General features: G+C 35.2%; 1 protein-coding gene across 1 annotated transcript; it reads right to left on the reverse strand.

The window, feature by feature from the left end:
- Window positions 1-4,821: 4,821 nt before the first annotated feature.
- Window positions 4,822-56,782, reverse strand: LOC145671727 (uncharacterized). The gene is made up of 5 exons (XM_081740931.1): window positions 56,749-56,782; window positions 47,050-47,818; window positions 42,126-42,181; window positions 5,934-6,682; window positions 4,822-4,956 (listed from the first exon to the last, which is right to left on the reverse strand). Exons 1-4 carry the CDS (start codon window positions 56,758-56,760, stop codon window positions 5,942-5,944), a joined length of 1,578 nt encoding a protein of 525 aa, XP_081597057.1. The 5' UTR covers window positions 56,761-56,782; the 3' UTR covers window positions 4,822-4,956; window positions 5,934-5,941.
- Between the last annotated feature and the right edge of the window lie 15,307 nt (window positions 56,783-72,089).

Genomic DNA, 72,089 nt, shown 5'->3' on the forward strand with positions numbered 1-72,089 from the left:
TTATTTCAAGGTAATTGCAGTTACACTTCAAAGTAAGAGACAATGGTAAGAGGTGTCCGCGAATGAGAGAGGTGCCTGTTATGGAGAGGTTCCACAAATTTAGGGTATTTAAAACTCATACGGTAACTATGAAATTTACGGAAAATACAGGGTGGCGTACGAAAATGTAAAAAATGAAATGAAATGAAATCTTTGAGTTTTACGTCCCACGGTTAGGCTAAAGGAGACGGTGATGATGAGAGATGAGTGAAATGGTGGAATGAAGAAAGTGGGAGGAAACGGGAGAGCCCCGAGAAAACCCACGAGCACGGTGTTTGTCCACCACAAAGTTCACTTGGCGGGGGCTGGGATCGAACCCGGGACCCCAAGCACCAGAGGTGAACGCTCTACCACTGAGCCACCGCGCCCCCTACAAAAATGTAGGTCGTGTATATCAAATCTTAGGAGCTTCAATGGCCAAAATAGATATACAGAAATACTTTGCATAACGTAGTTAATTGGTTCTGTGATATTCAAAATGCTCATTGTTAAGGTCTATTTAGGATTGTTTTTAATTGAATTTCCTCATTACAGAAATGTAGGCTAATAAACAATAATAAAGTTTTTAATTTTTTTTTAGTTTAACGTCCCACATTATACTCCATGACAGAGAGACGGTGATGATGAGATTGATGATAATAGTGGAATGACGAAAGTGGGAGGAAACTGGAGAACTCTGAGAAAACCCACACATACGGTGTTTGTCCACTTGGCGGAAGCTGGGATCGAACCAGAGACTCCACGTGTCAAAGTTGAGCGTTTCAGTACTGAGTCATCGTGGTCCCGGTATTTTTTCTTTATAATGAACTGCTAAATCTATCGTGAATTCGTAAATACCTGCAATTCTCCAACTTTATTAATGGGGAGCACGGGGTTCAGTGGTAAGGTGCTTACTCTGGTGCGTGGGGTCCCTTGTTCTACCCCTGGCTAATTAAATTTGTGGTGGACAACATCGTGCTCTTGGTATTTCTCGGGGTACTCCCGTTTCCTCCTAATCCTCATTCCACTAATTTTTCCATAATCGCTTACTTGCCTTAATCAACCGTCTCCCTTAGCCTAAAGGGCATATTGTGGGACGTTAAACTGAGAAACTTAATCCTCTTTTAATTGCATTTCCGTCCATTGGTTAGTTCGACCGTTCGTCCCGATGTATATACATACCATACCGTCTAACAGACCATAGTGTCCAATGTTTCCGAACGAAATTTTAAACTTAAGGTTTTCACAGTGGCGGATTTAGGCATTCTGCAGCCCTAAACAGTATGACCTTCACCTGCCATTACTCCTACCCTGTGGTAAGTGTTTACTAATGAAATCCTCCCAGCATATGTTTTGACAGTTCTGTTTTATCCACAGTGGTGAACCGTTTTAGTAGATGAGGACACGTAACACTTTCTGACCGGTGTTATGTATGAACTATGTTGTCGTATTGATTCAAAATTTAGGTTTGTTCGAGTAATAATGAAATATACAGTCAATGACAAAAGTTCTTACCATTTGGTGAAATTTATTTTCGGAAGAACGGTGGTATGGCTATAACGTACAGATAATTACATTTTTTTTTTTTTAATTTACTGAAAACCGTACTCAAATTGTCCTTCCTTTCTGAAGTTACTTACGAAACAAAATTCATCAAAAGGAAAGAACTTTTGTCGTTGACTGTGGAAACAAAACATAAAACGCTACAAAAATAATAATTTAGAAAACAGAATTGTTCCAAATGTTTTCTTTTTTCTAGCTTGCCTTGCTCGGAGTCGGATACCAGACAAGGGCGCCGATTTCTCTGTAAATTTATGGGGGTGGGCAATCAGATGCAGAAGGAATATATGAGGATTTTAAGACAAATTATGCATTCTAATTATTTCAAATTTTGTATATTCATAAATATAATGTTGGGGCCCACATGAGCTTTGGGAAGCCCAGGTCTCCCGGCCCCCCTGGAATCGGCCCCTTGATACCAGACGCTGGGTTTTTAGAACATTCTTCTCAGAGGACAGGGTCAAAGTTTCTTACTATACTGTCAAACTAATTGTTATGATTTGAAGATGAAAATAACACTGAAATTTTATAGAAAATAGTTACCCTAAAACAGGCACATAGCCAGAATTTTGTAATAGGGGGTGTCCGTGACAAATACTGTGGCTATCACACAAGGGGCTCGATCATTCTAAATTATTTTACTGGCAACATATATTGGGGGTGGGGGCGTGACACGATATACTGTAGTTACACACTAGGGGCTCGATCAATCTGAACTATTTTACTGGCAATCTGAACTATTTTACCCATGTTGGTTTGTTAGGACAATAAAATGAGAATATATTAGTAAGTATTTTAATAACAAACTATGGAGAAATCTTGAGTAAAAGAATATTAAAAAATATTGAAAAAGATAGTCTTTTGAGGTCAGTCGAACTCGATTCTTCTTGTCTTCTTTCTTCTTTTTTTTATCTTCGTTTAACAACGTCAAGGATAGCAACGAGATCTCTTTCTGCAGTAAAGACATTCTATAAAATGGATTCAATTGCCGGGAAACTGAAAATTTCTTTAATAAGTGTAACTGGAATCTATGTTGCTAGACTCATGTTATTGATGATTGTGGGCATTTCTTAAGTTCTATCTGAGAGTCTATCTGATCGAACCGGCTTATCGATCGTGGTTTGTAGTCCATAGGATTAACATGGAGCTAGATGGAATTTTGAATGCTCCGTTACAACAATATCCATTTTAAACTTGAGCCCCCGTTTGCTGCACACAAAGCTACTCAGAAGAAAGAGTAACCAAACTCTTGCTGTAGTTTTATATTTTTAACGCTGATTCTTCTTTTCCCCGTTTGTTTTTTGGATCCTTCCTTAATTTTTTTTTTCATTTCTGGTCTCGAAGGGGGGGGGGGTACGGACCCCCCGGACCCACCCCTTGGCTACGTGCCTGCCTAAAAGTTACAACTATTACCATTGATCGAGTTTCAAATATTCTTTAACGTTTAAAATACCTTTTTCTGTATGATAATTAACTTAGCAGCCATCTGGATGCTTTAGTATTTGTTTGGTTTGGAGTTTATCGCCCCGTTTAGCACCGAGGCTATACGAAATGTGAACTTACAACTTAAATGTGGGATCCGAACTACATGAACTCCAACTGGAAATCAAACCTGGGTCTCCGGCATCGAAAGTAAGTGCTCTAACCATGGAAGCACTAGGAAGCTCTGTTTTAGGGCCTAATGTTTGATTTCATGTTAAATTATTTTATATTCAATGTTAAACGACTTAACTATGTACAACAATACTCTCATACAAATTTGATTAGATTTAACTTATCCTGTTTTCTTGAAAAACATTAAATCACGTAAAAACAGTATACCCTATTTCTGCCAAGACTGCCATATGTCTGATGTCACTTTGTAAACAAATGGAAATTCGTTCCCAATGTTGCCGTTTGCACAATACTGTAATTGCCTCATATTAAAGTGCACTATGGTATGTAAATTATTAGTTAATAAATAGTGGAACCTTAATTCATTTTAGAAATAAACGTACAAGATTACATACACTTTAATTGACCTACCATAGTTGAGTTGAGTTGATTTTGAGTTTAGCGTCCCTTTCAGCAGCGAGGCTATATGAGACGGGACCTACTGATGAACGTGGAAGACGAACTACATGAGCTCCGGCCAGGAATCGAACCAATCTCCCACACCAAAGGCCCGTAAGCTAACCGTTTATCCACGAAGAAGCTCATTGACGTAAGAATTTCACTAATAAGCTATATAAAAAGATTGTTATAAAAAACGTCAACCATACTCAGGGCCGACACTAGGCAATTTGTTGCCTCGAGCAATGACATCATTAACCGCCACCGTTTCTACAGAAAGAACAAATCTTAAAAGCCCGATTTTAGGTATGCTACCTTCATCATGAACAACAAAAAGGCTCGAAAGAGCACTACCACTCAGAAAGGCCTAAACACTACAAATACAATCTCCTGTCTATTTTGTTCTTTAAATAATGAACTATTCTGTTAGTGAAAGATAAAGGAAACACACCTGCATAGGAAAGATGTAGTCATTTTTATAGAATTCAATATCGAGCTAAAATCTCAATGTTGCAATTCTAGTTCAACGAATCTTTATTTCTTGATTTTCCTTCTGCATCTGTTAAATCAAAAAGAAAAAAAAACAAAGAAGTTTCCACGTTCAGTGATAAGTAATTCTTTGTGAAAAAGACAAGAGTAGTATTCATATAAAAACTGTGATAACAAAGTAAATGGAACAGGTGTTCGCTGCTGTTCGAGAATTGAGATATTGTATTTGGCAACAATCAAGCAATTTATGTTGGGATTTGTTGGGTCATTTGCTCTAGTACTGTCTATGTGACCTTAAACTAATTCGACCTAAACATGATTTATGAATGCAGCATTCAAATAGGAGATCAGCTTAGTAAATTGAACTACCATCATCATAAAGTTTGATTGCAAACAAGAAATATTTATTTGTAATAATATAGTTATGACAGAATTTTTCGCCCCTCTAAACTTGTCGCCCCATGTAAACATGGTGCAGCAAATATGGTAGAGCCACCCCTGATTTTCTATAAGTTGTCTACCTGTATAAGTTGGCCAGATTACTGTGTAACCATCATTGACCAATATAAACATGTTTTGTTGTATCTACCCAGAGAGATAAGGGATGTTTAAACTTGAAGGCAGTAAAGAAAACTACAGAAAGTGATAATTTCCCTTACTTCCTACAAATTTATCGTTGGACAAAGCTAAATGAAAGAAATGTTTCTAACTTTTGACATAACTTTATTTTACATTTACAGTTCAACACATGTGAAACAAACAAACAAATACAGTTTATGGTGCTTGAAATATTCTGTAATCACAATATTGTGGTGGCGTTTCAATCTTCTGATCAAACTGAAAAGAAGAGAGCAACAAATCTTTTAGAGAAGAAAAAAAAATTATGTAAAATTAACTTTCTGGTATTGTATTTGTTCAGTATAAAGTTAGAGGAGAACCAATTCACACACACTACGCCTGTATTATATAACGATAACATTCATAAATATGTATATGTTGATATGGACAACAGTCTGTAACGTATGATAATATTTTCTTCTATGGTCAGACCTGAACATTTAACTTGTTAAGTTTTGTGGCCAGACTTGTACAAACATGCTTTTCTAGGTAGTTCTGATATAATATGTAAAGAAGCCATTAACGGTGGATGTATTCTCAATTATAAAGAAGGAATTTGGTTAAAAATAGAAAGATAAATGCAAAAAATCTTTCGAAAATACATCAGTTTAGATACTGTATATTGTATCTTGAGTGTTAATATTGAATATTTATTGAGTAAACTACGTTTTATTATAATTAATTACAGAAATTATAATATAACGAACTTAGGGCTAATATATAGAATCTTGAAGGATTCATTAAAATAAATAATATACTAAAATAGTTTATGTTTGTGGTTGATTTTTTTTCATTTCTTTAGCGTACCTATATGAAACGTAAAACTACAGTTTTAAGTAGAATTCGAACGAACGTAATGAATTCAATGCTTTCCCACTGGGAATCGAAGTCCGGAATCCCGTGTGGTCGAAAACCTCGATAAAAAAAAAAAACTAATTTTGTCATATGCCGATAATAATTGGTAATTTTGTCGAAACAGGTTGATTATAATGTAATATGCTGTTAATTATCAGATAGTATCCTAACAGTGACACACACACTCGTACCAATGAAATACACATTTCTAAAAATTAAGAGTCTGTTCCGATAAATTCTGTTAAATAGGAGAATAGAAAGCACATACTGCAAGTATATTTTCTCTTTCGGAAAATATTTAAAACAGGAAATAAGGATAATTTCAGACAATTATTACTTACTTGTATCATCAGTGCTTGTATCCACCGCCATATCCTCCTCCATTATCATGACCACCTCCGAATCCTCCCCCAAGACCTCCATGCCTACCTCCTAAATCTCCTCCACCAAATCCTCCGCCAGAACCACCCCCATGGCCACCAGGGATGTACACAGGCTGGCTAATATACACAGGCTGAGCTACTGGAATAGGAACTGGTACATTCTTAGTCACTTGAACTGGATATGGTTTTGGAATTTGGACAGTGACCTTCTTCGTGACGGGGACAGCGACAGTTTTGTAAACTGGGTAAGGAACTGGTTTATCTACTGGGATGGCAACGGTTTTCTCTACAGGAACTGGGTATGGTTTTGGAATGTGTACGGGTCTCTTGACTTCAACAGGAACTGGATAAGGTTGTGGAACTGGATAAGGAACCTTCTTCTCTACTGCGTAGGGCACAGGTTGAGAAACTGGATAAGGAACGTTTTTGGTGATAGTGATGACTCCATTACCACCACCTCCGCCTCCTCCTCCTCCAAGAGAACCTCCTCCGAAACCACCTCCAAATCCTCCTCCATGGCCACCTCCAAATCCACCTCCTAGTCCTCCGTCATGACCACCTCCGAATCCTCCATGACCTCCTCCGAACCCTCCTCCGCCAATTCCTAGTCCAGAGACTCCTCTCTTTTCATGTTGTTTGTCTTCATTTTTTGGTTCTTCCTCTTTGGCGCTGGTGGTGGCTACCAAAGCCACAAGAGCTAAGAACTTCTGCAAATAGAAAGAAAATACGATTTGGCCTTATATCTATAGAACTATGCAGATCTGCACATTATTTATTTATTTCTTTAAATTGTATATTCTTTGAGAACTCAATTGTAGTAATCTTAGACTACATTTAATCAATTTAATTATTAATAATTGTGTTTTAGTTATGCTGAATGTATGTACACTCATGTCCAAAATCATTGTCGCATGCCTACAAATATGTTGATGTAGGAATATAGTTTGATAACGTATTCGCTCGGCATTTCTTATAATGTTAGTATGTGTATAATCGGGAAATACATGTATGTGACAAATTTCATGTCAAAAGAACAGTAAATAAGAACAATAAAACGAAAATAAATCTTTCTTGTCCATTTAACAACAATTTTGTTTTACTCATTCTAATTTTCGTATTTATAATTCTTTTCCTATGAAATTTACCACAAATATACATTTTCCGATTATACACATAGTATCAGTATTAAAAGTATCCTGTAAAATCATTATCAAATTTATTCTTACAAGAAGACAGTTAGAGCTATGCGACAATCATTTTGGACATGAGTGTACATGCTGTAAATATGTATGAGAGTTAGACGGAGTGAATGCTTAAGTTTTTACCGCAAAATAGAGCAATCCTGAATTCTAAATCCATGTCTCAGTTTTTATTTTTCACTTTCCTTCCCTTTCCTTTTCTTTTGTTTCATTTCTTTCCCTTTCCATTTCTTTTTCCTTTCTTTTCCTTTCCTCTCCTCTCCTATCATTTCATTTTTCCTTTCCTTTTTTTAACGTCTTACCAGACAAATACAGGAACTAGTAGCTTCGAAAATGGGCCTTGAACAACTAACTTTCAAAATTGTTCTCAGTATAAAATAAACCTACACTGCAAGTGGAAGAATTTCTGTATACATGTCATAAAACTATAAAGTTTCCTTTGGCATATAGCTTTCTTCCTACTAACATTTCTTTCTTTCTTGTTTCAAAATATTAACATTTTGCAAAACTCAGTATTTTCAGAATTCAAAATAATTCTCTTTGAGAAGTTCATTACTGTCTACAAATAAGAAATAATTGTGTTTAGCTTATGATTAGTTAAGTAGATCGTTAAGTTTTATAAATCGAAAAGATAAGTTATTTGTTAAGTTGTAGTGGGTACGGTGGCTTGGTGGTGGAGTCTTGTGCATGGTATTTTTGTTTCAATCCCCGGTCAAGTAAGTTTGTGGTGGACAACATTGTGTCTTTGAGTCTTCTCTGGGTATTCTCATTCCACAATATATTCTTCCATCATCATTTACTTGCGTTAATCATGCGTTAGACGTTAAACTGAAATATTTTGCTAAGTTGTTTTCCAGGCGTTTCTGTTAACGATTATCTCCCCTTAAAATTACATTATTGGAGTTTGAGTTTCTGGGTTTTTCATATTTATGCAATCCTGGCGGAGATATAGCATCGATGCTGACGTTCCCATTAACTCTCAATCAATGAATCAATTCATCCTTATGCGATACCGAGGTTATGGAGATATGAGCCCACTATGAAAGTTGGCTTCGATCTACGACCGAAGTGTTTCAGTCTGGTGTAGTTATGGAGTTCACATATAATCATACATGGTCAACCTTCACAGTATAGAAAGTTCACTACCATGAGGTCCCGCGTAGTGAGTGTAGTCGCTAATTCTTTCGTCTTTAATGCGAGCGGTCCCACATTCAATTCCCGGTGGTGACACTCGGTCGAAAAAGTGTAAAACCTTTCTCAGGCCAGCCATCTTGAGAGAGATTTTCTGAGTTTTCCTCATTTCAACCAGGCAAATACCGAAATGTTACCTAACATATAGGCTTCAGGCTACTTCTTGCCTTCCCTTTCCTCGGATAGTCTGATCGCCGAAAGACGTAATCTCTCATACGTAACGAGTTAACATGGCTATAGGTGCCGAAAGCCCAGAAATCTAATTCCTAATACTGATCCTTATCCTAATTCTAGTTCCCCACCACATTACCTCCCCTCCAAGATGGTTGGGTTACAAAACTATGTCATCTGTCAGGTCAAAAGGAGGGGGATCAGGTAATGCAGAAAATAGCATAACAGGCAAAATTAGTTACTTAAACTTATTCGGTAAATTAGGTAACTAAGGAAACGTGGTACAGCACTCACCTCTGGTACTAAAATCTCTTTTTTCAATCCCAGCCCGTGTGATCGAACTCAAACCTTTGGTACTACAACCCCTTGGTTCGATCCCAGTCCAGAGCTTGTGCTGGTCAACACCGTATTCAAAGAGTTCTATCGTAGTTCTTCTGTTTCTCCTCTACATTTCTATTTTTTCATAATCATGTAGTTTCGTTAATCATGTCTCTACTAGGGTACGTAAAATTAAAATATGTTATTCACGATTCCTGTCCGAGCTCCCTCGTGGCTAGGTGAATAGTGCACGCACTTTTGGTGTGGGGGAACCCGGTTCAATTTTAGGTACGACCTCATACGGTTTCGATCCGATGTTAAGCTGTAGGTTCATATTTCACATAGCATCACTGCTCAACTGAAAGTTAAACTCAAACCAAACCAGCTCCTCTTTTGAACAAAATAACTTTCATCTTGGAAAGTTGCTGATAATCAATGCTAAAGGTACCACGCAAGTATACAGAGCATATAATTTTAGCTGCAAGCAGTGGCGGCGATTGAACGTTAATAGTGGGGAGACAATACATGATCTGAATATTTGTATATCAATATAAGTTTTCCTGGTTGTCTCTAACTCTTTGTTTGACGAAAGGTTGTATAAGTAATAGCATACTATCTTTTTCAGTTAAAATAGCGTATATCATATTTCATATTTTATTACGTAATTGACAAGAGCAACGCAAGTAGGACCAGCCCTTTGTACTCTTAAACAACGAAAGTGTAAGAAGGGATTCCTTGGTCATGAAGATCTTAAAATTCTGTCTGGAAAATTGTGTGACCAGATTATTTAATGATAAATTTACAAAACAAATCAATAGAAAGGATAACATTAATCATAGTAATGAATAAGGAGGCTTGTTTTGTAGAAGTTATATTGAAACTGGGGATTAATGAATTATTTATATTTTTAAATCCACACATGCTATTAAATATATGTTATTACTCTTAGAAAATCAAAGACAGTAAATACTACAAGCATATGCTACGACGTTTAAAGAAATAAGCAGTAATATTAATTGCTTTGAACTGCAATTAAAACAATGCTTTCTTAACTCGATGGGAAAACAAATAACCAATACGTACTCACGCAACGGCAAATATTATATGGCACGTTTTTTTCCTCTATGAATCAGTAATACATACAAAAACTTTACATTTCCAAACGAAACTGAATCACTTCAGAATACTGAGGCGACAACTGCCTCCTCTTGCCCGCTAATCGCCGCCTCTGGCTGTAAGAATGAACCCCCACATATGCATACTTCACTGAGTCAACCCTCGCACATCATATTGAAGAAGCAAAATCACCATAACATAATACTTACAAACGCGTTCATCGCCTGTGTAATGCTGGTCGGAAGATTGGAAGAGGAATTGTGATGCTTTCAGTGAAGCTTCAGTCACCTTTTATACAATTCCAGTCGCTTTCCCTTCTTCATAAATATTGTTTTCCATTTCATAACGTATTTGTACAACTTTTGTCAGTTTTAAAGATGATTCATTTTTAAATTCTAATTCTACAGAAAAAAATAGGTTAATAAAATATCCGGTATAATTTATTGATATATATACGTATATTTGCAACCAACTAAGTAGTTTAGTTTTCCTCGTTTGTATAAGAATCCTTTTTAAGAGCTGAGTATTATTTGTCAAACAGATTTCTCTTTTACTGAAGATACATCTAATATTATCTATAGAAAGAAAAATAATTAATTAAATTAAGTATCAAATTAACAATATTATTAGATTTAATAAAGAAATATCCAAAGATGAGACATTCAAATCGATAGAACTCGTTTAAGTGGACAAACTGAATATTAATTGAGTATTAATCTTTATGCGTAATTTTTGAGAAAACTAAGGATAAATAAGACATTTTTTTTGTAAGTCTAGAAATTGATACTGTATCTTAAACTTGCCGTCTACGAAGTGTGATCAAAAAGTATAGTGAATCATTTTCTTAGAAACAAAGTAATAAATTTACATGGAATTTGATTTAATCTCGTTCAAACTACTGTCCTTGGCTAGCAATGCACTTATCCTAACGTTAAATCCATGGCTGGAAACATTTCTGGAAGGCTTCTTTTGGAAGGGTGTTCAGCTGCTCTGTCATGGCTCTCTCAATGTCATGAATGATGTCAAAACATTTTCGTTTAAGCACGGTTTTAATTTTTGGGAAACGCCAGAAGTCGTATGGTACTAAATCTGGTGAGTAAGGCGGATGTGGACAGACAAAAACACTTTTACGACCAAAATCTCGCGGATCAAATGCAAGGTGTGGCACGGCGAGTTTTTGTGGTGAAGAAGGAAGTCATTTGCCCGTTTCATCGGCGGTTAAAATGCTTTTCACGGACCTATACGAGTTGTATAGTTCTTTGGAAAGCTCTCGAATAGTCATTCGCATGTTTGAATAAATCATTTGTGCCACTTTTTGCACGTTTTCATCTGTTTTTGATGTCGAAGGACGTCTCGATCGTTGCTCGTTTTCAACCGACTCCTTGCTGCCTTTAAATCACTTATATCATTTGTAAACAGTCTTCAATGCCAAGCCTTCATTGCTATACACTGATTTTGACATTTCGTGAGCTTTTTGGCACTTGTTGCAGCTTAGAAGAAAACTTAATGTTGGCGAGCGACAGACACTCTTAACACGTCTTTTGCTTCTGGAAGCCAACTATCATGTTACAACACGTAAAAACTCGACTTTGATTGTACCAAAGGTTTAGACTACCGGGCTTACTAGCTGAAATGGACACAATAATAAATGGCACTGTGCAACTACATTCATCGCACTTTTTGATCTCACCTTGTATTAAGATGAACCTTCTATTGAGGTACGTCCTTGTCAAGCCCTTCATAATACCACTAGCAAGACAACAGAACTTCATATGATTAATGAAATATAACCCAAAATTATGATTAATTAATATGTTTAATGAAATATTGCCCAAAATTATGATGAACTAACATCAGTAATGAAATATAGACCAAATTTATGATTAACTAATATGATAAATGAAATATTGCCCAAAATTATGATGGACTAATATGATTAATGAACTATACCCCAAATTTATGATTAACTAATATGATTAATAAAACAGCCCAAATTTATGATTAACTAATATGATTAATGAAATATAACCTAAAATTATGATGAACTAATATGATTAATGAAATATAACCCAAAATTATGATGAACTAATATGATTAATTAACTACAGCCCAAAATTATGATGAACTAATATGATTAATGAACTATAGCCCAAAATTATGATTAACTAATATGATTAATGGAGTATAGCCCAAATTTATGACGAACTAATATGATAAATGAAATATAGTCCAAAATTATGATGAACTAATATGATTAATGAAGTATAGCCGAAAATTATCATGAACTAATACGATTAATGAAGTATGACCCAAAATTATGATGAACTAATATGATTAATGAAATATAGCCCAAAATTATGATGAACTAATATGGTTAATGAAGTATAGTCCAAATTTATGATGAACTAATATGATTAATGAAATATAGCCCAAAATTATGATGAACTAATATGATTAGTGAAGTATAGTCCAAATTTATGATTAACTAATAAGATTAATGAAACAGCCCAAATTTATGATTAACTAATGTGATTAATGGAATATAGCCCAAAATTATGATGAACTAATATGATTAATGAACTATACTCCAAAATTATGACTACCACAGAACAAGTAAAACAAAGGCTGATATAAATTGTGTGTATTTCACATTTGTTTATTTCATATCACTGGAACGAAATTAATTTTTTGTTAAATTTAAATGTCATTGGTATGCTGTATAGGCTAAAAGAAACAAATAACAAATGAAAAGTGAATTATCATCAAAGATTTTATGAAGTAAGAATGTGGAATGAAACGGGAAAACTCCAAGAAAATTCAAGGGTACTATGTTGTTCCCCACAAACGTACTTAGGTTGGGATCGAACTACGGATTGCAGAACTGAACGTTGTATCAGTATGAGATGTCATGCCATGTATTTCATATCAAAGTAAGGTCCTTGTCAAATATATGTAGTAGTAACAAAATATATAGAAATGCTTCCTCTATATATTATCCCTAATTGTAAATTCCGCTTTATGAATGTTGTCATTGCTATATAATTTGATAGTAAAATTTCCTGATTTTGCTATGTGAGGTGTTTCGCATACATTTTAATACGTGTTAAGGTCCGTAAAACGTTAGGAGCTACGAAGAAACATATGAAGCTTTTTCGAGATGCTCCGTGTGTTGAATATACTGAAAGTGTACAAGAACCGTCCAGTTTTGCGCTATACGAAATCTTTCCTACCTGCTGAGAAGCTTGTGAAACATTCACTAAGACGTAAGTAGTGTTATAAACAGCCACAAGAACCAGGGACTTTAAATGACTTTTGTGTTGGAGAATAGTACAGAACAACTGGAACATCTAAAGAGAAGTTATTGCTAATTTATGATAATAAGACTAGAAGTGAGAATAACATTATCATATTTGCACAACAAGATCTAGCTAGAATTGAGTGGGTGCAGTGGTTAGTATACTGGCGGGAATTTCCAAGTTGCCCCAAAAGGCTTCCGGCAACTATATATTACTCATGTTAAACTCAGTGAAAGATCTGCTACTATTTTGTATGCTCCTCTGCAGTAGAAAACAAGAGAATTACAGTCATAATTGTAATGCACTTTGAAGTTGTTGCAAAGAACAGCGCAACTTAGTATGTTGTGTGGAACATTATTGTAAAGTACAAGGTCTGGCTAAAATAATAATAATAATAATAATAATAATAATAATAATAATAATAATAATAATAATAATAATAATAATGGAACTGGTTCCAAAAGTACGGTTAATTGTTACAAACTTACAAATTAAAGGTGATCCCCTTCAACACACTCAACTCCCCTTTGCATATGAAGTTTCCATTGTTGGGAACAGTTTCGGAAATCTTCAGATATCACCGATTTAAGTACTGCTGCCGTTTTCTGCTACACCTCTTCCACAGTTTAGAGGTTGGATTTCACTTTCGGAAAAAGAAAACAATTGCATGATGCCAAGTACGGCGAATAAGGTGAGTTTTCAATACTGGAGTGTTCTTAGTTGTCAGAAACTGCTTAACAGAGAAGGGAGTATGCGAAGGAGCATTGTCGTGATGCACAATCTATTCCTTGTTTTTTTTTTTTTTTTTTTTTTTTTACAAATGGGATTTTTTTTCTTACAAGTTCTTGCAATTTCACAAAAATCTGCTCTTAATACTGCTTGTTCACTGTCTGACCTAATGGTACTTATTCAACCAGGCGCAGTCCATTGTTATGAAAGAACACAATGAGCATAACCTTCACTTTCGATTTCCTCTTGCGTGCCTTTTTTCATTTGCGGAGTTTTGCAATGCATGGATTACCTTTTCGTTTCAGGATTATATTGAAAAGTCCACGTCTGGACACCAGTGACGATTTTCCTTAACAAATCCGGCTCTGCTAATAGGCGTTCCATTGTGTCACTGCATATGTGCTTCCAGAAATCCTTCTGTTGTTACATGAAGTCTTTTGGTGTTATTTTAGCGCAAACTTTGCGCATGTTCAAATGATAGTGCACAATTGCTCGGACAGACTCTTCATCGATGCTCATCACATCTGCTATCATTCGAGTGCTGAAGCCTGCGATCTTTTTGGACAATGTCATTCATTTTTCCATAGTTTCCTCTCTTGTTGCTGTGACAGGATGACCTGGTCTTTCTTCATCATCAATGTTTTCACGTGCCTCGCTGAAGCGTTGATGTCACTCAAATGTATGTTCACTATCATGTATGTATTTTTGCGTGGCACATTGGATATCAGGTTATACGATTAATCATACAGTTCTACAGAGAAGGTATCAATAGTTCTAACAGCAAATTAACAATCTCAATCAATTTAGTTAATGATTGTTATGTGTTCCAAGATTCGTTGTTGTGATACATCGATAGACATAGTGTAATATTCCAGGGGAAACACACTAAATTGCATATTTATGTATCAAACACATTTATGAAAATCAAAGTAAATGTGTTATACTTAATAAACTACACAAATGTTAATTGTGAAGTACCGTATAAGAGAAATACACTTTTGTATTTTCCTAAATATTTTAGAAACCAATTCCCACAAATGTATTTATTTATTGAACTTATTTGTAAGGATAGAAAGATATACATCTTATATTTGTATTTAAAGATATATAAATGATAAATGTAGAAATAAGCCTATCTAACGATACAAATGAAAGTTGCATAAAATTTGGTTGTACTTATTATAAAGATTTGAAATCTGATAACTTTGCAACAGAGAAATTTCTCACATATTTATGGACTGGAAAAAGTTGTAAGAAGTCAAGAATATATCTTAACGTTTATATTTAGTAAAGGATACAAATAATTCTCCTTATTAATTAATAAATAATCATTTTTATTGAATAATAAGGTTATAAAAACATGAAATACGTGTTATTGCTTTGGTGATTTCTTAAATCATGTAAAGTAAGTTTTTCAAGCATGTGAGAAGTTGATCTTTAGACAAAGATCAATACACTCTAGATCAGTGGTACTCAACCTAATTCCTAACATGACCACCATTTTATCACGTCTTCTTGCCAGCGACCCCGTTATAATTTCTGGTGTAATAAGCTTGTGTGAGATTTTTAATATACCTATTGCGGAGATTCACGATATCTATCTATATCTATTATAAAAGAATCCATTTTTTGTGTATATTGGATACAGTAACTTCCTCAAAAGCGAATGGATTAAAATAAAATTTGGTCAGTAAATTTATATTACAAATATCGAATCCAATCCGTCATAGTATTTCAAAATGGAGGCATTTGGAAATTTTAAACCTTCATAACTCCTTTAATTTCGCCTCATATCATAAAAAAATAAAATGATTTCTAATTTTGGTTTAAAAAACTTGGACAGTTGTTAAAAAAAATATTGAGTAGTTTGAATGACTTGATAATGTGCGTCACGAAGACTGAACTGCACATTGCTTCACTAGTGAAATCACACCATGCTCAGGTACCGTATCTCATTAGCTTTCAATTTTAATTGTATTTCAACATGCAGATTTTGTTGCATTTGTATTTTTCTGGTATTTCAATATGCAGTTCTCATTAGTTTCGTATTGTATCTCTTTCATTTAAGTTGATTTTTAATCAACTCTGCACCTGTTGAAAATTTTTATTAGATCTATTTTTTGTTGTTCTTAACAGTATGTATAAAAATAAAAGTATGCATAGCAGAAAAAATCAAAATAATATTTAAAATATTTTTTGGTATTAGGTTTTAACTACATTTATCTCTTCCGCTTATCTTTGAGACCCCATGAAACCCTCACGCGACCCCCTAGGGGTAGCGAACACCAGGTTGAGAGACCCTGCTCTAGCCTAAGTTGCCAGAGTAACAGATAGATAATATGTATATTGTTGTTTTTCTCCTAGATGAATGCATATTCTTAAAGTGACCACAGCACTTATTCAAAGGTACACCTAGCAAAAAGATGCACGACTTTCAGTTAGACATGGAAGTACATCCCGGATATGTATCTTAGTAGGAAAATATTTCAGTACATGTGAAGCAATATTTAAAAAAAAAAAAAAAAAAACAACATATTTGTGGAAACAATTTTAAGTTAAAGTTACGGGCCACCACACAACATTCTTTCTTCACTTCCTGAACTAAATAATTTTGTGCTGCAGTTATTAGCAGTGGTGCAAATCTGTCTTCAACATTCGAAGGGGGGGGGGGGAGTTAAGACCGTTCCCATAATCTTTTTTTCTTTTTTTAAGCGATCTTCAAAATATTTATGAAGTTAAAAAACAATGCTGTGGAGTATCAGGGGAGCAAAGTTGTCTTCAAAATTAGAAGGCGAGCAGATTTGAGGCTTACTCTGGGGGACATTAATTTCATCTCACTTTCCTTTGTGCCAATCGGACACAAATCATCACATTCATTCCCAAAAAACACATTTCAAAACGGATTATTGGGGGGACAGTCCCACCAGTTCCAAGATTGGAAAGGACACTTCGATTTTAACCAGGGCAGGCGTGCTGAAGCATTATTTATGAAATAGAAGAAGATAATGTAAGTAATACTTATAGATTGATCAGGATAATTTTATTTGTGCATTGCTATAATGATGTTAGCCGTTATTTGTGAGTGTAGCCATACTTGTTACATGAACAATTTTGGATAGAACGTTAAGATAAGTTATTATCGTAAAATATAAAGTTTTGTGAATTCTAAACTGGTGTATAATTATTGACGTTATCGCTAATATGCGTAATAACTAATATACATAATACATCCATCCATCCATCCATCCATCCATATATATATACGAACTGTGGACAGTGTATACACGATATTTTAAAACAACATCCACAACGTCCAGGAGGTGATTCCTGGCACCAAGATAAGACAAAAAGTGTAGACCAACCTGGGTGTGCAAATGGTTCCTTTCGGAGTTATAGGCTGCTGAAAACATGAAAAAGTGAACTTTACAGGTCCATAGCTGGGTCAATCTAGCCAAGTGATCGGGAAAAAAGAAAAATTGCCGCTCGATCTTTCCAAAAAATATAATTTTTTCATGAATGTTTATACTATATCAGAGTACTTCAAAACCACAATTAAGTATTTTTTAAAACATCTCGTTTCAACGCAGCTTCTGCCGTCATTTTGAGTTTTCTCGATTTCCGGCACCGAAGCACATGCCCCCCCCCTTCACTCTAAATATACACCAGAGCACATGCACCCCCCTTCACTGTATATATACACTATCTAATATGAGAACCTAGCATTGAAAAAGCAACATTTTCCGAAACTTTCTGCTTCATATATCCGTTTGAGGCTTAAAAGAAAGCTGTTTTGCAAAAGCAAAAGATCTGGGAGATAACAGATATGGTAGCATAGGATCACTAAATATTTGCCAGATAGATTTGAAGGAAATAGAAATGGCTATTAAGAATCTTAAGTCCAAAACGGCAGTTGGTTCTGACGGAATTCCCTCCTACATTGTGAAGGGTTGCGCTGATATATTTAAATATCCCCTATTAATTGCATTCAATTTATTACTAAGAACAAGCACTTTCCCAGACAAATGGAAAACAGCTTTATTTTGTCCATTCCGAAATCCAACTATAGTCAAGATATTACCAACTTTCGACCCATAGCAATATTACCTGCTTTTGCCAAAGTATTTGAGCATATCTTGTATCGACGAATCCTTAATCATGTCAAACCGGTTATCTCAATTAAACAACATGGCTTTATTTCAGAAAGATCCACAATAACGAATCTTGCAATTATTACAGTTTTTATAGCGAATTCATTAGATGTAGGCAGCCAAGTAGATGTGATTTATATTGAATTTGAAAAAGCTTTTGATAAAGTTAATCGTAACATATTACTAGAAAAATTAAAGCTTTTCCACTTTTCTCCGTTCCTGATCAAATTCTTCTCATCATACCTATATAATCGTAAACAATCCGTTCTTTTTAATGCATACACATCTAAAGAATATATTGCATCATCAGGAGTCCCTCAAGGTTCAAATTTAGGACCATTGTTATTTATCTTGTTTATTAATGACTTAGCTGACTGTATTCCTGACCACGAAAAATTCCTACATGCCGATGATCTAAAAAATATATGCTCTGCGATTCAGTGGATGACAACATAAAACTGCAGCAAGGTCTAGGTTATATTGGTAACTGGTGCACTTCCAATCAACTTGGGGTCAATGCAAACAAGCGCAAAGTGTTATCATTCACTAGGAGCAAATCACCTCGTCACTTTGATTATGAAATTAATAAATATATAGTAAATAGACATGATTCAGTTAAAGATCTTGGTGTTACGTTTGATGCAAAGTTAACGTTTGACAGTCACATTCTAAATATAACAAGTGAAGCATTCAAGCTATTAGGATTCATAATTAGAACAGGAAAAGAATTTAAGAACTGTTCGTCATTATAGAAGTTGTACAATGCATATGTTCGCTCAAAGTTAGAGCATGCTTCTACTAATGTGAATCTGACTCACAGAAAACATCGTAAGCAATTAGAAAGTATAAGGCATTTTTTTAAAAATTTCTAATATATAAAGAAACTCACATTTATCCTACTTATGACAGCTGTAAAAACATACTTGCTAACTTTCATCTTCCAACACTAGAACAAAGACGACATTATGATTGATTTATTATTCATTCAAAAAGTAACGCAAAATATTTTGGATTGTCCTGATTTCGTTTCTTTATTGAATTTTGATGTCCCCACATTAAAAGTACGTAGAAACACTGGTCTTTATTAGTGCAAAAAATCAAGAACTAACATAATGATGAAATCACCAATCTGAAGGACAACAGCTTTGTATAATAGAATGTGTAAAAATAACAATGAATTTGATATATGTGATATGTCGCCTAAGACATTTCCGAATGCCATTATCATGAGTTATCAAAAGTTATGAACTCAAGTTATGTTATCAAGAGTTATGAACATGTAATTGCGTAATTTACAACTCTGTAATTGGGCTACGGCCTTTTGTGTTGACAATAATTAATAAATAAATAAATAAAAATAAAAACTGTCTATAGATACGAACGTCTGTAGGTATAATGTGTTCCCCTATATCAATTAAGTCAGTTTCTCAAGTATTTGTGTATTTAAGAAAGATCCTAAATCTACATTTCTTATAATGAATCACTTTTCTCTTTAAGATGAGTGCGATAAGATTTAATTGAATTATGTATAATTTTGCCATACTATCAATTTTCATTATTTTTCTGTAAGAATATTGTTTTCTATTGTAAGTGTAATATTTTGGTAGGATTTTGATTCAGATTCGTAGCTAAATATGTTATGAATGACATGAATATGTTATGAATATGTTATGGGTAACATATATACCCGTATGGTATATATACTGGAGATACCAGAACGTTTGTGTCATACACTCAGAGTGCGAATTACCGGGGGGGATGAGGGGGATTTTCCCCCTCAATCACATTTTGTTCCCCCCCAAAGAAGTCAGCTGAAGTATCCCCACCGGGGATGCTCGCTTTCCCCCTCAAACTATGCTTAGTATAACTCCAAATTTCACTGATTTTTGTTATTTCTTGTAAATTTAATCTTCTAGCTGTATTTGAAATGATCGATGTAAACTGTTCAGTTTTGGTCATTTCTACTTACCACCTAAGTACCCACTATTTTCAACGTTGTTTAGTAGAACTATATTATTATGACTACGGTTGTTTCTTGCAACTGTACCTTCGTACCCTTCAGTTCGTCATCGTTTGTGAATTTGATTGTTCTAATTGCGTATAACAAAGCCACATATAGATTTATAAATGTTCTTAGCGGTTGGCCAAGAAGAAGTAAACAAATAGCTTCTTCTACCATACTTGGCGATGTTCGGATATGTCATATTCATCCTCTATATTTGTATCGATTATCATCTTATTTTAATTTTTGTTATAACATGTTATTTCATTTTCCAGTGTACTCTTTGTTAGCACATGGTCTTCATTCCCTAGTAGGTTGTGTGTATGAAACTCAAAAGTTGCATTTAATTTGTGATAATTAGCATAGTAATCACTGCTTTTACAGTTTACGGAAATGAACTTTTGAAACTGTACTCAAAATTTGAGACATAGGTATTCTCTCGTAAGTATATGCTAACGTACACGCTGGGGGATACGCTCCTAGTGAGCAGACATGTTAATGAAGGTGATTTTTAGGTGAATAAGTGAATAATTCAAGATTTGTTTCAGCATTTGTTAATACGACTGGTTCTCCGTGTCATTGTCCGTGTCTGTATAAGCATTTCAACTGGAGCGTTTTTTTTTTTAAAAAAAAAAAACTTAACCCTCCATTTTTCCATCTTTTCGCTGTACAGTTTGCTGTCCACGCAATTAATGTTGTCTGAAAAACTTCAGTGTAATGTTTTATTTTATTTGAATAACGTAGCCCATAGTGAATCAACTCATCTTCAACCTAACAGTAATTTTTAAGTGTTGACTCCGTGCCCATCACGGAATCGATATGTGGAGAAAAAAAGTCGTGATGAGCACAGCTTTAGCGGGAAGTAGAAGCACTAGCTCGAAATTTGAATTGAGATATTTTAAATATTTGGTCTTAGATTTGACCTTGATGTGAGAAATCGGGACCAGCAACAATCCATTTCTTATTTGATAGGCTAATATCTAGATTTTCTTAAAAAAAAAAAATGTCCGGTTTAACTGATAATTTTAGCGGTTTTCACAAGACTGAAGTAGGTTTCTTTTCGCAACCTGTATGTATTAATGCAAAGTGGAAGCTTTCAATATGAGTGGAAAAATTATCATATGCTTGTGATCATGGCTATCGCTCGAGCCAAATTATTAACTAAATAAACCTTAGAGAGCTACGGGGACAAGAGTGAGTACAACATTAAAACACGTTCAGAAAGGTTTAGTGGGGTGTGTGAATGTCAGACAATATATATGTGCATAGTTATTGTCGGTAGATTTATTAAATTAATAAATCTCTTATTTATTACAGATGTCACACACACACACACACACACACACACACACACACACACACACACACACACACATACATACATATATATATAAATGGGGGGTAAGGCATTTATTGTCTCATTTTGAAATTTGAACCTTCAGATTATGTCCTTTGGCCTAATTTTATCCCCCCCAATATAGATTATCTAATTCGCACACTGCATACACTAGTGGAGGGGACATAATCTTTATTAATGCTCATATTTTGCAATGAATACTAAATGTATTTATGGTCTAAGATGAGTAATACATGCAGATTAAGATTATGGGGCTACTGGATAAAATATTTTTTAAAAGTATCTTGATGAATTGCTGACTTTTAGTTTCTTTGCCTGCCCATCAATAGTGTACAGATTTGCAATATGAATGCTGTTATGCTACGAAATGGGTTATTCAGTGTTTGTTTTTAATTTTTACTAGTAGGTACTCTTCCAAAGCAGATATTTTTCATGATTCAACAGAGAGTGCGAGGCAAGTGAATTGCCATTAAGTTAGGGTGTCTAAGCGTAGCGACAGATGGTGTTGGCTTTCATTTATGGGTAAATGTCTACATATTGCATATACAGGCCTAATATTCTCTGTGTGTTGTTTCTCAGCATACCATAGCATCGTAATGAAGCACACTTGTTAATACTGTTTATCTGCTCATACCTAACTAAGTCACAGGATAAGCGAATATGTAAATAGTATATGTTAATAAAGTACAATATGCGCCAAAATATACGGTACTGAAATGAAAAGATGAACAAAATTACATTATTATCATCTGTGAGTTTATTTATCCTCAAAAGAAATTAACATACATACATACACACACTATTAGCGTATTAATTTACCACGGTATGCGTAATGTAAGTGTTCAAAATGTGCACTGCCTCGCTGTAGACAGTGTTAATATCGTTCACGTAGATTCTCAAAGATATTCTGAAACAAAGGTTGCTGCTGATTCCTGCAACCAGACTTCCCCTTCCGTTGACACACTACACTGCCAGAACGGCGAAATTTCGTAACAATAGACAGCATAACTGTGTTATTTGGTACTGTCTTATTAAATTCCTCTCGAAATTGTTCTACCACCTTTTTGAAACTCAGTCCACCTTCACAATCGTTTCGGTATGAACGGAAATATGCTCAACTATGAATACTTTTTCCACCGTCAAGAGACCCATACCCAACAAGAACTGCACAACATAACTTCCTTTTCACTATTGTGAACACATGCAGCTGGAGCTATGCCCTATCGACAAACGGAACCACGTGTTCGAGATGCGCGAGTTTCAGTACTGTATATTTTGGAGCATACCGTATTACTGTTCATTTGAGAATTAACAAATATTGCCTGTAAATTTTCCAGAGAGTGACTTCCATATTCTTTACATTCACTGAGCAATACCTTTGAATAGGCGAAAATTTTGAGTATATGTATATATGTGTACAAAGCAGAGGCGTACCGACGAAGGGTCCACTGGGTCGGGAACTCCCAAAAACTTCCCAACTCAATATGTATTTGTCCCCTTTCTCAATAAAACTATATTTGCTTAACAGAGAAATGTTTGATGTAGCACGAAAATTTGATCTTACACTTTATCTGTATTCTTGCTCTTATAAAAAAACAATCTATATTTTCTATAGATTATTCAAATATTTTTTTCTGCAAATATAGGTGGAAGTATTTTAGAATTACTTATCGTTTTTTGGGGTGCAGAATAATACTCGTTTAATACTACATAGACGTAGTGGGTTGTAGTATTGGACCTCCCCTTTCCCTCAAAGCTTGGGTACCTTCCATAAAAATTTCAGGATACCCGCCTGGTACAAGATACAATTCTGAGAAAAAATACACATAATTTGGTTGTGCAATGCATTAAGTGAAATAAAATGTAAGTTCAGTTTGTATAATATATTAAATGTTCAACAATTTGTATGAAAACAACAACAACAACAATAATAATAATAATAATAATAATAATAATAATAATAATAATAATAATAATAATAATAATAATAATAATTTTATAGTTATAACTAGAAAACAGAAGAGAGCAAAGCAGTGGAATTTAAGGTGAATTTGAACAGTTTTATATGTATAAATAGAGTTAATGTAGAAAGTAATTTACCAAATTGGAAAAAATTACTAAATGACTTTAATGAAGAAATAATCGTTCTTAAGTATGCTTAACGCTTTCAACTTTTGTATTGCTTTGTTCTGGAAAATGGTTTCTGTTCGTTAAAATATTTCCCAAAAACCTATTCTCCTGTGTGAAGAATGGGCTTTTGAGCTAGTATAGAGTAGTAAGTACTCGATGAACGTTCATTGGGTACAGCATTTTAATCTAATTTAACTTAATTCTAACTTCATTCTACAACGTATGCTATTCTAATGATTTTATACTGAATACTTACCTTCCTGTAAAATGCTTAGGTGACGAATGGGCTTCTGTAAAAACTTGAAGTTTAGATGATTACTCCAGGAACCAAGGAACAGCTACACTTGAAAAACAAATGAAAATTAAAAAAGATCGGTAAAATTGATAAATTGATAAAATGGCAGCCGTGTAATCAATTTTGAGTTTACCTGAATAACGTAAGTGTTGAGGCAATAGAACAATGTGTTTTCGATTTTTTTTTCAACGTAGACTAGTACTTGACTCTACAGTTATTTTATATCACTTCACTTAATTTATTTTAACCTGCTGCGACCAACTTCATCTACAGTACGTTTTCTGCTTGTGCTAATATTTCTGTAGCTTTCGTCCAGATAACAACCTATAATTATATAGTATCGTCAGATTCGGAATCTCATATCGCGTTTAAGTGGACTTACGACGCTATCACATTTACAACATAAATATTTAACATCTGTTGCCAAGAACGCGCGTCCTTCTACGCAGAGAGAGAGAGAGAGAGAGAGAGAGAGAGAGAGAGAAGGAGTTATGTCATTAGGATTCTTAATAGTAGGACTCCTCTATTTTGTACTTCATTAGTATAAATACTTGTGAGTAGCGATGTTTTCCTAAATAATAATAATAATAATAATAATAATAATAATAATAATAATAATAATAATAATAATAATAATAATAATTTAATTTTGCTACCAAAAATGCTATGGAAATTGAAATTTGTATAGTAGTTTGTTACACAAAAAAGTGAAATGTAGAGAACTGTGTTGATAGAGTATACAGATTTAGCATAAATGGTTCACACAGTTACAAAACACTCTATAACATTATGCATTTAGAAGTGTAAGGATAAGTGATACATGCTTTTTTTTCTTTTCTGTAAGGGTATGCGGAAAACAGTTTATCTATCACTACTGCTACCGTAATAACAGTGCAAGAACTCAAGGAACGTATCATAAAGGTTGTGACGAACATTGACGGTAAGATGCTATTAAACATATGTAAGGTATTAGATTAATTTTTGTACCAAGAGCACACTTAATGCAGATCTGAAGTATGTGTATTTGAAGCTTGGTGATTACATCTTTTGATGCATCACCTATTTTTGTAGGTCTTATACTTCTCGATATACAGGGGTAGCACTGGTTGAGCGCTTATCTTTTTATGTGGAGAGTTCGATCCTCGGCTAAGTAAGTTTGTGATGCACAACATCGTGTCCGCGGGTTTTCTCGAGTACTCCTGTGTCCTCCCACATTTCCATTCCACCAATTCTTTCGTCATCATTCGTTTGTCCCAGTCATCCATCTCCGTTAGTCTCATGAACATAATCGTGAGACGTTAAACTGAAATATTTCATTCAATTTTTCTTCATATACAGAGTCTTGTAACCCAATGAATTATATATGCTAAATCTCCATATCATTTTGTTTTAAAATCTACATTTTGATGTATGCGTAGCGAATTACTAAACGAAAAATGAAATGAAATCTTTGAGTTTTACGTCCCACGCTTATGCCGATTAGGCTAAAGGAGACGGTGATGATGAGAAATGATAGAAATGGTGGAATGAAGAAAGTGGGAGGAAACGGAAGAACCCCGAGAAAACCCACGAGCACGGTGTTTGTCCACCACAAAGTTCACACGGCGCGAGCTGGGATCGAACCAGGGACCCCAAGTAACGGAGGTGAACGCTCTACCACTGAACCACCGCGCCCCCGAATTACTAAACGAGTTTACATTTGTGTAACAATATATAAATGTTATCGATCATTTTAAGCAGCGAAGGAAAATTATTTGTTACTATTACGTATTGCCCTGTATTTCACTCATTTAAGTAAACTCATATATACATATGGAGCGACGTAAGTGCAATTTCATGAATGGGGATTCAAACACAATCTCACACCCTTTCACAACAAGTGTGCTTTATTAATGTATGTACACTCATGTCCAAAATGATTGCCGCATATCTATAACTGTCTTCTTGTACGAATATAATTTGGTAATGATTTTGCAGGGTACTTTTAATACCGATACTATGTGTATAATTGGGAAATGTATATTTGTGGTAAATTTCGTAGGAAAAGAATTATAAATACGAAAATTAGAATGAGTAAAACAAAATGTTGCTAAATGGACAAGAAAGTTTTATTTTCGTTTTATTGTTCTTATTTACTGCTCTTTTGACATGAAATTTTCCACATACATGTCTTTGCAAATTATACACATACTAACATTATAATATTGTTAGCCTGGTCTACTCTTGTACGAAAGGAATGTGGGGATAGTAGCAAGAATGAGAAGACCAAACTAAACTAAGAGAAATATCTGGAATTTCTCTCTCAACATGCCCCTAAAAGTTAGGCAAGTGTGTAACATGAGATTTAAGACTAATTTAGTTGTGAACAATAGAAGTGTTATTTAACTCAGAGAAAGACATATTGTTCGATTTGTAACAGTTTATTAGTCAATGAATTTAGTGTTCTGAGATTGACTTGATTAAATATCTGAAAGGTCATGAGGAAAGAAATTAGGGAAATCTGGCCTTAAGAATATCATACCTGGATGACTACTGGTCCTATGTTGTCAGGTAATCCCATCGGCGGTTCAGCTCCAAACTTTATAAATCGTCCATGGAAAATGAGCTTATCACTCGATAGTGAACGCGAATAAAATTTATAAACAATCTTTCCGAAACTTAGATTAAAGTAACTATCTCGGCTTGTCGCGAATAGATCGTTTAATAACTTCTCATTATCTGAGGTCTTATTAACTCGATTCTTGTTAACTGATTCTTATTCACTGCTTCTTATTAAACTCCTTCCTTTTCAACTCAATTCTTTTTCCAAGGAAACGGTTTTATATAATTAAGAAATGAGGTTGCAGACATTGAAGATATTCATGACAACAACAGGCTCCAGATAGCACGTGGAATTCTTGAGAAACTCAATTGGGACAGGACATTCTGCTGACCAGAAATCTCTAGAATCTCCAGACACAATCTCTCGGATGATTTAAATTTTGTCAATCCAAGAATTTTTAAAAACAAAAAGATACATAATTCTTACAATAACATAGACATTCTGTTCTCAATTTTGAAAATGAAAACGCTGATCCAATTGTAATTGTCTGACAAACGTAATAACTACATTGTATAAATTTCCTCGTTAACATAATGTAACTAGGTTGCTTTATTTGCTTTTTAGTAATGAAATAATAAAGCGTCAGCGAACTAAATGATTTTCATGACATAATGTTATTCCTAATATTTGTGTGACATGATTTAATGAGTAAAATGATTATGTGAATAAACTTAAATCTAAATGACATAAAATATTGTAACTTTACTAAAATTGAAATCTAAAACCATAATATCTGATAATATTCCATAAATATCCTAAAGTATAATATGACATCTCCTTGTATCCTATAACAATATATACCTGTCGGAATCGTTATCAAATTATATTCCTACATCAACATATTTATAGACATGGGACAATAATTTTGGACATGAGTGTACACATTAACGGTTTATTTTTTCCATATCTATCTCAAGGATGGGAGCAGAACCCTCCTCCTCCGCTTTGTGTACGCCACTGTACGTATTACTGGCTTCACCTGGTTTGGGCATATTAGCAATATTTGCCTACGATCTTCTAGACGTCCTAAAAGGTCGTGAAATATTATTGTGCAAGTAAACAGTTGGAAACTAAAATGCAAATGATCATTTGGAAACATTGTTTATTAAAGGGGAAAGTTGTAGGATATAAAAGGTGATTAAAGCATCACTGAAAGCATCACAAATCATCCTCCAGTCTTCCGACTATTATTACACAGGCCATGAACGTGTTTGTAAGTATCATTCTATTGTTCCGTGTTAATTCTGGTAAGATGTAATAGACTGAACTAATTAACATTAGATTATTATAATATTAAATCACAATTTATTCTTTTTTTCTTTCTTTTGTTAGTTCCCTTCAGTGATGGTCTTTTCAATAAATACTTACCCAATACTCTTTGATTTTTCCCACTAGAAAACTTTCTACCAATATTTATTAGGAAATGAAAATAGTGTTTTTGTTCAAGAAATTAAAACTACAGTTGTTGATATTTAAAGTTGACTATTAAAAAGGATAGTTTCAAATATCTAGGATCAATATTAACAGAGGAAAATCATATTCACGGAGAAATTAAATGTCGACTAAAAGCAGGGAATTCGTGTTACTATTCGGTTCAATATCTCTTGTCGTTACAAATTCTGTCGAGGAATTTCAAGCTTAAAATATACAAAACAATAATCATGCCTGTTGTTTTGTATGGCTGCGAAACATGGTCACTTACTCTGAGGGAAGAACATAGACTGAAAGCATTTGAGAACAGGATCCTGAGACGAATATTCTGACCCAAGAGGAACGGGAATGCGGAATGGCGGAAGTTTCATAACGAGGAGCTGCATAATTTATATGGTTTGCCCAACATTGTTAGGGTCGTCAAGTCTAGAAGGCTTAGGTGGGTGGGTCATGTAGCTAGAATGGAAGAAAGTAGAAACGCTTTCAAAGTCTTGTCTGGAAGACCAATCCGAAAACAACCATTAGGAAGACCTAGGCGCAGATGGGAGGACAATATTAAGATGGAGCTCGCAGAGATTGGAAGACAAAGTAGAAACTGGATGCAGTTAGCTAAGGATAGAAGTCAGTGGAGAGCTTTTGTGAACGCGGCATTGAACCTCCGGGTTTCATGGACCATAGAGTTAGTTAGTTAGTTATTAAAAAGGACAGAAAAATGGCTGTATTAATTAATAGGGCTTATTATTATTAATAAATTCCAAACTATGCTATACAAAAGAGAAGTTTTATTGCACGGCAATGTCTTCTGTTCGTCTGTTGGCAGTATGAGAACGAAAACAGTCATACATAACGAGAAGCAGTTCATTGGAATCGGTTTAGCGTCCCAAGAACAGTTTCTACATCTTCAGTTCATCCTCTCTTGAATTTCAAAGTGACAGACATATACCATTCCTAGTTTAACATTGATAATCATATAGAAAGACATGTTAATTTATAGGGAGAAGCGTTTTTTTTTTTTTTTTTTTTTTTTTGGAAACGATTCATTGTTCCAATATTAATTTCTATATAATCATAGTTTTGAAAATAGCAAGAGACTGTTTTTGGTGTGAATTCAGCGTCCGAAGAACAAGTTCCGTCTTCGATCATATTCCTCTATTGCAAACGAAAATTATAGATTTATTTCTTCCGATTTTTCAGCACTGAACTCGCGTAGTTTTGACGTTTACCATAGTTTCATAGTATGAAAAGACTCTTACATTTATTATTATTATTATTATTATTATTATTATTATTATTATTATTATTATTATTATTATTATTATTATTATTATTATTATTATAAAATCTTTGTTCCTCTATATCTCTCGCAAACAAGAAAAGTATGAAAACCAAAAAGTGGTTCAAAAGATTCAGGTCTTGGCCAATAATTACTTTTTGGATCCGGGGCCACAAAATTTTTTGAACGACTCCTAAATCGAGTTTTCGTATTTTCTACAGAATAAGGACATCATATTGAGTTAACTGGTAGTTTGGGTTTGGCTACATTATAGTTCTCCAGATATAAAGCCTACAAGATTTTTTTTGTTGAAATATATTGGATCTTTTGGGCCAATTGGATCAGGGACCACAAAATTTTTGAACAGCCCCTAAATCAAGTTTTCGTATCTTTTACGGAATAAGGATATCATAGTGAGTTAAGTGATAGTTTGGGTTTGGCTACATTATATGTAGTTCTCAGATATAAGGCCTACAAGAAAAAAATGATTGAAATATATTGGATCCAAAAATATCAAATTTCAGTGAATCTTGGTAGATATTTCTTTAAGGCTTAGCAAACACCTTTACTACTGAAAGTTTAAATAGTACCAATAATGAGGAGAAAAAATTCAGCTTCAACTATTATATTTATCCCTCTTATATAAAATGAGAACAAATCAATTTCCCGTGATAACTATCATCAAATTGTTAACTATAGTAAAATAGGACATAGATTTTATTCATGGTTATAAAATGATAAAATGGTTGGAATTGAAATTGGTTAAAAATAAGTGTCCAAATCGCCTCATCTTAAATATGCTCTCAATGTTAAAAAAGAAAATCTTTAAAGGGAAGAAAATAACATCTTAGTGATTCTTCTTCCTGGTTCACTGATTGGCACCTATGCCTAAGGTGTTGGAGTCCTTGAGTTCGAGTTCTGGTGGGAGATTATTGAACGAACTGAAATAATTTACATCCTATACTCTAAACCGTACTCCTCGTCCTAAACAGCCTCGCTGCTGACAAAGAGACGTAATTATAAATGAATGAAACAGCCAATTTTGCATCAAAATATTCTCATCTAGCGGCTAACGAACATGCCTTTCACGCATGAGATTCGGAGTTCTATCCTCGGTGGGAGAATACGAATGTCCTACAATGGTTTCGAGTTCACACATGAAACTGTAGGCGCTTCCCTGCGTGATAATAACATAAATATGAATCAATGAAAGCATCTGAACTCACTTTCATCTGTGTCCAACAGAATTTAGGATTTAGATTTCTGGGCTTGAGGCATCTATGGTCATCTAGACCATTACATATGAAGGATCACGTCCCTCGGCGAGCACACTATCAGAGGAAAGGGAAGGAAGAAAGGATAGGGGAAGGAAGGAAGCGTCCTGGGACCTAAAAGTGAGGTACCACCCCGGCATTTGCCTGGTGTGAATGAGAAAAACCCAGGAAAACCTCATTCAGAATGGCTGGCCTGAAAAAGCTTTTTACAGTTCCTCGACCGAGTGCTTCCACCGGGAACCGAACCCGGGACATATATGTCTAACAGTATTTCTTTTAATGCAATCATAATTGTGGTAAACTTTGGCGGACAAGTTAAGAAACGATCAACGTTTTCGATTATTTATAAAACGTAGCGAAATATTTAATTAATTAAAAGTTACTAATCATACATTACATCTAATTTGGCGACACTTCTCAACGACAATTATTTCAGGTTCTGAAACTTTTAAACCTTACAAACATTTTATAGGGGATTAGGATATTAGTAATTAGTAGAAGAAAACAAAATACCTGACAAAACTACAGATATTTATCCTTATATTTGCTGAGCATTCTTCGAGTTACAATAGTTCATTTTATACTGAAAACAGTAACAAAGGTAACAGAAAAACCATTCTGAAAGTTGTTTGCTCAAGGTTTACATATCCGTACCTGCTACAAGGTACGTATTTTTCTGGTAAGACTAAAGGAAAATGAAATAATATTGAGGTGAACAAACTTAGAGAATTGGAGCACAAAACAATCTTACTTTTAAGCCTAAATTTCACCATTGACCTTAAAAAGGAACAAATATTTCCCTAACTTTATAATTACATGTCTCTAATATATACATTGACGAACTGCTGTAAAATATTTACAAATAAATTAACTCTGATCCAACTTCACTACTATCAGTTTCTCGAAAAGTGTAACTACAATTTAAATTAGTAAATAATATGCAGAATTGAATAATGACGCTTATTATATCTGCATAGTTCTATAGATATTAGGCCAAATTATTCAAGTACACAGATTAGCAGAAATAAATACATTGCATTTTCTTTCATATTTACAGAAGTTCTTAGCTCTTGTGGCTTTGGTAGCCACCGTCAGCGCCAAAGAGGAAGAACCAAAGAATGAAGACAAACAACATGAAAAGAGAGGAGTCTCTGGACTAGGAATTGGCGGAGGAGGATTTGGAGGCGGTCATGGAGGATTCGGAGGTGGTCATGACGGAGGACTAGGCGGTGGATTTGGAGGTGGCCATGGAGGTGGATTTGGAGGCGGTTTCGGAGGAGGTTCTCTTGGAGGAGGAGGCGGTGGAGGTGGTAATGGAGTCATCACTATCACCAGAAACGTTCCTTATCCAGTTTCGCAACCTGTGCCTTACGCAGTAGAAAGGAAAGTTCCTTATCCAGTTCCACAACCTTATCCAGTTCCTGTTGAAGTCAAGAGACCAGTACACATTCCAAAACCATATCCAGTTCCTGTAGAGAAAACCGTTGCCATCCCAGTAGATAAACCAGTTCCTTACCCAGTTTACAAAACTGTGGCCGTTCCAGTAACGAAAAAGGTCACTGTCCAAATTCCAAAGCCAGTTCCAGTTCCAGTGACAAAGACTGTTTCTGTTCCTATTCCAGTAGCTCAGCCAGTATACATTACCCAGCCTGTGTACATCCCCGGTGGCAATGGGGGTGGTTCTGGAGGAGGATTTGGTGGGGGAGATTTGGGAGGTGATCATGGACTTGGCGGAGGATTCGGAGGTGGACATGGTGGTGGATACAAACACTGATAAATAAAGTAAGCATAACTTATCTGTATTAAATTTAACTTTGTAACATACAAAGTATGACTGAAAATCTTAACAAATCTTGCCTTCTATCCGGAATTATATATTTTTCCTATTATTTTTCTAGTATATTTTAGGAGAATTTTATCTCTGAATTTTAATGATATGTGACATAAAAATATTGAAGGTTTCTTCTTACTTCTGACCTCACTTCAAACTTTGGTAACAGAGCTCCCTGGTAGTTAAGTGGTTAGCGTACGCGCCTTTGCAGTGGGAGACTGGTGTTCGATTCCCGGCGGAAGCTCACGTGGTTCGGATTCCACGTTAATCAGTAGGTCCACGTCCCATATAGCCTCGGTGCTGAAAGGGACGCTAACCTCAAAATCAAATCAAATCAAAATCAAACTTTGGTAATCTATTAGGAAACAATTCATTAAAAGTTGATATAAGTAAAGAATTTAGTTTCAATGAATAATTGTACCATAAGTTCAGGGAAATTTAAATTTAGTATTAAGATATGTATTCACCGAATTATTCAACCAAAACTACCGTTTCATACCATAATTTGCCGGTTTGAGCACAGACAGTCTCACAGCTACATCTTCTAAATCTGAATATTTTATCAGTTGATTTCTGGGACTTCTATAGAGCTAAATAAAGTTTTTATGAATTTTTGTAAGAACGGGGATAGATTATAATCAAAAGGTTTGTATTCGGGTGACATTCCAGGTAAGTTGGGCATGTTAGTCTCCTGGCTGTACAAGCTTATGATTTATTTTTGTTTATACTGAAGCGTTTGTGATTGACCATCATGATTTCTGCTTTATTCTGTATATCGCTCCAAACAGTAGTATTGTATATCTCGCAACAACTCAATATACCAACAGGCACCTTCTTCAGAGTTAGGCTATTGTTTTAAGAGACTTCAAGTATAAGATATATCTGTTTGCTCAAGCTATTCTCATCTTTTCTTAATGTACAGGTCTGTCTCAATGCCTGTGATAATCCTTTTCAAAATAGGTCATGCGTGTTTCATGTCAGGAATTACCGATAAAAATGTCCTACAGTAAGCGTTTGTCATTTACAGTATGCGACATCGAAACATCATCTGCAAATTCTTTGCAGTGCTCATTGCATAAAAGCTATGTTGATTATCTCTGTAATATTCTATAATTCTGTACGACATTGATTGATTTTCTTAATTTTCTTTTACAGATTGATCAGAAGAATGAAAAACCAATGCAAGTTCGTGGTCACAAATGCATTTCAAGCCCAATTAATTGTCTTTATTGTTTGTTCTGAATGTGTTGAATTAGAAGTAAAATAAAAGTTGTTTCACGAAATTATAACACAATATTTTTTATTTAGTTTCCTCTAAGAATTATATTGATCTATTCTGAATTTTGGACTTCGACTCAAAGTTGAATCTTGTTTGTTTATTTTTCTGTTTCTACATATCACAGGTATGATAGACACATAATTTCTATGTGTCTTCTTTTATACCTTACCGATTGTATTTATACCTTATTGACATCGCTCATAACTGGGCATCGGATTTTTATACAAAATCATATTTTGTTTGCTTATATGCATCTCTGATATACCGGTACTTGGTAGGGGTTTCTAAGAACAATAAGACAGCTCAAATTTGAAGTTTTATAGTGCATATACGTGCACATTTTAAAGGTTAGAGCATATACTGTATTAGTTCTTAAGAGCATATTCTATAAGTTTTTATTTCAGATATATGCTTATAGCATGGAATAAATCCAGTTATAGTTTGTGCTTTAAATCATTAACATTTCTATACAATAGAAAGGCGTTTTGCATGGAAGGATGGAAAAAATACGTAGTTTATAGAGAACAAATAATGTTAGCAACCTATCGGCAGAGCAAAGAAGTTTTTAATTGCCAAAATGGTAAGAGAAATCTGATAAATAATAAAGACATTGTAATATCGTGTAGAGATCAATTCAGAAACAAGAGAATGCTGCTCAGAGAATGCTTAGTTCTAGTTGATGAAGTTCGACACGAGCTCCAGTCAGTTCCTGGTAAATACTGGCACTTTGTAGGAAAGAAATTGACAGATATTATTGCCAGAAATTTCGAGTACAAAGCAATTGAAGTCATGGGAAGATAACTTCAAGGGTTAAATTTCAACTTGACAGAAAATATATATACTAAACTTGCTACTCTCTAAAATTACTGTTCGGTAACATCTATTTACTTATTGAACAAATTCCCAGATACAGCATAATTGTGAAATTTTACACAGGGAAAAATTGATGTTAACAGGTCATTTTTGGCTACAAATGTCACAAATTGACACCAAAAAATTAAGAAAATTGTCTTGTGATATACTGTAAGTCTAATTACAGAAAGCAGTAAATCCTTAAAAATGAGAACTTCTTTTTCTACGGTGGAAACATGTAGAAAGAGAGACTTCTATTATTTCGTGTAAAATAAATGCACTATAAAATGCAAATGTGAAAAAGAATTAGAGATCGTGCTTTTATATCACTGTGTTTATTTTAATATCATAATTTGTGTTTTAAAATGTTAGGAGTATATAAATGTATCTGTCATAAAAAATAAATTCTGGAGAGAAGTCCGTGAAAAATAAAATACACTTTCGATGTAATATTTCACCTACAAAACTTTGTCACAACTTCGCTGCTTGCTTGCATTATTGCTCTCTTTTTATTGTTTTCTTAGTGCATACTAACACGGGATGTACTTGAACCTGAACCCACAAAGTGGGGGTGATGTATATATTTCCTGAAAGCTTGGGTCAGGGTAAGATCAAAACCAGTTACCAAAATTGGGGAGGTCTCAAGCATTCCACTTAAGGGCAGCACGTTACTCATTTTTATTAACACCTTTAAGCGTGTTTTAAAGTCCGCTGCAACCCCGAAAAATCTGAAACGGTGAGACAGATATGAAAACAGAAAAACATGTTCATCATTTCAAAAGTGTAACGTAACAAAGTAAAATAAATTGTCCCAGAGTCCCCCGCAGGGTCCCAGACGGGGTCCAACTCAAAATTTTTAAATGGAAAGGGGGGGTCAACTTGCACATCGTATGCAATTTGGTGTTAAATAAAAGAAGATAAATCAAGTCGCGACTCTCTACGATAAGCCTGTGCAAAATAGCGGTGGGTCATCTTCGTCTTCATTGCAAAGTCTATGGACACTCGTATGAATCGGAAACGGTTGTATAGGTGTAAAAACAAAAACACGGATATGTCATTATTTCAATTGCGTAATGATTCAAAGTAAAAACAAAAGTTCCAGGATTACTCACAAGGAACCCTGACGAGGTCCAACTCAAAATTTTGAAATGGGAAAGAGGTTTAAGTTGACTGTCGCATGAAAGCTGATGTTAAGTGAAAGAAGAGGAAAAAAGTAACGACTCTTGATGACAAAGTCTATTGCCACTCCTATTAATCTCAAACGGTGAGACAGGTGTAAAAACAAAACAAAAACTAGAATGTATCAAAGGAAAAAGAAATATCCCAGTTTCAACCGTAGGGTCCCAGACGGGGTCCAACTCAAAAGTTTCAAGTGCCAAGGGGGGTAAATAAGCACATCATGTGAAAGCTCGTGTTAAATGATACAGAATTGGACATTGGATAAGTCTCGACTATCGATAAGCATTTCAAAATGGCACAAGTCATTTCCTTTGATACATTCCAATTTTTGTCTTATTTTGTTTTGTTTTTGCACCTGTCTCACCGCTTCGGATTAATAGGAGTGGCAATAGACTTTTTTTTTTATCAAGAGTCTAGATTTGTTTTCACTTCTTTCACGTAACATAAGCTTTCATACGATACTCATTTTTAACCCCTTTCCATTTCAACATCTTGAGTTGGACCCCGTTTGCGACTCTGCAACATTCTTTTTTACTTTGAATCATTATACTTTTGAAATAATGACATACCCGCGTTTTTGTTTCTACACCTATTCCACCGTTTCAGATACATACAAGTGGCCATAGACTTTGCAATGAAGATTGTGTTGGACCCTGTGGAGGACCCTGGGACAATTTATTTTACTTTGATACGTTGCACTTTTGAAATGATGAACGACATGTTTTTCTGTTTTCATATTTGTCCCACCGTTTCAGATTTTTTGGGGTTGCAACGGACTTTAAAACACGCTTAAAGGTGTTAATAAAAATGAGTAACGTGCTGCCCTCAAGTGGAATGCTTGAGACCTCCCCAATTTTGGTAACTGGTTTTGATCTTACCTTGACCCAAGCTTTCAGGAAAGATATACACACCCCCACTTTGTGGGTTCAGGTACAAGTACATCCCGTGTAAGTGCATATTTTTAACACATTTAACAGCATAGTTGCGGGCATATTTCATGCATTTTAAGTGCATAAAAATCCGATGTCTAGTCATAACAGCATTACAGCTAATATTCTGCATAGATAGAAAATAGACATGCATAATTTGCGAAAGATATCGACAATGAACAAAAAATAGAAGTTTATCAAACTGGAATGAAGTAGATGCTTATCTGCAAATTCATCATGAAGATCAACAAGAGCAAAATAAAAGAAATTCGCAAGAAATCAAAAATGAGATGTATGAAAATCAAAATAGAAGATCACCTGGCGTAAGAGGTGCAAGGATTCTACTATTTATGGAGTAAAATAACAATACGTTGTTGCGTAATGAAATACAGATATATAATTCCATGTATCCGCCAAACCCCAGTTCTAGCTGTTTTACCCACTAGGAATGTAAATACCATTAAATTCCTTTACTGCAAAATAATTCCCGAAAAATAAAACAACCAGTACTGACATTTAACGTCCACACATCGAGTGAGCGCGATAGTTACCATAGAAGGGTAGAATAGGTTATCATCTGTTCCAAATCACTGCAAAACCCAATTTCAAGTAACAACTAATAAACTTTATTTTGTGTAATTCAGTAACAAATAACATGTACGAAATTTAATAACGAAAGTCCTCCTTTGAAGTAAATCAAATATAACATCCAATGTGCAAAGTAACACTCATTACTTTTTTTTTTTCAAGGATTTGTTTAACACTCGAATATTTAGATATAAAATCCCCACTTTAAACGCAATAAAATAATTATATCGAAACGTTTAATAATGTAGGAATTCTCTACCCAATATGAATGCCCAAGGTTAGCTACTGTAATTTAAATTTATAGTTAAAAGCAAACATCAAAAGGTTTCTCGCAGATAGTCCAACCAAGGCATTTACTGGTTACGTAAGATGACCAGTTCAAATTTTCTTTCCTTTATTTATTTTTTTCTTTTCTTTTCTCATACAAGACAACAAGGAAAGTGAAATGGAAGCAACTTAATTCTAATTTAACAAATTACCATACATACCAGAAACTATTTCATTCATTTTCTTTCCCTTCTTATTTTCCTTTTTTCTTTTGTCTCCAAACCTGTTTTTCTTCCTGCTTCAGTCTCCTTACAACCATAATCCAATGGTATCCTGTCTTCGTAATTTAAATATCACCACCTCCATTTCACAATTCCCATTATCATGTTTCGAACTCTACTCCTTCAGTAACTAGGTGAAAATACGCCGTCCGCTGGCTGAGCAGCAAGTAGCTGGCTGCAGCGACAACTAGCGACACACAGCGGAAGCTCGCGCACTTCCACCACAGGTATCGCCAAGGTCAACCCGTTAGTAACGTAAGCGTAACTGATATTAATCTGCAATGACTATTCGCAAAGTGCCTGGAGGGAATGAACATGTAATACCTTCCAAATGGTGCAAGCTACGGTAAAATACATTACACCAGTGAATGTAAACGTAACACTTGCACGTGTCCGATGTAACACTTGCACCTATTTCCATTTGAAAAAACCGAAAGTAAAATCTAATATGGCGGATCTAAGATGGCGGCCGGGGAGGGTAACATTTTTTAGAAGCAGTACTTGATCCAATTTGTTTTGCATATGCCCATATTCATGTCCAGTGAGTAATATCTAAAGAAACTAAAAGAAATTTTCTGTCCAAGCGTTATGGTAGTGTATGATAGAATTCCGGATATATGAAGGCCCATAAATATGCCAATTACTGGCATGGGCAGCTAAATTTAGTACAATACACATTAGACAGCAGAGAACTTTGTATTTAAATCAATTTTACACGAATCTCGAGGGGACACTTCGCGAATGTACCTGGTGAGGATCAACATGAGGATTTTCTTTCTCTGGCAGATTTTTTTTTTTTTTTACAAAAATAAGATAAAATAGAAATATGTTTGAAACAAGTCTTAAAAATGCGTGTTTAAAACAAAATGTTTAAAACGTATATAAAATTTGATTTAAACAAAACCAATTGTTTAAAACAAGTTTTAATCACTTGTTTTAAACATTTTGTTCTAAACAAAACAAGCCTACACCAGATTCATATTTCAAGTCGCTACGGTGACCTGGCACTCCGTATTTTTCAACCCATACACACACACACACACACACACGTATGGCCGGATTTATTGGTGTGCAAAGGTGCACGCGCACCCCCTTCATTGTAAATATACACTACTTAAAGTGAGAAGCTAGGAGTGAAATAGCAACACTTTCCCAAATTTTCTTCTGTCATGTTTCGATTTGGACTTAAATCAAAGGGATGTTTTGCAAAATCGACAGTTTAAGTCAATTTTCTAAAAGTGCAACAAAAGGATTCACCGAGAACAGATACTTAGGATTTCCAGGGCATTTCCTCATTCACACCACAGGTGCCTAAAGGCATTTTAAAAATTCCAATTCAATTCAAATGTACTGATAGTTATTGGTGCACCCCCTCAGAAGATCCTTTCTCCCAAATCTTGTGTGTTGGTCCCAATTGATGAGTTTCTCGCTACGCCACTGATGTCTGATGTGTATTTGATTTATAAACTAAATTGCTTGCAAGCAAATGAAATGTCCTTCCTGCTTCCCTGGGGGCCAGTGTATGTGTAACTTTGGTGTATGTAGCTCCGGGTTCGATCCTTGTTGGGAAGTGAGCTCGAGCTTCAATCACATTGGTCAGTGCAAGACTGTTGTAAAATAAACATATATGGTGACTACCAGCAGTGAGCTCCTTCATGCCTAAGCGCTTAGCGCCTTTGGCCTGGAAGACCCGGGTTCGATTCCCGGCGTGAGCACATGTGATTTCGATTCCATGTTAATCAATATGTCCCGTCTCATAAAGCCTCGCTGCCGAAAAGGATGTTAAACTCCAAATCAACTCAACTATCGGCAGTGTCATCACAAAAAGTAAAAATCTTTTCAATAAGCTTATATTTAAAACTTCACTCTTTGATCATTTCTCTTTTTCCTCTTTTTAAATACAGTGCAATCAAAGTAATGCTATTCTCAAAGGACATGTGCCTAGGGGCCTAAGGTGTTTACTGAATCTTAAGTATGAGGAAAAAGAAAACAGACTGAAAAACGTGGAATTTATTTGCTAGTATAATGGAGATTCTTTTAAAGCCAACCTTAGACTCCCTGTCGCCAAGGATGTTTAAACGTTACTCAAGTGTAACTCCAAGACCCTCAGAATTGAAGAAGATGAAATACAGGTACAAAAGGTAACCAATAAAGAAAAGAGAAAGATAGAAATGGTACTCATCATAACAAAAATATGTCTACTTACACAAAAATGTTCTGCAGAATTTCAATACGTTTCATATCGCTAAAATCAAGGAACAAAACACTTTGGGTTCGAGAGAGAGCTGGTATTCAGTGGAACCAGTTTTATCTTAACAATCTCAAGCAGGTACGACATAGGTGGGTATTTCGAGTAACGCTAATCCCTTGGTAACTGTAACTACACTACCGAAATGCAGAATGTTCCATTGAATAACGTTACTCATTGTAACGTAATTCAGAGCGTACCATTTTAAAAGTTACACTGACTAATAACGTTATTAACAAGGTGCAGAAATGGGTTACAAAATAGTAACCGTAACAGATAACAAATTGTAAATATTGCACATTTCGTTAAGTTATCCACCCTTGCCCGTTACGAGTATCTCACGAACCCATTGCTATTTTAAAACGGAGATTTTATTAACAAACATTTTACATATTTTCATTTTTCGACTAAACGCAACAACGTGCAAAAAAGATGTAAAATCAAGAATAACTTTGGTGAGGAAGAAATGCAAATGTTTCTAACAAGAATCATTGACATAGAGCTGAAAACAAACTGAGGAAAGCATATGAATGTAAAATGGCGTTGTATTAAAGTGAAGCATGATCTCTAGGAAAAGAGGAAAACAGAAAACGAGCCCCTTCAAAATATGATGCTATATAACAATGTTGTAAATTAAATGGGTGCATAAAGTATCATTTGAAATAGAGTTAGAAATGGTAGGAAAAGAAAAGAATATACTCAAGAGTAATCCCAAAAGAAGTGACAGGATGATTGGATACATCACAAAACACGGAGAAATCATGCCATTAGATACAAATGGAAGGCAGTGATTGAAATATATGAACCAAGTAATACAGTATATAGCGAAGACAAGGCACATGCTAATGAAAAGTCTGGTTGAAGGAGAACAGCCAAAATTATCATGAAGAAAATTGACTTCTGTCTCCACTGACTTCAATCGTTAGCCAACTGGATCCAGTTTCTACTTTGTATTCTTATTTCTGCAAGATCCATCTTAGTATTATCCTCCCATCAGCGCCTAGGTCTTCCTAATAGTCGTTTTCCGATTCAACTTCCAGTTCAAACTTTGAGAGAATTCCTACTTTCTTCCATTCTGGCTACATGACCTGCCCACCTGAGTCTCCTACATTTGATGACTCTAACAATGTTTGGTAAACCGTAAAAAGTATGTAGTTCCTCATGATTCAAGTTTCCCATTCCCATTTCCTATTCCATTTTCTCTTGGGTCCGAATGAACTAGTTGTAACTTCTTTTCCAAATTTCCTTAGACAACTTAGAAATGTCACGACTTTATTAACCTTTTAATTTTTATTTGTCATAGCATACAAAATCTCACCATTCAGAGACTACAAGAGATGCTACTTGGGATAAACGCGTATGACTTAAAAGCTATATTAGAGTTCTACACGATGCGAACTATCTTTTATTCACCTATATTTTATTCTTATGATTCAGAATGGACGCAATCCAGAAGAAAACCGAGCAATAGAATGTTCTTTTTCTCCGACAGTTATTATTATTATTATTATTATTATTATTATTATTATTATTATTATTATTATTATTATTATTATTATTATTATTATTATTATTATTATTATTATTATTATTGGGTAAATAAAACTCAGTTTAAAACTGTCTCTGTTGAAATGGTCAGTATTTTCATACTCCAAAACTAGGAATTGCATTATACAAGAAAAATATGTAAAGACTGCCAATAATGCATCCTTCTCATTTGAAATCCAACGTATGTGAAACAATCTTTTGATTTTCAGCAGTCCTGCGGCATCTGTGACTGTCGCGATACTTTTAAGTTTTCCAGCTGTAGATGACTTACTGAACACCTTGTAAAGTTCGCCTAACAAACATTCAAAGTTGTGAACAGCGTTCATAACACCAAAAACTCTTTCAGAAACAAGATTCATTCGATGTGTCAAGCAGTGTACGCTAATTAAGCACGAGTTGACATTTCTTTTAATTTGAGCAGCAACACCTTCGTTTCTCAAAGTAAACACTGCATCCCCATCCGAACTAAATCCAACAAGTTTTTCTTTAAGATTAAACTTATCTATGCCATCTTCGGAAAATGCTTGAATAATTTTCTCTTCAAGGGTTTTTGCATGGGCGTTTTCTAGAGTACTAATTTATAAAAACAACAACGAGGTTTATTTTCTTCGTTTACATATGTTACATATAACAGCAACTTCTTATCCCCAAACTTGTTTGTAGATTCATCCACTGAAATCGAAAAACAATATGTTTGAGAAATTTTACCAATTTTGCATGCAATTGGTACGCTAGAGAATAGAGGTCTTCATCTCGTCAACAACCGAACAGACGAAAAAGTTAAACACCTGATCCTTTTACAACTAAACTACGTTTTTTAAAACAGGCATGCATTTAAAATCATTGTTTGACTGAAAATTTTCATTATAGACCTACTTATATTTTCCTATTAAAGTGTCCCCTTTACAGATTTTGGTGTGGGGGAAACGCAAGTGTAAAATTTTTGGTTGGGGGAAAATCCCTCCCATCCCCCAGGGATTTCTCACCCTGCCCTAGGTGGGTGATTTCTCGCAATGGTGACGTCAATTGGCCACCCACACCTTGTAATTTGACACCATGTTATTTCTTTTTGTCGGGGGTATTTGAAATCTCGTGTGTATGCCAACAAACCGCGATCACTTCCAGAGCTCAAGGCCGAGATTCAGCGTGTAATTTCAGAAGGTGCAAGTATGCCGAAAAGTTATGGAAAATTTCATCGAAAGAACAAGAGTGTACCTGCAAAGTCCTGAAGGGCGTTTGAGTGATATCATATATCATATATAAAAACAGATAACATACACTGCAAAAATAGATAAAAGATAATTGAAATATGGAACAAGAGCGCCCTAGACAATATTATTTTACATAAGAAACCGTTATCACGACTCACTTATCTGCTTTCGATTTCGAGCCATTTTGAAAATCAGCATTTATTTTCGCGTTTCTAAACAGCTGAAAACGGAAAGCCGCTAGGTGACTTGTGGTAACGGCACCTCACACAAAATAATATTGTCTAGGATGCTCTTGTTCCATATTTCAATTATCTTTTATCTATTTGAAGATATCACATAATTACTGTAAAATTAGCGGTATTTTAATTTCGCCGGGATGAAGACTCTTAAGTCAACTTTATATCTAAACGATGTAAATATTCCTTTGCTATCATAACTAAAGTGCTGTTAAGTTGTTATTTGTGCAAGTTGGTGTGGTACAGCAGTCTCGCTTATCAGCTCCTCTTAGTTTTGGTGCTACTGATGACAGCCGACTTGAATCACAACTAAGAACGGTCGAAAATATGATGGGAGAAACGAAAGAAAGTAACAACTAAGAAAAAGAAACAGAAGTGTAGAATGGACGAAAGAAAGAAGAAAAAGAACGCAGTTTTTACATGGAATTAAATTTGACAAATACAATGTTATTTCTGAACAAAGAACATAAGAAAGTGGAAAATCAATGAAATTCTTAGAAGCTAAGAATTATTATTGTTGTACGTGCAATGCAAACATCTAACAAATTTATTTCGGGGAGAATTTAAGCCCGATAGCCCAACTAAACACGTCACTGGTTGTAAGGATTATACAGTATAAACCTGCAAACGACAAACCCTCATTGGAGAAAGATGCCGTTTGGAATTCCGGGCCTCCATTTGCCTTCCTGCGGCTAGAACTCAGGAAGCAAGTTAAGATGATGATGATAACAATGTTTTATCCTCTTTTTTCTTACCATTCATTATAATAACCCTGAAAAACTAACTTTATTATGTAATTGTTAAAGGATCAAATGACACCTTGTAAACGGGAAATAAAATATACACGCCTTGTTTTAATTTACATGGAACAACTTTATTTAACCAAAAGTCAAATTAGATGACTAAACTTTTGGGAAAATATCAAATAAAGAATAACAACTGGCGCAACATCATCAAAGAGAGTTGTTAACATGGAAAATGTATCTTCTGCTTTGAGTAGGATGGCAAGCAACCTGAAATAAAGAAATTGATTTTTTTAAAAATGAACATTTTCTGAAATGTTACTGAAAAATTAACAAGATACATTGTTATGCCTACGTATTTTTCTTTTTAAAAAATTAAAGAGGATATGCCGCGTGCTCGAAAGTTTCTTGTGTATAACCTTGGAATGTAATGTTTGATGCAAAATACATATTACAAAAATTGCCCGTGGTTTAAAATACCATTTTCTAGTGAAACAGTATAAGTATATATATATTAAAATGCCAGGTTTATATGTTTGCGGTCAAGAAAAGTTTATATATTTGTGGGCGTTTACATGTTTTTTGCCAATAATATGTCGGAAACCACAAGCTCTGGAAAGATGTCGTTTTCAGTGGTCGATTTCAAATTTTGTGCAGATTGTTCTGTTCTAATTGCATATTTTTAAAAAGGCCGTTATTTCTTTAGATATATTAAATTTTTCAAGGATTCAGTGAAAATATTGCAATTTTAAAAAGTAAAGCATTATATCCTACGAGTTATACATTGCAACACCATGCATTTGCATACGGGGCTAGTATACCTCTCTGGCGTTTCTTTCATGGCCAAATGATAATGAAAAATGAAGGGTAACCATTCTCCAGTCTAAACTGAATCTTTATTACTTGAAGTGTTTTGCCCATTGAACACCATATATTCCTGACATTATAATTAATTGTGTGTGCAATATATTTCCTTATTACACACCGCATGCAAGAAGAAACAAAACACTGACCATATGTGAATTAAAAACTCCAACCCGAAGTAGACTCAGATGTTGCAAACAGTACGAGATATTGATTATTTTTATTAAGACGTCCTTCACTTGTGTCGATAAAGGAACATGTACAAATGTTGTGAAGAATGACAAGGAGATTTATGCTCATAAGTAAACAGTGGCGGATCCAGGATATGATCAAGGGAGGGGCTAAACCATAGTTTGCAGTTTTATCCAGTGTAAAGCAGGATTGAAGCCCATTTTATCCAGTGTATACTTGAGTGTCAAGGGGGGCTATAACCCCTATAGCCCCCCTTGCATCCAGCTGTGTATGTAAATGATACGCTGTTTAGAAAACGCAGGTTCAGATAGTAGAACTTTAAAATGATTTGAAATATTTAATGTCCCAGCGTTGTGTCCTTTAGGTTGGAGGGGACAGAATTATTAATAAAAATTATTGATTACGAGATTAATTAGTTGTTTTTAGAATGTGGAAGGAAATAGAACTCTCAAGAAAACATACGCTTACAATGTTGTTCACCATAAATACATATCACCTCAAATAGAAGCAGGAATCTAGTAACACCAGAAGCGAATGTTCTACTACTAGCTACCGTGTACCTAGTACAGAAATTTAAATAGTTTTACTTACATTCACTCGTCTACATGTAATCACACTTTACACTAAAGTTGACCAAACTCTAAGTTAATTAAAAGAAAATATCGTTATATTCTAATTAAAAAGAATAATTGTAATACAAAACTTGAATGTAAAAGTAGGAATGAAATTTACAATTAAATATATTTTTTTTCAGTTAATAGGATCATGATTGAGGCTAGTTTCTCGTTTAGGGGCAAACTGCGTCTTCGAAAGGTGGATTAGGATTTAGATTTCTGGGTTTTCGGCATCTAAGGCCATTTAGCCCTTCACGTTTTGAGGGATGACATCCCGCGGCGAGCACACTATCTGAGGAAAGGGAAGGAAGAAAGCGGTCTGGGACGTATAAGTTAAGTACCAGCCGGCATTTGCCTGGTGTGAATGAGGAAAACCAAGGAAAACATCATTCAGTGTGGATAGCCTGAGAAAGCGTTTTTACAAATTTTCGGCCGAGTGCCCCCACTGGAAATCGAATTCGAAAGGTGAAGTCAAAAGTCAAAATCAGTTCTGCGTATTACCAGTCTCGTGTCCTGACTGAAATATACCAGCATGCAGTGGCGTATTTACGATTTTGTTTTGGGAGGGGCTTTGCTAAATTTCGGGGGGGGGGCTTTGCCTGGAAATGTGAAAATTCTGCAAGATACTTCATTTACTTTACTATGCTAAGTAAGATTTCGGGGGGGGCTTAAGCCCGGAAGCCACCCCCTAAATACGCCACTGTCAGCATGAATTTCCAGCATTATACGGACTAGACTTGAACCAGGTTGAACTGCACCAAGACAAGGCATCGAAACACAAGGCGAAAAAATCACTGAATTCTATCGTCATATGCTACAGGAAACTGAAATTGCAGCAATTCTCTTCTCTGATACCCTTGTCAAAATTCCAGTGGACTTTTGTGCTTTCGGACTCTTCAAGCAGAGACTATCCCATCGTCGAGTCCGCACCGTCTCCAGCTTGTGTAAAGATTGTAAAGAGGAATGAAATGCAACACCCACGATCCAGCTGCAACTCAGTAGAGGTGACCTGCAGATCAAACACAACCGGTCGTAAAAATACCTCATTTAATAAGTATGAGGCACATTCAAATTAGATTCAATATAATTGAACCAACCTCTGTACAACGCAGTGTTAACGTTGGCATTTCACTGAACTACCGTTTCCCAATGTTGATTCTACTTTCTATGATGCTAGGGGTAGTGTCACAAAAAAGCGTTAATAAAATTGTAATATCAATTACAACAACGACATATAATATCAACAGACTGTTAAAACTCCGACCTATAAGCGACACTACATGATTACGTCAGCATTCCACCTCATATCATAATTGTTAAGCGCCTCTATAGGATAAACTGTCTTTGTTCCCGATCACAACTGTAACACAAAGTCACTATTTTGTGTAGTCACTGCATTATATTTTGGCAATACTGTTTTTAGGCAATTCTTTTGTCAAGTAATTAATGCGGTATTAAGGTGAGGACGAGACCAAACAAGTATCTATCCTTCCAAATGTTCAACTATCCTGTACTTAGGAACAAATTAATACGCGAGATGGCAGAGGGCAGATTTTGGTTGAATGACTTCAAGCAAAATCCAGTATTCTATATCAGATTGATACTTGATACACTTTTCAAATAAAACTATTAAGTCCTATCAATTATTAGATTACCTGTTTCACTCATGTTTGTATCCACCTCCGATGTCATGTCCTCCTCCGAATCCTCCGCCAAGTCCTCCATGACCACCTCCCAAATCTCCACCTCCGCCAGAAGAACCTCCGTGACCGCCTGGGATCAAAACGGGCTGTGGAACAACAACAGGGTGAGGTACTGGAATGGGAACAGGCACATTCTTAGTCACTGGAACTGGATATGGTTTTGGAATGTGAACAGGAACCTTTTTCGTAATAGGAACAGCGACAGGTTTTACTACTGGGTAAGGAACTGGTTTATCTACTGGGATAGGAACTGTTTTCTCTACAGGAACTGGATATGGTTTAGGAATGTGTACTGGTCTCTTAACTTCAACTGGAACTGGCACGGCTTGTGGAACTGGGTAGGGAACCTTTTTCTCTACTGCATAAGGGACAGGCTGAGGAACTGGATAAGGAACGTTTTTGGTGATAGTGATGACTCCACCACCACCTCCGCCGCCGCCTCCTCCAAGAGAACCTCCTCCGAAACCACCTCCAAATCCACCTCCGTGGCCACCTCCAAATCCTCCGTGGCCACCTCCAAATCCGCCTCCACTGCCACCTCCAAATCCTCCGTGGCCACCTCCAAATCCACCTCCTAGTCCTCCATCATGGCCACCTCCGAATCCTCCATGTCCACCTCCAAATCCTCCTCCACCGAAACCTAGTCCAGAGAGTCCTCTCTTCTCAGGTTGTTTATCTTCTTCTTTCTTTGGTTCTTCCTCTTTGGCACTGGCGGTGGCTACCAAAGCCAAAAGAGCTAAGAACTTCTGAAAATAGAAAAAAGAAAACCTATTTAAGTGAAGGGTTTGGTTATCGATACTCATTTTTTGTTCTAAACATACATGATATTTTAATAATGACCCAATATTTAAATAGGAAATTTTTTTTGAATAAGAGAATATTACTGATGGAAATGACTTCCATTACAGATCCACTTATGGGGTGAAAGTATCTTCCTATTTTCGTATAGACCCTTTGTGCTCTTTGTACTATGTTTTCAGATATAACCTTGAAAATGCCTACATCGGTATTCATTTCTTCAGCCATGATGTTTGCTTATAACTTGTGGATATTTCGTGGCTTATCTTGGTTCCTTTCTTCTTGGAAGAAGATCCCAGAAGCAGTAATTTGTAGACCTTTCTAGATAACACTGTAGGCAACAAAGCTATGTGTCATGGATTCCTGAAAGTGTGGCGTGTGACATTTTATTAAAATATTCTTGCATAAACTGAATATCATCTAGCTATTAAATGAAAACTCTGAAAATGATCTAGTAGACCAGATTTCAGAGGCCCTTTAACAATGATTATCTGAGGGAAATCTGGGAATCACGTATTAGTAGCTACTGATAACGTCGTCATCGACTTGATGTGTAACAAGGTATTTTCTATATAAAGTAGCAGCATTCCAAGGGGTACTTGTTGAACCCATAAAATTATTATTTTACGTAGCAATTTTAAGAGGATTTATTAGTTAAATAAAATTACAATTTTTCATTTAATAATTATTCCTAAAGCTGTTGAGAAAATATGATAGAGCACAAACTACAGCACTGCAGAAACACTATAACACGTTGGTCTGGACACTGTGTTTCTTGACATTCTTCAGTCAGATAAAAATGATCCAATCAATTACCAACGGGACGGGGAGGGGAGTATAGCTGAATCTACTCTATTTTGTAGGCTTCTATAAAGCAAACTACGAACATTTAGAAACAAATCGAAATGAATACATTCTTTAGTTTCTTTCTGATAATGTTAATATTCTTTTAACTTTCTCATGCAGAAGAGCATAGTTTACAATAGTACAATTGGCTTCAGGTTCGAGGTTCTTCCTCATCTTATTTACTACAATAAGTAGTAGTTGAGGAACATGAATACATGAAGCGGAATCCTTGAGATTTTAGAATTTATATCCGAACAGCATTGAATGTCCTTTAACTAGGGGTAAAAGTGGATCTGAAAAGGTAGGGGGAATGATGACGTCATACCGTTTCCCATTCCTCCTTTATCCATTGTAATTTTTTAGGAAGTGAGGGACGCCATAGATATTTTCGGAAGTGCGGTAAAGCCGTCCCCCCACGTTTCCCCTCATTCTTACCCCAGCCTTTAACGTGGCATCAATGAAAGAAATGTAGTCCAATAATTCCTCACAGTAGTTACACACACTACTTCACTTAAAACCATATCAAAAAGCAGTGCTATAGGTTGTAGAAAAATCAAACATTTCATGCGTTATTTGAGTAGGCTTAAAATTTGACTCCTGGCGACGGAGGTAGAAAGAATGAAAGGAAATCTTTCAGCTTAAGGTCACACGGTGATGGCGGCTAGACTAAAGGAGACGGTGATGATGAGAAATGACTGCAAGGGTGGAATGAATAAAGTGGGAGGAAACGGAAGAATCCGAGAAAAACCTCACGCACACGGTATTTGCGCACCACACAGTCCATTTGAGGAAACCTGGGATCGAACCAGGGACCCCACGCAGAAGAGGTGAACTCTCTACCACTGAGCCACCGCGGCCCCAAGAGATGTAGAGTTATACGTTTTATTAATCAAACTACTAGAAATTACAGTACAATTTAGAAACTCCACGTAAAAGGTACGTTCTCTTTCTTGTAAAGAGATATTAATTCTAGGGATGGCCACTTTTTCAAAAAAATAAATAAATAAATAAATAAATAAATAAAATAAAATAAAATAAAATAAAATAAACAAAAATCCTCTACGAAATATGAATTGTTCGAAAAGGAAAAATTTTTCGAGAGATGAAAAACGAAAACTTTTCTGTAGAACAAGAAATGAAAAAATTGAAAAACGATCAACGAAAGTTTTTTGAAAAACTAAATCTTTTTGAAAAACGATTTCTTTCGAAAAATTAAAAATCGAAAATAACATTTCCGAAAATCGAAAAACAGAAGTTTCGAAAAATGCCATTCTTAATTATTTCAATTTGACAATATTATTATCACTTAACGAGATAAAAGTGAAAATATGATAGATATGCAAATCAACGGATTTCATTAAGCTGAACTACATACCATGCGCGGAGTCTAAATCCTCATGCGTAGTTATCGAGAGAATCGAGAAAAAACTTTTTTTTTTTTTTTTTTTTTGTAAATCTCAAACTTTCATGCTATATGATAATCATGCGAATGGAACTGAGCCTAGTGTACACCCTTCTTAAGTTTTTCATGATGAGAATGGCAGGACGATAGCACAATGTATGTTTAAGAAGATTTAAACGGTATCCCATTAAGGAACGCAACGTCTGAAAAAATGAAATGAAATGAAATCTTTAAGTTTTATGTCCCACGATCATACTTGGTAGGCTAAAGGAATCGGAGATGATGAGAAATGAATGAAATGGTGGAATAAAGAAAGTGGAAGGACATAACAGAACCCCGCTAAAACCTACGTACACGGTGTTTCTCCACCATAAAGTCAATTTGGCGCGAGCTGGGATCGAACCAAGAACCGCACGCACCAGAGGTGAAGCTCTACCAGTGAGCCACCCCGGGCCCGTGGAAGGTAAGAATCAACAGTTCCTATTAGTGCTTTTTCTAAACTTTCGCACACTCTTATAACCATTTACGTTCTTTTACGTTAGTTATTAAATTACTTGTGCACTTAACATTTTAACGTAAATTAGTTTTTCATCACAGCACCAGCAGGCCCGCAACTAGAGGGGGCTAGGGGGCTGTTCCCCTATACTTTTCGTGTCCCCTCCAGATCTGAACACAAAATGCTATTATTAATACAAAAATACAATTTATCTATTTGTAAGATAATTTTTTAATGACTTGCCCCCCCCCCCACCTAACATGTTCATGCCCCCCCAAAACCTCTGTGGCTTGTTGCGGGCCTGAGCACCAGTATTGTGAATGGCAGCACCGATTTCCACAATCAGTTTAAAAATGATCAACTTCTATAACAGTGCTTGGATGTAGGAGTTAGATCCAGCTGAAGAGCTGGTACGTCACATTACTACTTTGATAGCTGATAATTTCTTACAAGATACGATAAATTTTGAACTGAGCCAGTAATTTTGAAAAGATCACGAATCACAAAATGACGTTTTGGCTTTAGTCAAACTTTTTATTTATTTATTTATTTATTTTGTAACACCAATTGCTCACAAAAAGTTGTTCATTTCGTACAACGTCAAAAAAAAAAAAAAAACAAAAAAAAACTACTTTCTCAAACACAGATCGATCATTTCTTATCTATCAGAATTTTCAAAAATTAAACAGTTTTCTTCAGTGTTCTCATAACTTTACTCTTCTGACTCATGACCTTTTCAAAACTACTGAAGCAATTATTCTTCTTTGTATAAAGATTGTGAAAAAGTCGTGAAACTATATTCAAAGTTTGCTTAACTTGAATACAATTAGCCTCATTATAAAATCATGGTGACTCCATAAATTCAATATTGTGTATGAGTAGAAATCAAAGGAGCCTTCACAACCAGAGCACATTAAAGTTACATAAGCAATGACATAGTAGCCAGTTTGGGAGTATCTCGAAGATGATTCAGACATCTTCATTAATTGTGTGTTTCAATCTTCTTCATGTGGCATTTCATTCTCGAGTGCAGAAGGAGTTCGCATTGTTCATATAATTTCTATTTACTTTGTTCACAACTTACGAACTCCTTTCCATTTATGGGACACGGTGACTTATTGGTGGAGAGCTTATCTCTTGCACGTAGGGTCTCTGATTCGATCCCGGCCAAGTAAGTTTGTGGACAATATAGTGTCTGTAGGTTTTCTCGGGGTACTCCCGTTTCCTCCAATATTGTCATTCTACCAAATATTTCACTTGCCTTAATCTCCCTTAGGTCCGTATAATCACAGGACGTCAAACAGAAAAAAAAAACTTATCCTTCCAACTTGATTTATTTAACATTTTATCTCTATAAATAAAAAGGAAAATGATTTTGTTCATGATCGCATCACAGAAAATGGCTGAAACATTTGAAACTAACTTTTGAACGTAGTACTACCTGTCATAACGTTACTTTTTCATTAAAATGAAATGAAAATGAAATAAAATCCATTAATTGAACGTCTCATGTTTATACCTTTTAGGCTAAGGGAGACGGTTCATTAAAATGCATATCCTCGGAGGAGAAGAGGGCGGGCCCGTATCCAATGGAGGTCTAGGGAGCCGGGCACCCCTAAATTTTTCCTGCCCCCTTAAATTTTCACGGTTAGGCTTGCAAATGAACTACAACAAGTTTGGATCGGGCCTCCCATAACTCCAACGCCCCTCCCCCACATTTTTGGGCTGGCTACCGGCCTGGAGAAGGGTGAGAGTATCTCACAAGTCTTTTGTTAGAAACATGAAACTTGGTATATAAATTCGTTATTAAAAGAAGTGAACATGCACTAATGGGTTAATTAGTAACTTTAACGTAGCTATCCGTATCCCAGTTTATACTACTGAAAGGTAGTAGAAGTTATTTATCTTAGCGTTAGATGGTAGCGTATTTCAGCGTCTGATGTTTACAGGATAAAATTGAAACTTCTAGTTCGAGATCGTTTTTATTGTGTAACAGGGCTTGATTTTTCTCTGTCCTTTTTTGAAATTAATGTTCGATCCAAGAGTATTACTAGGACAGAACTCGAGATCCACTTTGTGACCATGCGTCACAGTGAAAAATTATACTCGAAATCATATTACTGAGGTTAATTGTTCCTCTTACTCAATTACACATACATACAGTACTTGAATATTTAGTACGTCTTTTAAATTGTTATCATTTTGTAAACCTACGTTAACAATGAAATTAAGTTAAATACAGTTCTGGGAAAGAGGGAAAATTCAGTGTTGCACTCATCTTGCCTAATTAAGTCTTCATCCCGGCGAAATTAAAAATACCGCTAATTTTAGAGTAATTATGTGATATCTTGAAATAGATAAAAGATAATTGAAATATGGAACAAGAACGCCCTAGACAATATTATTTTGCATGAGATACCGTTATCACAAATCACCTAGTGGCTTTCCGTTTTCAGCTGTATAGAAACGCGAAAATAAATGCCGATTTTCAAAATGGCTCGAAATCGAAAGCAGATAAGTGAGTCGTGATAACGGGTTCTTATGTAAAATAATATTGTCTGGGGCGCTCTTGTTCCACAGTTCGATTATCTTTTATCTATTTGAAGATATCACATAATTACTGTAAAATTAGCACTATTTTAATTTCGCCGGGATGAAGACTCTTAATGCTCATATTTAGTTTCGAAAGTTTTCTTAAATTATTTTTAAAATGTTTTCCAAACTTATTTTCGAGATGAATGGAACCGGCAAATACACTTAATGTACAGCAGTAATTATCCAAGAATAAGCTAATTCGTTCCTTTGTCCTTTTTGTTTGACATAAAATCTTTCAGCTTAACGTCCCACGGTTAATGTCCTTTAGGCTAAGTGAGACGATGATTAAAGCAGGTGATTGAAGATAGAATAATTGGTGGAATGAGAAAGTGGGAGGAAACGGGAGTACGCAGAGAAAAGTACACGGACACAAGATTGTACACCACGAACTTACCTCTGCAGGGATTGAACTACAGACCCCACGCACCAGAGGTAAGCACACTACCACTGAGCCACCATGCCAGGCCCGTAGCCAGCCCAAAAATGTAGGAGGGCCCGGCAGAATTTAGGCAGGGCCCGATCCAACCATATTATAGTTCCTCACCAGTTTATAGTTCATTTGCAAGCTTACCGTGAAAATTTTAGGGGGCTAGTAAAACTTTAGGGTTGTGCTCTCCCTAGTCTCCCGTAGATACGGGCCTGCACCGTGTCCCCTTCTTTTTGTTCCAATCCATCATTAAACAAAGTCTGTGTAATAACTTTCAGGGGCTGCGCTGTGGCCGTTTTCTTCATTTTTCAACCAATCTTTCATAAGAGAGATAGACTATATATATATATGGTTATACAATATTGAGATATGAATACAAAAATCACATGTGTCGTGAATGGATATGAACTTGGATCCTGTTTCACATTTTGCAGAAACTAAAAATTATTTGAATTTGCTAACTGTGGTTAGGATGGTTGCTTTTGAAAAATCTAGTTATCAGCGTCTCTAGTCATTAGTTTAAGTTTTAAAGCTTGCTTAAGTACTTGATCCAACCCTCTTCTTTAGATGAAATTCAGCTTAGGCTATTGGCAGCAGTAAAACATTACAGAAAAGGCCAAAAAGGGGCATGATGGCGGTGTAGTACTGCGCTCATCTTTGTTATAAGGAGTCTCGGATTCAATCCCATAGTATTTGAGCTTGTATAGGATAATATTGGTTACGTAGGGTTTTCTCGTTGTTCTCCAGTTTTCTTCAACATTTTCATTCCACAAATGCGTTCATAACCACCCACTTATGTTCATTATGGCGTCTCTTCCAGCTTAAAACATTCGTAAAATATTCAATTGTAAATTCCACTTCATTTTGTTGAAAAGCAAAATTCATATGTTTAATTGAGTGGAATGTGGTGAGTATATTTGCTTCTTGTTATCATTTCGGGCTTTCTAGAAAGGAGTTCACAACTTAATAATTCAATTAGCTTCGTAATCACCTCATAATTATGAGTCAGCATAGAAACCTTTGACTTACTCCTCTGTATGCACAAGGTTGAACACGGGACAATATAGAACTTCTTCTTCGTTAAGCGGTTAGCATATTGCCTTTGGCGTTGGAGACCCGAGCTTAATTCCCGGATGGGGGCCAATGTGTTTCGGAGCCCACGTTAAGCTGTAGGTCAACGTCTCATATAGTTTCACTGCTGAAAGAAACGCTAGAATCAAAATCGAATAAAAATCGAAACATACACCAAACGCCAGAAGATTATAACCACTCGACTACACATTAGATCACATTGTAATCCATTACACGTTTTAAATTGACCTTGAGCAGTGATGGCTGTTGAGGAACGCTACATTGTTGAAAATTGACCTTCTAACGCTCTAAATTAAGGGAAGAAAGCTTACTTAATGTTCATATCAGTGGCGCATCAGCCTGGGGCCAGGGCCCTAGGCCCCCCAGTTTCTCAAGTGACCAAAATAATTTAAGCTATTATTTATATATGTTTGAAAATTTATCATAAACTAACGCTATACCTATTATAGTCTGGGTTCTGGCTACTCCCCCCCCCCCCCCGGAAGATGAAGTTTTATCTTCTAGATCCGCCACTGGTTCATATAAAAGAATTAATACATTAGATAAATTTTCTTTCCTAATTTAAAGCGATAAAACTTCATTTTTTTTTAAAATCGATGTCACTTCCCTCAATATTCACCACTGATCCTGAGGAAAACGTTCTAATACAGTGGTTCTCAACCTAATTCCTACCACGTCCCGCATTTTATCATATTCTCTTGATAGTGACCCCTTTATATTTTTTTCGTTTGTAATAAGCTTATGTAAGATTTTTTAAATATGTCTATTGGGAAGATCTCACGATATCCATCTACTTCTATAATAGTAGAATACATTTCTTGTATATAGTGGATACAGTAATTTTCCTAAAAGCGAATGCAGTAAAACCAAAGTATATGCTTTTAATGCATTCACTTCGGTCAGTTTATTTATATTATAAATATCGAAACCGATCCCTCATACTGCTCGAAAATGGAGGCAGTTTGAAAATTTTAAAACTTCACAACTCCCTTAATTTTAGGTCACATGATAAAAAAAGAAATGAAGTAATTTCTAATTTTTGTTTTCAAAAAAATTGAACAGATGTTGAAAAGGTTATTGAGTATTTTAAATGGCTTGATAATGTGCGTCACGAAGATAGAACCGGAGATTGCCGCATTAGTGAAATATATCATGCTCAAGGTATCTCATTAGCTTTCAATTTTAATTGTATTTCAATATGCAGTTTCTGTTACATTTGTGGTATTTCAATATGCAGTTCTCATCAGTTTCATGTTGTTCCTCGTTTATTAATATTGATTTTTAAACAACTCTGCACCTGTTGAAAATGGGTAGTAGACCGATTTTTTTGTTGTTGTCCTTAAGAGTCTTCTTCCCGGCGAAATTAAAATACCGCTAATTTTACAGTAATTATCTGATATCTTCAAATAGATAAAAGATAATTGAAATATGTAACAAGAGCGCCCTAGACAATATTATTTTGCGTAAAGTACCGTTATCACAAGTCACCCAGTGGCTTTCCGTTTTCAGCTGTATAGAAACGCGAAAATAAATGCCGATTTTCAAAATGGCTCGAAATCGAAAGCAGATAAGTGAGTCGTGATAACGGTTCCTCATGCAAAATAATATTGTCTAGATCACTCTTGTTTCACATTTCGATTATCTTTTATCTATTTGAAGATATCACATAATTACTGAAAAATTAGCGGTATTTTAATTTCGCCGGGACGAAGACTCTTAACAGTGTGTATAAAAATAAAAATATGCATATCAGAACGAATTCCAAAATAATATTTAAAAATATTTTCCGGCATTAGATTCCAATTATATTTATCTCTTCCGTTTATCTTCGCTATCCCGATAAAACTCGCTCTCGATCCCCAGGTTCAATAACCTTGTTGTAATACAACAGTGGGTAACCCTTGAACTAATTAAAATTCTAGGAATATTTTATCCTCTTCTAACACAGCATTTGCTTAAGAACACAAGGAAAGAATAAAAAAAAGAGTCATTTTTGAAACACAAGAATCATCCTACTTACAAGAGCTTTCATGGCTGTTCCTGGTGTAGGAAGAGTCGAAGGCGATTTGATGCTCTGAGTGATGGTAGAAGTTGCTTTTATACTTCCACAATACTTTCCCTTCTTCACAAACTTTTTGACTCATTTCCTAGCCTTTCTCTAATGAAGGAGTTCTTGATACACTTATATTTCTTTTTTTTAAAATTTCTTTCCATTTTAACTTAAGAAATCACAAGATGTTGATTTATTTGAACAACCGACACGGCTGATGATTAAAAGAGTACTCAGTTACACCCTTAACATCATGTTTTCATTTTCTCTCCTTCTTGTGTATTTATTTATTAATATATATAATATGATGATTACTTTACGCCATAAAAACTTAAAAATAATTTTTGTTCATTTTACGTCAGAAGTGTACATATATACACAGATGACCTGTTGCTTTTTATTTATTTTTCTTTTGAAGTGCAGGTTTTAAATCCAATTTACTCGATTTGTTTGTTGTTCGTTTTGGAGTATAATGTGCTATGTGCCCTCTTAACATCCAGGCAATATATGACGTACACACGGGAACGAAAGTATTTAAAAAAATTGACAAAATTTTCTTTTGTCAGTAACTCGGGAACAAATGAATTAATTTGGATCTTCTTGCTGCTATTCTTAGAATAGTTATAATTTGATAACTTGCCAAAATCGATACTCTTATAGGTTATTTTTTGTTGAGTTATTAGGAAAAGAAATTTTGTCAACTGAAGAATACTTTCTTTCGTGACTGTACACATCGGGGAGAAAGTACAGTAAAACAGGTGACTATTTTTCAGCCTCTGGGTGATATTACATATTAGAACATGAATTAGAAATGTGATTTTTAGATCAAAAGATCCAACATATTTCAATCAAAAATTTTTTTTGTACACCTTATATCTGAAGAACTACATATAGTGTAGCAGAACCCAAACTACCAGTTAACTCAGTATGATGTCCTTATTCCGTGGAAAATACGAAAACTCGACTTAGAGGCCGTTCAAAAATTTTGTGGCTCCTGATCCGAAAACTAATTATTGGCTTACATAACACGGCCGGTTAACACGACCATCGCAAGCTTTTGATCCATTTTTTGTTTTCCTATTTTTTTTTAATTTTTTTTTTTTTAAGTTTAACGTTTCAAGTAATGCAGCGAGGCTAACGAAAACGGTCATGATGAGATTGATTTTAGCCTAATGGTGAAATGAAGCATGTGGGAGGAATCAATAAGGAACTCGAACATAACCCACGCACACGGTGTTTGTCAGTGGCGGATCCAGGGAGGACCATCGGGGCAATTGCCCTCTTCCCGTAAGAGGAAAATTTCTTATTTTATATATGTAAATAAAACCCATCCCAGAGTTTGAAGCTGTTAAAACTAGCTCTATGACAACCCACCGCCCCCTCTACAAGTCGGCCCTGAATCCGCCCCTGGTGTTTGTACACCACAGGATTCAACGCGGTAGACATGAACGTTCTACCATGAACGCGGCCTCTAAGAATGTGAAATAAAAACACAATTAAAAATGGCTAAAGAAGCAGTCAGGAGGAAGAAAACTTTATTTTGTGAGTCTTTGAATAAAGAGTAAACAAAAGACTCATAAAATATTTTGTGTGGAGTATTGCACTCTATTAGGTAGAAACGTGAACATTACGTACAATCGATTAAAAACGACTGGAAGGTTTCAAAATGTAAATAAAGATAAATGGAGAGAATTAGTTGTATTGTGGCTCAGTGGGGACACTTGGTTGAAAAGGTGCAACTGCTTTGTCAGGTAAGCTCTTCTGAGTGAAGTTTTCCCTGAGTTTTCCTCATTCACACCAGGTAAATGCCAGGATCTTACCTAACATAATAATCCCAGGCCGCTTGCTTCCTTTCCATTCCTTTCTTCTTCTCCATTCCCCAGACAGTATGATCGCTGAGGGACGTCATTCTTCATATGTGTGACGGGCTAACATGGCCATAGATGCCGAAACTCCAGAAGTCTAATTCCTAATCCTAATCCTAGTGTCGGGCTAACATGGCCATAGATGCCAAAACCCCAGAAATCTAATTCTCAATCCTCATCTTAGTGACGGGCTTCTAATGTGCCATTACAGTCTAATGAGATTATGTTTTTAATAGGAGGGTGCCCGAAATTTTTTGCACCGACTGTATCTGACGTTTAACAAAAAAAAATTTGTGGCTGTTCATATAATTCGTAATTTTATTTGTTATTCTATTTCAAATTAACATGGAAAACTGTAAAAAAAAAAATTCATTACGGATTATAGTTTTGGGAATCAATATCTTTATTTATATTTTAAATTAGTTATAAGTCTTGCATATGTATATGTAAATGGATTATTACAATTCTTACGGTGTCAGTGCTATCCGAAAATATAGATCCACTATTGGACGGAACTTTCCAGATCAAATAACCAATCTAAAATTCGACAGAATTTTCAGGACCACCCTTCACCTCTCTTTTAGATACCTAGGTCCTTCTAAAATCTAGTTTGATCCAGATTTTACCAAATTTTATTCGTTTTAAAGCCCCACCGCCAAAAATGCTTTGTTTTGATTGGATGATAAACCCACGCTATGATATTAGGGCGCAATTATTCCATTCCATGCCGGGAAGTCTTGCTGACAACAGCCAGATTTGGATCTTCCATCATATAAAAGGTAGAAATTTGCTGGAAAAGCTGTATTAACGAGGTAATTTCAGTTGGATAATTAAAGGGGCGTAAGCAGGAAGCTACAGAGCCATTATTTATTCAGTTTCATAGTAAAAAACCGGACTGAGGAGCTAAAATAGGAAGTCAACTCGGTAACGCCATGTTGAGCAGATATAGTTAATAGTGGACAGGTTTGTGAAGTGCATCAGCTCGCGAGTTATTCTTAGGAATCCACAAATAGTTTCGGAAAGTGGTGTTTTCCCCGTAAAATACTTTATCCTTAAAATTATCCCTTTCCTAGTTACGTAAGACCTGCCCCACTACCGTTTGTGTTCGTGTATATAGTGGATGTGATTTCTTTTTGGATTTACTCATTAGTAACATGGCGGTATTTAATTTCTTTGTAGTTAGGATAGTGATCATAATGCACGTGTAAAGTTTCAAGAAGGCTCCTATCTGACTCCCAAATTGGGAGTACGGCTTCCAGCGGGATGAGTTGAACATGTAGTTTGTTTCCGGGTTTCTGCCCCTTCAGGGCAGGGGTCCTATTGTTAGCTAATACTTCGATATGTCCCCTCAGGGCATTGATTAAACAGGTCGAGTAAAGAATGTGATTTAATAAATATAAGGGCCAGTTGGCCCTGTTCATTTCTTTCCTTTCGTTACCTTTCATAGAGCCGATTTAACATAGTAAAATATGAATGTTTTCTGTGTATATTTATTAGTATAACATGTATTAATGTAGTCTGTAGTATGGATGTGGCATGTATGTGTTTATAATGTAGTATCATTAGCAATTGTAGTTAAGTGATGTAAGAGTGTGTGAAATTATGAAACATGGACAGCGTAGTATTTACTATGCAATAAAATTTTTATTATTCCGTCATTAAGTGAACTCATACACAATATTTAAGAGTGAACGTAATATAGTACAATAATTCCGTGTACAAGGTCACATTCGGTTGTTCAAGGGTTGATTATATCATCGCTAGCCTCTAGTGTCGAAAGTCAGTACTAACCGTCATTCTCATGTCGACGTGCTTAGTGATTTAGTTTTCATGGAATTGACCTTTCTTTTCGAAATAAAATCTAGAAGGTATAATTCACAGCCCATATGTATGTACAGTTAGGTCAAGTGACCTAAAATTAATATTTTCCGAGAATTACAACATTCTGCTTCGTCTAGAAATTGAAATATGTAAGTAAATAAACAATACGTAATTTTTTAACAGAAGTCGGGCGATATGATGCTAGTTCTTCGCTTTGAAATTATATTAAATGTTCATTTTTCTTCGTGGCTGCAGAATAATTTCATTGTTGCTGCAGAATTTCATAAACATTAAATATTATCGCGGATAATTCTATTTTCAGTGAACATACGTAGGATTTTTTTTCTTCGTTCTTAATAAAGCTACCAGGTATTACATAGTATTGTGTGTGTGGTGAAAAGTCTTGAGTTCGAGTGAGGTTGTCGTGCGGTGATCGGAATGGGAAATGTTTGCAGTGATTATAGATGTTAAAGTATTATGATGAAATGTGTATATAGGCTGGGCGTAGATAGAGGAAACAGGGTGTTTGTAGAATATAGCGTCGTGGCAAATGAAAAGAATGATGATATGAAGATGATATGAATATTAATGTGAATATGAATATAAAGTATATGAATATTGTAGTAAATGAATATAGAATATAGGACACCCATATAGTTAAATATATAGTAGCCCAGTGAATACTTCGCCGTGTGTTGATATATAGATATTGAATAGATACGTGTAGCTACAAACATCTCAGGTTCTGACCCCTGCACCATGATATCACGCGGACAGGAGGGCGATATATAGTCGGACTATGGTAATACTTTGTAGTTTTATGTGTTATAATAATAACCAACCATAGTAATACCATCTGATAGAATAGGTAGCATCATATAACCCAGCGTTTCCCAACCGGTGTGCCGCGGCACACTGGTGTGCCGCGAATGGGCCGCTGGTGTGCCGCGAGAAAATCGAAACAAATTATTAATTCTATACGAACCAAATTGCAAGACAGGGGAAAATGTATATTTATATTTCACATTACTATGAACCTCTACTATAAATCTACAATTTTAAATTTCATACTGTGTTACTTTTCTGTACATTTTTAATGTTGAAAAACGTATTTATCATTGTCATGACCATTATTACTTCTTTATTGTTGCAGACTATTTCGTAACTTGAAATTTTAACATATCATTCAATAAATTCAACAAAGCAAGCATGTATACAAATTACCTACATTTGTGTTTTAAAAGTATAGGAGATTTGTTTATTTGTTCGTTATTTAGTGATCTTCCCTTTTAGTTAGTTAGATACAGTTTTCGAAAGAGAAAGTGGATTTTTTAAAACCCGAGTCCTATATTTCATTGCTATTGTTTTCTATTTTAAAATTAGAATGAAAAATAAGTATAATGATTTAGCACGGGGGAAAATCAGTGATCGAGCTTTCTTCTCTGTAAGAAGGAAATTAGTAATCACATTAAAATGTCACGGTAATTATATATATATATATATATATATATATATATATATATATATATATATATATATATATATATATATATATATATATGGGTGTGCCGCGAGAATTCAAGTTACACCTGTAGTGTGCCGCAGGTTGAAAAAGGTTGGGAAACGCTGATATAACCGCTGACTAGACATATTGAATAATAAATTATGAAAAGACAATAGTAGTTATACAACAGGGCTGTAGTGAATCATATCTTCTGGTCAGTTTTAAAATAGAATATCCTGCTCCGTGAGATTTTTTTTTCCCTTCACGTTACCTACTCGGGCTAGCTTACAATGTTCATGGAGGCGACAGCTCGGACAGGGGTACAGAATCAAAACAATTAATTATTGAAATTTATTATTCGCGTACCCGGATGTCGACCCCTAGTCCGTTTAAGTATTTTCATTTCTTTTCTTAGTTTAATTAGACGAGGGAAATTAACGACATCCCAGACTGTGGCGTGTCTGCGCAGGGTAGCTATCGGTGAGGTTTGGCCATAGAAATCACCGATCCAAAATTCAGTTTATTTAAATTTTTTTTATTTTGGCAAATCACTAATTAGGGATATCGTAGCTATTACTCTAGTTTCATTACTGTCCTCGAACCTCCTTAGTTCTTCTGAGGGTTCGAATGTTTTTTTTTACTTAGAGATTTCAAAATTGGGGACGAAGTTACCTGGTCCCTTTTCCCCCTCTCCTTTTAACCTGCTGGTCTGGGCCGGATACGGGGATCGGATTTCAATCTTACTAACAAACTCTTGTGGGATTGGGATCTGATGGACACAGAACTTGCATCCTTGGCAGCAGGGCGCCCCTTGAGTCTGCGTATTTGAGTAGACCACCCCTTTTGGCATGTTAAGAATATTTTGGCTATGGATTTTGTTGAGAGCGAAATTCGACTTCTATCTTTGTAGCGTTAGTTATTTCTCACTTAAGTCTTTGGCGCCCCTATTCTTCGTCTTCCTTCTTCTCTATCTCTCTCTCTGTCTTCATTTCTTCAAGTTTTTTTTTAATTTTTTCAACCTTCCCCCCCCAAGATTTGAACTTGTTACTTACGATTTAGTTAACGTACAACTCTGATCTGAAACTACCAGCTGAGACGTTGCAAGACACGATTCATGAATGGAGTAGATAATCATTGGGTCCTCCATCACATGTTGACCTATCGCTGAAATGAACAAAGACTTAGTATTTGACGACACTTCGATTACGTTCTTTCACCGTCGTTCCTCTTAAGTTTTTTTTTTTTTTCGTAATCCATTGGTCACTTTCTTTTCTGTGTTGGTTTTCGATTACTTTGTAGTTAACCTGGGCCCAGAAATTGTACTTTGGTTTATCTAGTTATATCTTTAGAAATGCTCTGTGTTACGTGCCTGCCGCACAAAGTTTTTTTTTTCCATGATTTAAGCACGAATTGATTATATAAAAGTTAAAATTTATAGACGCGCGGTATCAGGTAAAAAAAAATCGATTTTCTTTTTCATATGTAATGTCGGAAGTCATTTGCTTTCTTGGACAATGTTTGCAACCTTTTAAAAAAATTATTGTTGGGGTGATTAATTTAAATGTGTGCGCATTTATAAATATATATATATATAGAGAGAGAAATGTATACGTCGAATGTATATGTACTTTATGTGAATATGATTTTAAAGTAAAAGTATGATATTAAATGTATTATGAATATATGTAAGAGCGCTCGTGTCTGTCCCCCTAAACGTGTATTGGTTGCTATAGTTTACCAGTGAGTTTTCCGACGAATGTAAGAATGTAGATTTTGTTAAGAATACCGCCGTGCACTTAAGTAATTTTCCTTTTATTTTGAATAAATGTAAATGACAACTTCTGTAATTATGTAATGGCATGTATTGAAAAGTAACGGCAGGTCAAAACGTAACTCATATCACAACGAATATTAACCCTGAACTACCAACCTAAAGCCATTGTGGAAAGTGCACCGTGAATCCTTCTCACCTTCATATGTATCCTGTGACTTGACTAGTTTTTTTTATCCTCAATTTAAACCTTTATACTCCGTACACCTGCGGTAGATCGTTCTTAAAAATCCGAATTATATACACATATATACGAAAGTGATCCTGGAGAAAGGTCTCATGACGTGTCCCTGTGTTAAATAAATAACTTAAAACTAAGCAAATAATAAGTTTTGAAATGGATCGTCTCAGAGGAGAAACATCCTCTAGTGAAAGTTGTTTTCTCAAGGTCCCTAGATGGGTAAAGCGTCGTAATGTGCGATTGTAGACATAAACTGTGACGAGTTACGAACCGGATATAAATGACGAATGGTTTTTTGTGAACCAATAGTGAGATATATATATATATAGAGAGAGATATAAATAAACACAAACTAAGTTAAATGGAGCGAAATGTTTTGGACACTATGAGTAGTGCGTGATTTGTGATTTGAACGCTCAAAATTATTGATATTTCATTTCTTAATGTGAGGTAGAGCCTCATACAAGTTTTAATGCACCTAAAAGTTTTTTTTTCTTTCTTTCCTCTTTGTCCAATTATTTTTTTTTTAAGTGTAATAAGTGTTTTTTTTGCGTATGTCGCAAATCATAATTTTGTTTTAGCATGCCTAAGATATAATACATGTCATTATTATTTTTTTTTCATTTGTCAATATGATTGAATATACAAAAATTTACTAAAATATAACACTATATACTCTATTAATATATAACCAAGAACTTGTGCTTTTAATATTTTCTTCATAATTACTTGTTTTGTCTTTTCTTTTCACTATGAATGTAATAAACTATTTGTATCTTTGTAGTTAGTTGATTTTCCTTTAAACATATATACACTGTCCTGAGTGAGTGAGCGTGTGAATGCATGATAGATTTAATTTAGGTAATTTTAGTGATATCATTTGTCATATTAACATCTGTAATATATGTGTCATGTTTTAACGTATATGTTAAGGTAAATAACCTAGGTCATGAAGGACCGTCACTAATGGTTTAAATCGGCTCTAGGAGTGAAACAAAAATAGCAGGATGAGCCTAAATACGACATCTTTCTTCCAGGAAGTTGAAATTCTTATTGATACGATACATAAATTTATATTGAGTTTATAAGTCTGATTTTTTTTTCTTTCCTCTTGGCTAATTCATATGTGTGGTCGATCCTAGAGAACAGAGTTCAGATGCTGGATGGTTATCAATCACCGGTTGGAATAACAGTACAAAGAATGATTTCACCTTTCTCGTTTCCAGGTCTAGGTCTGGGCAATCCCACGGTCGTGGTGCCTGGAGCTAGGTCTGGGTGGTATGAGGGAACATGTGTCTATTCCGAAGCATTCCAAAATTGATTAGTCGTTAATAACATTTAGAATGATTCACCTTTCAGCGACTTTCCCGACCTTTTACTATATTTCCGGAATTATCCAGTAATCTGTTTTCTTATTAAAATACCCTATTTCTTTTCTTTCTTCTTTTCCTACCTCCTTCTTTTACCCTTCTACTTTCTTCTCTTTCTTTTCTATTTCTAAATGAAAGAAAACGGAGTCATGATTGAGAGTAGTCGCTATTGGCACGGTCAATAAGTTGTTTAGATGAGTTTTCTTCGGGAGTCCGATATGGAATAATCAACAATAACAAGAAAGTTTATTGGAATTTACTTTATTGGAAAATAATCCGGATTTCAATCAGTAGGTGATGTTTCGTAATCGTCCTCGTTAAAGAGAACTAATTTTAGCGACTCCTCTACGTTAGCTGTTCTTCGTTTGCTACTACTATTTTTTTTTAACGTTTTCTTTCAATATTGGCTAACCGTGACAGGATCTGTTGCCCTGGAAACGGCGGTTTCTATGGCAACGGACTAAACGTTTTTTCTTTCAAATTGGCGACCGTTGACATCGGACAGTTACCATGGAAACAATTGTTTTCCCTGGTAACGAATCTGAAATTATTTATTAAACTCTGTTTAGGATCGAGCACATATTGACTTGGCCACAAAAGGTGCATAATTAAAAAGTTACAGTGAGATTAAATAATTATAGTCATTGGCTGTTCTGCTATCTTTGTCTCTCTCTGTAGAAAGGGGGAAATGAAGGAATTTGCTAAAGTGACTTCTAAAATTTGAAAATGCTGGAAGTTGACCCAAGGAGGGAATTAGATAGGAGTCCCTTAATTTATGAACAGTACTTGAATAGTAAGTTTTGTTAGTCTATAAGTATATAATTGCATGTGTTTATATTGTGTCTTTTTGTATGGAAGCTATGGCAACCAATAGAGAAGTTGTATCACACGAGAACGCGGAAGTCTCATGTACACAATGTACTACTATGAGCAAAATAAATGACGCGTCTCTTTATTTTGAAGTTTTTTGAAAATATCTCCGTTTTCTTTATATGTTCGAAATTTCGGAAGGTTTCCCCAGCAGGACAGGTTAATAACAAACCCGTTTTTAATATTTGTGTTAGATATTAGCTTAAAATAAAGAAATTAGAAGCAAAAAACATTAAATCGACAGAAATCTCGAGAATTACCAACTCTGCTAAAGTGGGAAATTTTCAAGAACGCGAGGGAATTCTGCAGTTCAACACGAAGCAGCGACATCTATGTCATTGAGAGAAGCGTGGATTAGATCTACAAACGAAAATTTTAACGAAATATTTCTAGTATGTCTTATTATATGCATTATCAGCGAACTCCAAATATATGAATATATGCTAAGTATTAACGTATAGATAGTGCAAATAGTGGAAATTACCTAGGGGAAAAGACGAATTGTTAGCCCAATCGTAATGAAAAATCGTCTTTACTGTAGAACAGGTTCAGCTTACGTAAGAAAGCAAATAGCTCAGTTAGATAAAGCAACGAGTTTGTATACCGAAGGTAGACGGTTCGAATCCCGTGGAAGTACTGTTGTCATTTTTATCACTAAGGTTATTTTATTTATTTTTTATTTGGGAAAGAATCAAAATGTAACATATGTGTAAAACTCATGACGATACCAAAAAAAAAAAAAAGTTTGGATATTTTGATAACAGATTTCCCAATTAAATGTTTAATTTTCTCTATAAATATTTGTCTTAAATTGAAATTGTTTTGAATTTACTACATAAGCAAAGTTGCCCGAAGGAGGAGAGCTCAAGTAATAGATATTCTACGTAAAAGCAACCTATTGTAGAATGATGATGCTTCTTACCTTCAGCACATAATCTTAACGTTAGAGAGTCAGAGAGAGAAAAATCCTGGTTTTTCCTCCTCTATGACCACCCATCTTAAACCTCTACATATCATTGTTCGTCTCACAAAATTTCGGTGCTCCAAAGACATTCATATTTATTATTATTATTATTATTATTATTATTATTATTATTATTATTATTATTATTATTATTATTATTATTATTATTTTTATTATTATTACTGAATATGAGCCAGAGCCCACTCTGAAAAATTGCATCTGGCGTTCTGAGTGAAAGTTCTATGGGACAATTAGAAAAATATATTCCCGTTTCCTCGCTGATGGTAGAATTTCTTAAACAGTTATTGAATTACGTTCGAAAGGTAGGCGTCAATAGCGCCCCCGCAACAATGTGGCGTGGGGACCGCACAAGCTGCAAGGCCAAAAAATATACAGAAAGTACGCCGGGGCGGAGCAGGCCAAATTTTCACACGGGCAAAGTGACTTTTTGGCGCCCTTCCCCTAGTAGTAGCCTATATTTTACATTTTATCATAGTGTTTTTAATAGTTTAAACCAGGAGCGTCATTTCAGATTTTGCTTTGGGGGGGGGGGGCAAGACCTCTTGATATAAGTAAAATTTCGCGTTTTTCACTGATTTACTACTATTCTAATGATAAAATCTATATACATCTCAAACTCAGGGGGGGAGCAAATGCCCCTCCCTGCCCTCCCTAAATGACGCCCCTGTTTTAAACCATTACCATTACCTTGTAATGGTAGTCAAAAAGAAATCCATTACCTAGGAAAACTTCACAAAGAATATGGCCCGCTATAAACAATACCAACTCCACCCCCTCTGGTCTAGTGGCTAGCACGCCTGCCCTCTGTGGTACCGGGTCCAATTCCCGGTGGATTACTGTTGAACGATAAAAGTGGTTCGGATTCCACTATAATTAGTATCCACATCTCCCTTGCCCATTAAGGCATAACCGTGGAACGCTAAACTCAAGCAAACAAACAAACAATACTTAATTCCCGGCACTCTTTATTCTACATGCCATCTCTCAATTTTTCGATACAGCCCCCTTAGTACTATGAAACTCTCTTCTTCCATAGTGAAATGTAAAAAGATCATATAATTGCCACTACTTTACAAGAATATAAACCAAAAACGTCAGTAGAAAGCACATTGTAAAATTTACTTTTTGAGGCTCGTTTTGGTGCCCCTCTTTCTCTGGTTCCCCTTAGTCCGCCCTTGAAAGTACGGACGCATAACTAAGGACTGCGGAGGAGAGGTTAACCTTCATGTTATGCCACTGGTTTGACGTGTTTGAAATGTTCAGTAAGTGATCGGTTAGTGAAATAATTTCGACGGTTACTGATGTTTAAAGTTTAGGTAAGACAAAGCTACCTAATCAAATACATTTGATATCGCGATGTCACAATTTGATTTTTCCTCACATAAAAAAAATAAAAACAATAGTAAGAAAAACCCTTACTCGTACTGGGCTTTTAACTAACTAACAACCTAATTCTTACAGACTAGTTGCTCTGACCAACTGAGTTTCGATTTCTTACGCGAAAGAAGTCTGTTATATTAAGAGGCATGCTTTTCATTATCAAAACTGTTCGAAGTAATACGAACATGGCTTAAGAACAGAGACGGAACTGAATTACCACTCGATTGACCTTGAGGGCAAATCACCAAAGCGTAGCTATAAACGTAAGTTCCAGCTTGCATTTCTCTGGAGTTGTGTTCAGTATTCCTATCTGCCAGTCATGCTTGTTCGTAGGAGTAATATGTTACAAACCTAACCTTTCGATAGAGCACAATGACAGAGAATCAGAGGAAAGAAACTCTTGCCATTGTGAACGTGGGATACCACACTGTGCAATAAAACTGACGCGTCTCCTTGAAGTGATATTTCATCGAAAATAACTCGTTTTCCTTTATATAGTCTATCCGAAGTTTTTGAGGGTTTCAAAATGAGGAAATGTTACTGACAAACAAGAACGCATTTATGGGTGGGTCTAGGGGGTCCGGACCCCCTCTGAAACCCCAACTTTTCTGTAAATTTAGCCTAATTTTGGGGATTATCTTTTAAAATGTTATTATAATTTATCCTAATATTGAAGTCGGACCCCTCCCGAAATAAATTACTGCATACGTGTCTCTGACAATTTTCAATATATTCGTTAAATAATAAAGTAAAATAACTAAATTAGGAGCAAAAAGCTTTAACACGGGCTAACTTTTGTCTACTGCCAATATTGCTAGAAGGGATATTAATAGCAAAAACTGCTAGTCAATGCTAAACCTTGGAACGTCATCCCGAACAACAAGTCTATTATTGAGAACTACATATGAAACATGTTATTAAAACTTATCCAGCTTTTATCTGGCATGAAATTATTATATACACCAAAATTCACTCTCCTAAAATGTGTATCTAAACAATGCACGAAGCAATGAAAATTTTTTATCGAAATATTTGGGCAGGAAACTCTAACAGCCAGTCATTTTATTTAAATCGTAATAAACCCTGTAACCGTACGTTAACGTGAGGACAAAGCTTGGTCCATTGGTAAATTGTTTGAAGAATAAAAACTCAATGTTCGTAGGTTCGAATCTATCCAGTCACCACAACATTTTATTCTTATGTGTAACGATGAAATAAGAAAAAAATGTATAACCGTTAAGACAAAACTTCAACCAAGTCTGAAGAGAACAATACTAAAATAGTAACACAATGACGTCAACCAAAAATTATTTCATGTAGCGTTTGGACGAAATTACAGCTGTTAACAATTGCAGAAATAAAAACAGGCTGATAGCTGTAATGCAATCTAGACTTCTGAATGCATTTACTTCCTGAAAACTTCCGTCTCGTCATTGGTATGCCGTTAATCATTGTAAAACCTTTCAATTGGAAGTGAAATGACACAAACTAAAACAGTTTTAAATCAATAAATAATGTCTATGTGTAAAAGTAGGTGTCTTTTATCTGTAGTTCTGAGTTCCTTTTACCTTGAAGTGACAAATGAGAGAAGAAAGTATGGTGTTCGAAAAAAAAATCAAATTTGAGATTTCAACGAATTTATACGTATTATAGCCCCTAACACCGAAAAAGTTATTTTTCGATACATGTCTATCTGTTCGTCCGTCCGTTCGCTACACTTTTCTGTGCACTCGTCTAGAGGCCATACCGTTCAACTTATCTGCACCAAATTTTAGTTTAAGATTTTCATAGTATTTCCTATAGTTTTTCTTATTTCCCTCCTACTCCCAAAACAAGGGTAGTTTCCTGTACGATGAAAATAGAAAAAAGATATTTTCTCATATCTGGCTCTAACGATCTTGTTTTCTTTCTTTTTTTATGGGTCAATATTTAATTAGCAACCCTATTTTGTGGTATAAGGCATTTATCTGAGAAAAATCTACAAGGGGTAGTTTATACTAAGGGGGTGAGTTTTTTCTCAGTGATTTTCTCAAAATGGACTCAAATGTTTTCGTTCATATTTCATAAATAAAGATTTCATTAATAACTTACCAATATGGCATAACTCGTTTGTCCTAAAAAAATGCGAGGGGTAGTTTATTCTTGGTGGAGTGTTGTCTGGGCGATTTTCTCAAAAACGACTCAAAAGAGTTTATTCATATTTCAAAAATAAATATTTCGTTAATAACCGAACAATATGGCCAAACTCGTTTGTCCTGAAAAAATATGCGAGGGGTAGTTTACTCTTGGGGGTGTTTTTCTCCACGGTTTTCTCAAAAATGAGTCAAGCAATTTTGTTCGTACTCAGAAATAAATATTTCATTAAAAACCTAGTAATATGGAATAACTCGCTTACCCTGAAAGAATCCTCAAGAGATAGTTTATTCGGGGAGTTATTTTTCCCTCACGATTTTCTCAAAAATTACTCGGACAATTTTATTGATGATTCATAAATAAGTATTTCATTAATAACCCTATATTTTAGTATAAGTCATTTCTATGAAAAACAATTACAACGGATAGTTTATTTTTGGGGCCAAGGTTATTTCCCCGACAATTTTCTCGAACGACAGGCGATTTTGTTCAAATTTCGCAAATAAATATTTCATTAATAACCAAAAGTATATCTTAACTCATTGTTCGAAACAATTCACAAGAGGTAGGTTATTCTTGACGTGTTCTTTTTGAACGACTTTCCCAAAGTGACTTATTTGATTTTTTTCATATTTCATAAACAATGATTGCATTAATTGGTCTATTGTATGTCTAATGAAAATGTGCTCAAAGTGTGAGTTAGTTTTGTAGTGTGGATTTTCTTCAATCGAAGTTTTTTATTCGATAATCTGACATTCGATGTATTTGAATAATACGATAATTTTATTCGTATTATCCAAATACACACTTCAGTAACAACTGCGGCCTAACACAGTTAAGAAATTGAATTGAAAAAGTTTAGTGCGGTGGCCCTGTAATTGAATATTTTTTGAGAAACTCCCTAGCTTTTTGTGGTAAACTTAGGCGTTTCTTTTTCGAGCGACAAAAGAGAGAAGAAAATATAGTGATTGTGAAAATAATATCAAATTCAGATTTCAACGGATTTACATGTTTCGTGGCGTCTACATACCGAAAATGTGACTTTTCGACACCCGTCCTTCCGGTCCGTCCGTTCGGCACACTTTTATATGCACTCGCCTAGAGGCCATACCGTTCAACTTATCTACACCAAATTTTAAACTTAGGGTTTACTTAGTATTCTTACAGGAGCTTTTCCATTTTTTCCTACCACCTAAAATAAGTGTGGTTTACAAACAGCCGAAAATCGAAAAACGCTATTTTCTCAAAAATGGTTTTAACAATTTTGTTTATTTTTCATTAATCAATATTTAATTAACAACCCTATATTGCAGTATCAGATATTTCTCTTAGAAAAATTTACAAGGGGTAGTTTATTCTTGGAGGTGACTT

This window comes from Thermobia domestica, chromosome 15, assembly GCF_964235325.1.
Source record: "Thermobia domestica chromosome 15, izTheDome1.hap1.1, whole genome shotgun sequence".
Lineage (NCBI taxonomy): Eukaryota > Metazoa > Arthropoda > Insecta > Zygentoma > Lepismatidae > Thermobia > Thermobia domestica.

What these genes read in the sequence shown, in the direction of transcription:
- LOC145671727 (XM_081740931.1), bottom strand. An exon ending in AGGAGGACATGACATCGGAG is followed by an intron (nt 42,182 to 47,049) that starts GTGGATACAAAC and finishes TTTCGATTTCAG; the next exon opens with TGGATGAATCTACAAACAAG. An exon ending in TGCTGTTATATGTAACATAT is followed by an intron (nt 6,683 to 42,125) that starts GTAAACGAAGAA and finishes TTCTATTTGCAG; the next exon opens with AAGTTCTTAGCTCTTGTGGC.